Genomic DNA, 72089 nt, shown 5'->3' with positions numbered 1-72089 from the left:
TTCAACACTTGTAGTTGCAGCAAGCATTAGTATTGCAAGTACTCAACCTGCACGACCTAAGAGTACATATCAATGGGTCCCCAAGGCCTTACTTCCAAATACCTCAACCCTTCCATCCATTTCAAGAAAAAATTCTCATGGAAAACCAAGAGCGCGCTCCAAGAGAGTCAAGACCAAATCACGATGGATTCCAAAATGACTATTAGAAGCCCAAGGCTACTATGATGGAAATGATCAAATTTGGGTACCTAAACGTAAAATGTGTCTTTCCCTATCACCTACAAAACCATGTGACTCAATTAGTGTAACTCCAAAGCCAATGGTAGACCGTGGAAAGGGAAAGTCACAGAATGCTACACACCTATTCCAGAGCTAGTTTGGGTTCCAAGGCAAAACCAAATTATTCCACCTAGCTCAGGCAAGGGGGAGTCCCATGAATCTTCTAGCTCCTCATGTAATGCATCAATAGAGGTAAAATCTTATCCACAGCCTCCACCTACAATAGTGGACCTCCATGAAGCTACAAAGGAATCCACACCTCCCAGTGTTCAACAATCACCTAATGAACCACTTCAAGTTTGATCTTGGGAGAGTATCTTACCAGCCTTGCAACTTGATGAGGCACCTAAGGTAATAGAAAACTACTGGCAAAAATCCTCACCTATTACCAATTGGAACAATTGCTTTCAAAGGGTGACAAGCACATTTCAAACAGTATGACCTAGCTACCCAAGGAAGGGGGGAGTCTTCACTCACGTCAATATTTTGGATCCCATCCTCTTAAATTTTCTTCCCTGACATCTGAACTTTGCAATTGAGGGATTGTGTATACATAGCCTTATACTAGTTCTAGCATTAAAAAAAAACAAATAGTAAAAGAGCAAGAGAGACTAGCAACGAGAGAGCACCGTATCAGATCCTACACATAAGTCCAAATTCACCATGTCACATCAAGAAGCACACAAAAACTGTTGAGATGTCGAGCTCTACACCTTGAGCTGGCATCCACTACGGGTCTTGGCCGCTTACGGAATTTACTCACTGGCGTGTTAGGTGACTGACACGAAAGATCTCTGCCAGTGATTCTACAGCTGGACTACACTTATAGTGCCAGCCTAGTACGCTTCTAGCGAGTTCACACTTAGTGATCGCATGTACATATGTGCTACTTTTCAGCTTTAGCACTTAGTCATTTTTGTACTCTCTTTTCTGTGAAGAAGCTAAGAGAGCAAGAGCATCACAATCCCTTCGTTCGCAATCCACGACCAGATGCACAAGTTTTTCGCACAAGTTTCTGAACAGGTCTCCAAAGTGCAGTATACAGAGATTTACTGTACAAGTACAGTGGTTGTATGTACGCTTGATTGTGGACACTCGTTGAGTGTAGAAAGCGTTATAGGTACCACGATAACAGGTTCAGCAGATTTGCAGGTTTTTGCAGATTGCAGCTATTTTGTCTTAGTGCTTCAAGATGTCTGACGGTTTCAGTCAGATTGTTACTGAGAAGCTTGAGAAAAATAACTACCCTGCATGGAAGTTCAGAATAACAAATTTCCTAAAAGGAAAAGGTTATTGGGACTATGTAGAAGGAGACAATGAAAAGGAACCAGAGATTCCCGAGGCAAATGCTACAGTAGAACAAAGGAAAGCTTTGAGGGACTGGCAACAAGGCAGGAGCAAAGTGATGTATTGGCTTTCTATGAGCATCACAGATGGTATGATGGCTATCTAGCGCATCACCAAGCCTACATGGCTAAGGGGATACAGGATGTGGAGGCCACATGTTTTGAGGATGCAGTTGGAAATGTGCATTGGGATGATGCAATGAATGAAGAGATGGCTGCATTGGAAGCAAACGACACATGGGAGTTGGTGCCATTGCCAAGTGGCAAGAAAGCTATTGGCTGTAAATGGGTGTATAAAACCAAGCATAAGGCTGATGGTAACATTGAGCATCACAAGGCAAGGCTGGTTGCAAAGGGTTATGCACAGACGTATGGCATAGACTATGAGGAGACCTTTGCTCCACTGGCAAAGATGACGACTGTGAGAGCTGTCATAGCAGTGGCTGCATCTAGAGGATGGATTATGCATCAAATGGATGTAAAGAATTCCTTCTTGAATGGTGAGTTGCAAGAGGAAGTGTATATGGATCAACCACCTGGTTATGTCGATCCAGGTTACCCAGATTATGTATGCAGACTTCTCAAAGCTTTGTATGGTTTGAAGCAGGGCTCTAGAGCATGGTATGACAAGATTGCCAAGTATCTTGTCAGTATTGGTTTTAGGAGAGCTCATGCTGATCATTCAATCTATGTACGTGAGAGTGATGTGGGGATTGTGGTCATTACCATATATGTAGATGACCTTATTATTGTTGGTGACAATGCTATGGAGATTGACCATGTGAAGGGTCTTCTCAAACAGGAGTTTGAAATGAAAGATTTAGGCGAGTTGCGCTGCTTTCTTGGCATTGAGGTGATCAGGACTCCAGAGGGTGTATGGCTATCACAGAGACAGTATGCTTTGGACATGTTGTCAAAGTATGGTATGGCTGATTGTAAGCCAATTTCTATTCCCTTGGATGTGAATGCAAAGCTGAGTGCAGAGAAGGGTGATGTTGTTGAGGATGTCAACATGCACAGGAAGATTGCGGGTAGTCTAATCTACTTGACTATCACGAGGCCAGACTTGAGCTACACAGTAGGCTTGGAGAGTCAGTTCATGCAGCTTTCGAGGAAGCCACATTTGGATGGAGTACGACGCACACTTAGGTATGTGCAAGGTACTCTTGACTACGCATTGTTCTATGCAGCAGATGCACCATTAGCATTGTATGGGTATACAGATGCAGATTGGGCAGGTAGCATTGTTGATAGGAGATCTACGAGTGGCTTCATGTTATCTTTTGGGAGTGCTGCTGTTACTTGGAGCAGCAAAAAGCAGCCTACGATTGCTTTATCGAGCACAGAGGCCGAGTACAGAGGTGCAGCAGTTGCAGCATGCGAGGTAGCTTGGCTACGCACATTACTTGAGGACTTGGGAGTGCAGGTGGACCAGCAGATTTTCATCCATTGTGACAACCTCAGCAGCATGCAGTTGGCTAGGAACCCAGTGTTCCATGCCAGGACCAAACACATAGAGGTCCATTACCACTACGTTCTAGAGCGAGTGTTGGCGGGCGACATCGACTTGGTCTACGTCAGCACAGAGGAGCAGATAGCGGATATCTTTACCAAGGCCCTCGGAGCTGAGAAGCTTCGACGTTTCCAGACTATGCTTGGACTCTGCGACATGCAGAGCTCGAGGGGGAGTGTTAAGATGTCGAGCTCTACACCTTGAGCTGGCATCCACTACGGGTCTTGGCCGCTTACATAATTTACTCACTGGCGCGTTAGGTGACCGACACGGAGAATCTCTTCCAGTGATTCTACAGCTGGACTACACTTATAGTGCCAGCCTAGTACGCTTCTAGCGAGTTCACAGTTAGTGACCGCATGTACATATGTGCTACTTTTCAGCTTTAGCACTTAGTCATTTTTGTACTTTTTTTTCTGTGAAGAAGAAGAAGAAGCTTTTCATCTCTGTGTGCTTTGTGCTTGTCTTGTGTAGCTCTCTTGCATCCTCATTCTTTACAAAAACAACTCTTATGTTTTAAAGACCTAACCAAATCTATCTGTATTCTTAGAGATGGCTTGTTCACCAAAGGCATACGCTTCTATTTTTGATGAAAGGTACCCTTTTTATTTTTCTCAAGTGTTTCACATCAGCTACCTTGTACTTTGTTGCGAATGGGATCTGGTAGAGAGACTTGCACGTGAGAGAAATTTTGAGGAGTTAGAATGGTTGATAAGTCTATGGATAACTAGTGATCCCTACCCAGTAGTGAATGTTTCTCCAGTGGCACATGCTTATGCTTTTGCACAAGATGAGTATCCACGCATAGCGAGGTTCTTGATTAACATGCTTGCGCAAGAGGATGATGAAGAAGAAATAATAAAGACCGAGGAAGACTATGGCCTCACGAAAAATCATTTTGTTTATCTAGATGATGTGGATAGAGGCCTAGCCTTAGGGATGCCACTCAGTTTATATAATATCCTCTTTCCTTGATTCTAAAAGGGATGACAGATAGGTTTAGGGGTCTGGATCGTGTTTTGAGTTTGTTTTCTAGGAGTTTTAATTTTTTCACACTGACATGCCTCCTAAAGGTATAGTGCCTTGTTGTTTGATATTGTTATGTAGGACTTATGTGGTTTTCCATCCACATGGCTGAGGACATTTGCTTTGACGAAATGAGCAACTCATACCTCCAAGTGTACTACTTTCCATGATTCACGTTGGTGGATATGTATAATTGCTAATTGTGGTTTTTCATGGTTTGTTTGAGTGCAATAGTTATGTTTGTTATCTGCCATTATAGATGTATAAATTTGTCTTTGCTTAAGTTGATTGAACTAGAGTTTAATCTTATAGATGAGCCTTGGGATTAGGAGACCGTGACTTTAGGTTAACTCATTTACTTGACCACTAGTCCTAGTTGATAAAATTATGTGAGTGTTTAAGACCTTAGTAATGTTTTAGGCATAGAGAAGCTTGCTCACTTAAACAACAAAAGACACTAGTGAGAATACCAAGGAAATGGAAGCAAAAAACATAAGTGCCACGAATGAAAAATCTTACAGTGGAAGAGAAATCCTGGCTTGATTTGGCACTTCACTCACATGTATTGTCTATGGTACTAGAGCCCTAGAGGTTCCTAGTGTGGGTGCTTTTCTTGGAGAAGCAAAAATCCCCGGACATACAAAATAAGCACACATGTCAAATGATTGTGAACCAAAGTAAAAGAAAAAAGAAAAAAAAAAGACCATCAAAAGACTTCCATTGAGCTTACAATTAAAATTTCAAGCTTTTGTTTGGAGTTGTGAGAGCTAGTTCGCTAATCAAAGCTGAAAAGCACAATTAGGGAATCTTGCATTTAGATAATCTTCTTATCTTAGCTAGTTCTAGAGTAGTTGTTTTAACCTTAGTCATAGCTAACTAATTGATAAACTCACCCATAAGCCCAAAACTCTTGATTAATTAATTTCATCAAAGTGCAATTTATTTGTCCTTAATGGTAGTCTAGCATTTCATAAATCTTGCATTTACTCATTTCCACATGTACTTTACATTCCTCTCATGATTTATTGCCATATAATTCTGCTTGCATAAAACAGTGACTTTGCCTTGCAGATTTGAAAATCCAGATGCTCTACAACATGGACAAAACGGGCTTTCTCTACTAAGTTATGAGGGTGGAATCTACATAAGGAAGGGGGACATGTTACCACCAAGCGACCACATTTTATGTAGCCATGGTCCGGGCTTGTCGGACTTGCTAGTAGTGTATTATGTTATTGGCCGGGCTTGTCGGTCAAGTAGGAATGGTTAAGAGTGATCGCCAATGAGAGGCACACTCTAAAATTGGAACCTATAATGTTTGGGTGAGATTGGCTAAGTGTGGGCGCCCAAATGTGAATGGGAAAGCCCATATAAAAGTCAATCTAAACCCAAAATAGGTCATTCTCTCATTTGTGCAATGCTAGAAGAGTGCTCTTGCTCTATCTCCTTTGTATACTAGTGTGTGTGTGTGCTTGAGAGAGAGAGAGAGAGAGAGAGAGAGAGAGAGAGAGAGAGAGAGAGAGAGAGAGAGAGAGAGAGAGAGAGCACTGTGACGACACGACGGCGGCAAGGCGGTTGAGCACGGCGCAACGATTGCTCCCTCTTCTTCGTAGTGATGAATCCTTCATGACAACAAGCGTAGAGCAGTGAGTGACACACCATTGTCATCTTTGAGCCTACTAATTTAGGCTAGTTGCGTGCTTGGATCCATTTGTGGCTTGCACACAGTGTTAGGCAAGTCCCTTGCTTTGATACATGCGGCAGAAGCCCACACGGTTATACAAGCTTTTACAAAAATACATCACGGAAACAGAATATTCTCACACAGAAAGCCTTCTCTTTTCTAGAGCAAACAACCTTTTTGTTGATTACAAAGAGATATTGATTGGGCAAGGTATATTTGAGATTAAGGTACTCGTGAAGGTGACTGAGGTGCTAGTTGTTATTCACTATAATGTCGTGCATTGCATCGTTGTGGAAGCATATTTGTAGGTCAACTGTGAAAGGGAAAGAGTAATGCCGTGTGCTAGTCTCTACCTAACCATGCTATCTTATAGCCTCCCCCTAGCATACACACTGTCCGATCGTGCTGGTGGGCTTGTCCGTAGGACCCGTGTCCTCACATCACCCCCCCCTTGGAGAATTGTTTTCATCCTCAAAAACAAACATAGAAAAATGTTTCTTAAGTGCGGAGACATTCTCCCATGTAGAACCTTCTTCAGGCCTATCTAACCATTTTACCAACACCTGTCTTTTGACATGATGTCTGGTGCGAAGCTCATGAGAATCCAAAATCTTTTCGAGTTCATGAGGGGTGCTTGGCAATTTGATAAGGTCAACTAAAACATTTGTGTCAATGACATTATCATTCTGTCCTAGCTGCTTTCGTAAACGGCTAACATGAAAAAGAGGATGAACTCGTGAGTGCTCGAGAAGAGCTAACTTATAGGCCACTTGACTTATATGTTTGAGAACGGTAAATGGTCCACGATATCGATATTGCGGTAAAATTTTAGCAACTTTTTTCAGCTTTAGACTTTCTGAATGCTCTAGAACCTTGAGGAGAACTTTGTCTCCTTCTTCGAAAGTAGCAAGACGACGATGCTCATCTGCGTACTTCTTATAATTTATATCGATGTTGAGCTTGCTTAACATTCTGCCGAGCTACTTGAAGCATATCAAAATGATATTGGAGAAAATCATTCGCTTTTTGTATCTTCTTCGTAGCCAACCCCACCGTAACAGTTGATCTAAGTTGAAAACCATATGAAAGCATAAATGGACTAAACCTTGTAGTCACATGCTTTGAAGTATTATAAGAAAATTTCAATATAAGCAAGTAGTCTTCCCAATTGGTTTGCTTCTGGCTAACATACGCTCATAGCATATCCTCTAGCACTTGATTAACTCTTTTGGTTTGACCATCTGTTTCTGGATGATCAGCGGTACTAAGATTAAGTGTAGTTTCCAACTTTTGAAACACTGCTCTCCAGAAGTGATTATCAAACTTTTGATCTTTGTCACTAATGATACTAGTTAGAAGACCGTAGAGTCTATATATATTCTCTATAAATAGTCATGCTAATTTTGGTGTCACTAGGAGCCATTCCCCTTTCAACATGGTTGTCTTTCAGGTGCTCTCATAGCTTTGCTCTTTCCTTCGCCAAACAAGGTCCATATATGTGATGATGGTAATATGATGATCTGCCGATTTGATCTTTACTCCTATAGCTCTCCCAAAGGGATGATTAAAAACCACCGTTGATTCTAGATCCTTGTCCACAACAAAGAGGACACCACAATATCCATCAGCTCCTTCTTTGTAGATGACTAGCTTCTTCCCACTTCTTGTTTTCTTTTGCTTGCAACATCGAGGTGATGCTCATGGATAGTCCAAAAGTTGATTTCCTTAGCCTTTTTGAGTTCCTCCCAAAAGAGGGAGCTCTTGTTCTGGGTTTTAAGCCCCTTCACATTCCATGATTAAAGAACAAACTCTTCCATTACTGAGAGAGGGGTACGACCTTCTACACCTCTAGGAACTCTTTTTTCCGTTCCCTCTTTCCTATTTTCTTTATCCATTGGTCCTTTCCCATCCCCCTCACTTATCGTGAGGGTTTCTGGGTTAACATCCCGAAGAGCCTCAAAGATATTATTAGAGAGGAAGGGGGGTTTAAGACTATTTGATGGAGCTTCTTTCATCTGCCTAGCAATCCGTGCCTGGGAATTGAGCCGCTTGCATGAGATATTGGAGACTTGCTATTATCCTTCATCTTTTTTTCTAAATGTGGGTGATAATCAATCCTCAAAGAGCAAAGTTATCCTAGTAAAATCTAGGAGCAACATTGAGGGTATTGAGTGCAATTTGAAAACCGACCTAACCTATTGTAGCCTGTAAATAGTCAAAGCTTCATAGTGCTCAGCTGTGATCCTTGAGGGTAAAGGCTCAAAAGAAATGCGATAGTGAAAGCTAGCCTTGATTGGCTTGCAACAAAGAACTTAGAGTACTGTGTATTAGAAATGCGCTATACCACGGATTGGAAAAAGATAATAGGAGGTTATGTTACATTGTTGTTCCCTTGAAGGAACAACTGAGGGACCAACTTAAGGGGAAAGGGAAATTCTTTCAAGAAAAACCAAGGTTAAGGGTCACGTTGGTATCCCAAAACAAACACCTAAAAGTTCCACTTGAGTGTTTCTAATGTGGCATTAGGAAGGGAATGGGGTCTAAGGCGGCCTCTTTATTTACCATGGGATTAAAAAGAAGATTATGGAAGGGCAAATGGGTGGATGCCATGTGGATTGAAATGGTGGGTATGGCGGGGGCCTAAAAGTAAGTGGTCAAACTTGTACTCTTTTAAAAAATATAAAGAGAAAATCTCTTATAAATTCAAAAAGTTAAACTTTTCTCTAAATAGCTGGGGAAAAACCAATCCTTTCTCTCTCTAGTGGCTACCAATTTCTCCCTACCCCTCTCCTAAAAGGGAGTCCCTCCAAAAATATGTTGATCTTTCCCTCCCTCTCTCTCTATTGTACCATCTCTCACTTCTCTTCACTAATTCATCTTGCAAGACCAAGAGGAGCGCCTAAAGCAGCTTGCTAACAAACTCGATCGAGATGCTGACCTTTTAAAAACACGAAGGGTCGACCTCTAAAGCTGATCATAAAAGGTGATTGGAAGCTAAGTGTGAATTGATTGAAGAACATATCAAGGAGGTGAGGAAGGCCATAATATTATTCAAAAAATCCTTCCTTCAGTCGGAGGAAGGATAATCAAACTCACTTCTTTAGGGTCCTCAAAGTCAAGAGAATTAGGAGCCTTGCTCATTCGTCACAGATGGGGAGGAAATGACGTGAAGGATCTAGCTAAAATGGCTCAATTTACAATAGATTATAGGCCAGCCTAAGGCCCACTCCCTGGAGGTGTATGAAGCTAGAGCTACTCTTCTTGCGAGTTTCAAAAAAATGGTTTCCCAATTAGATGCCAACCTCTTGGAAAAGGCGTTCAAGGGGAAATTCTTTTTTGCATTGCAAGCTTTAGGCAAAGAGAAGTCCCTTGAATGGGGACACTTTGACTAATGAGTTTTTCAAAGAATTTTGGGACGATCTTAAGTCCCTAATCACGCGAATGTCTAACCAAGCCTTGGTTAGTGGAGTCCTTGACTTAAGCATTAAAAGGGGCCTCATCAAAATTATACCCAAACAAATTTGCTTCTCCTAGATTAAACATTGGTGTCCCATTACTATGATGTCAGTGGCCTATAAAATTATTGCCAAAATCATAGCCCTCTGGCTCTCTCCCCTCCTGGACAAGGTCATTACTCCCCACCAAGATGGTTTTATCAAAGGGAATGTCAATCTATGATAATATTATGGCAACAATGGTCGGCATAGAGAATGCAACATTCACTAAGTAGGAGTATATTCTATTGTAGCTAGATTTAGATAAAGCTTATGACAAGATTAATTAGTCGTTCATCAAAGATGTTATGGAATTGTTGTGCTTTGGACTATGGATGTGTCGCTTGGTTAGCACCCTTGGTGTGGGTACCCATTTCTACCTAACAATGATCAACTTTTGGTGAAGATGTTTGTGGATATTCCCTTTTCTGTCGCAAATCTTGCCCTTAAGTGATTAGGAAGGCTCCCGACATTTTGCAGACGTATGCCATTGCATCAAGGTCAAAGTGTAGTATTAAAAAATCAAGATTGATTTCTCTATCAAAAATGGCTCGGTCAATCCATCAATGTGGAGCAGGGAGATAATGTCAAAAGGGAAGATATTTCGCCACTTGGGGACCTCTATGGGGTGGACGTAACCCACAAGAAAAAATTACTATGGGTCATGGATAAGGTAAGGATCAAGATGCGAAGGTGGAAGTATATGCTTCTTCCTTTCCCGAGCAGATAAAAAGTGACAAATTCGTTTATGCTCCCTAACATAGCCTTCAATGTTCTACTACTAAAGTTATCCAAATGCAACTAGAAAGAGTTCTTGAAACTGGTGAAAATATTCTTATGAAAAAACAACAGTAAATACTCGATGTCCTAAGGATGGGCATCCGTTGCAAGACCTATAGAGCAGGGAATGATTGGGATCCTTAACCCTAGTACTCATTTGGAGGCCCAATGTGCCAAGTTTGTGGTAACAATCATGAATCAAGACCATGCATGGGCAATTATGACAAAGGCTATGATGGAAAATGCCAAACTATGCTTGCAAGGTGGCTAGTGGAAAGGGCTTGAGACACAAGACAAGTTGCTTGCCCCTCAATGGTCTTACCTGAAGCTTGGAGGCACAACGGACGAGTTAGTTCGGAAATGCAATAGAGCAGCAAAGGCCTTGGAATGGGGAGAGAGAACTAGGTACTTTCACAACTCTATAACTCAGTGATCCCCTTGCGGCTATCTAAGACTGGAAGCATCCTTTTGAGCCCATTTTGGAGGGAAGTTGCTAGAAAGATCAATAGTAAAGGACTACGATGACTAGGCCAGTTTTGGGACAACACCAACAGAAGCTAGAAAGGAACATACCAACTGACCTCCCACTTTCACCTCAGTAGGACTGAGACTGCTAGCCAAAAGAGCTTTAGAATGACTAGATAGGTATTGATTGTCTATTTGTGAATTTAGATTTGAGTTGAAAGCATGGCAGTGGCCCATGAATAGACATTTCCTTAAACCGCGAACCAAGGACTTGTACAAATGAGTTATGGTCTTGTTGGATTGGTTTTCCCCCCTAAACAAGCAGTGGGGCAAGCAATGGCCAAAATCAAGATGAGGCTAATCGTACCATGTCGCCAATCTTGAACAGCTCCCACTGCACGTAACCATGGTCTGCCCAGTATAATAGGATATGCTCCCAACCTTGATGGCATCACATGAAAATCAACCACTGTCTTTGCATCATATGCCTCCACTTCTAAGCTCTTTACAACACCCAAGCATTTTACTTTTTGATGGTTTGCCAATCTGATCCGAAAACCTGACACCCCAGCCACTGTGAGACCCATCTTCTCAACACATGAGTGTATTATGACACATATTTGAGCTCCGCCATCCACATAACCTTGTCCCAAATTTTTCCTTTTATGCCACACATCTACTATTGGACAAATGTCTGGTAGCTCATCCATTGCCAACACCTTTACTGAACCTCTCTCTGGCTCTGTCTCCATTGGGTTAACCATCCTCTTCCACTGTCGCTTTAGCTTAGGCACCATCTCTATAAGCTGCCCAAAAGTAACATCTGCCTTCCTGCTGGTCAGATCCTCCTTCAAGTCATAGCTTAATTGCCCATCCCCCAGTGGAAAATCTGAAACATGAAACTTTCGACGAGCTCTCCTTTTCCTCTTGGCCTTGACATCCTCGCCTTCATGGCTCTTTCCTTTCTTCTTACTAAGACCTGGGGCACTTCTTCCTTCCTTATCCTCTGTGGTCCTCTTCCCAATAGGCATCACTAATGTATCCTCTAGCTTTGATGCCTTCTCCAAGGTGACTACACTTAGCACTTTTGTCTTTCCCTTTTCCTCCTGGGTCAGTCCACTGTTTCCTTCGTCTCCCTTAATTTCGATGCCATAATCATTTGACCTAGATAGCACCTGTCTTGGAAATGGATACATGTCTCCCCCCATCCTTGGTGGCTTATCACATTGCGGGCTGATGTGACCCAACTCTCCACAATTATAACATGTGGGCGTCTGCCTCCAAAACCTACCATTGCTTTGTCCAACACCATTACTAGGCCTTTCTTCACCTCCTGGCTGATTTGCAAACCTCCCTCGACCTCGATTATTTCCCACTTGACCTAGCATGTTTAGGCTTAGATTCTTCATCAAATCTACCACTTGCCTCATGTCTTGCCTTAGCCCATAATCTTGCACCGATGTAGTGACCACTACTGGCATAACCTGAGATGTAAGAGGAACCACTGGTTCATGATGAACTCCTGACATGCGACCTTGTAAAGACTCTATAGGCTGAAATTCAGACCTCATGGGCAAAGACTCCACCCCTAACTGGCTCATTTTCCTCAACTTTCACTCTTTGTTCCTTGCTACCTCTAGTGCATCTTCATATGTCATAGGCTTCTTTAGCTCCAATCTCCAACGTATATTCTCCCAAAGACCAGCCAAGAACCTGTCCTTCTTCATCATGTCTGGCGGGGGTACCTGTGGTGCTAAGGCCTTGCACATCCGCTTCCATGCCAATGAGAACTTACGTATGTACGCATCTACTTGCTCACGTTCCTTTTGCACCAAACCTTGTGCTTCTTGCCACACTTTGTCATGATCTTCTATCTTCACAAACTCCACTTCCAACCCATGCCTTAGATTGTCCCAACTCAATCTTAAAAGTGGATCAGCCACACGCAACTCCTCTTCAAATGTTTTGGACGAGACTCGTGCATCACTCTTCAAACAAATTTGGAGAAGACGTAACATTTGTGCAGTGTCATGAATCTGGTTACTAATGCAGGCAACCTCCATCTTTTCCAAAAAATCTTCCACATCTTCCTCACTTCTTCCATGAAACTCCGGATAAGAGAAAGCCATGGCTACCCAAGTTACAATGCTTTGAGAACCCCTTCGAACACACGTGCAAGAACCCAAAACTTCTCACTACCCAATCCCCAGAAACTTCAATGGAGCTCAACTTTAGATAAGGACAAACACATGCATATCAAATGAGTTTTCATAGTTAATCATCGGAATGACAACAGGCAAAGGACATTCCAGGATCTCTCGTAATCTTCTTGGCCCGAACATAAAGACTATGCACTCCTGGAAAAAAACCTTTCTGGACACATGAACATTTATCTGGATTCTTTGAGTTAAATGAAAAGGAGTGAATTGAGGGCCATTTTGATCATCCATTAAAGCCAACCATGAAGCTCCCAAGAAGGCACACCTGACTTAATCTCTGATTTTGCCAAAATTTCAGCAGCATAACAGCATAAATGGCTCAAAAGACCAAGAAACCAACCATCATAACTTGGAAAAATTTTGACAGAGTTTTCCTAGAAGTAGAGTAGTAGGAACCCAAAATATAGATTGTATATATATGCATAAATTGTCAACAATAGAACTCGAGCATCAAATATGACTCACTAGTATATAGCCTATGGCGAGGTCACAAAAAAGGTGCTCCAGCTACCTGTATCATCGAAAGGATCTCCACATTTGAGAATCCCCCAGCTCAATAAAAACCTCACACTATCGACCCTCACACGAAGGCTAATGCAAATCGCGTATAATCAAGTCTCAGAAATGACTATCTTCCAGGCCAAGTCTCAAAAATGGCTGGGACTGCCAAATACAACCAAGTATGGCTCCACAAATGCGTACAATGACAGTTTCCACAAGTAACGTACAATCCAGCAGACAATGCGCTCAAATAGGCGCCAAGTGATGCATACCCACAACAATTGCAAGTGACATCACTGCTAGTATATCACTGTACTCCAGCTACCTGTACCTGTGTAAATCACTTGTATCTGTCCCTGTCCCTGTAACCTGTAACCTGTAGCCCCGAATCTCGAAGCTCGAAGCAGAAGGTACTCGAAGAAGATCCTCCGTGGGGGCGCCAAAAGAATGTGAGCGGGATGGAAACACACACAACACCTCTATAATGACCCGACACACATTCTTGGGATGATATACACACACATTATGGGGCACCACTCGGCTTACACAACCAGCCTGGCCGAGACAGGAAACAACCAGACGGAGTGAGAAGAGAGAGATTTCCCACTTGCCCACTCAACACTCACACATACACACTCACACACACACACTCTCAATTCAGCTCAAAGGAGGCAAATTGCCGTTGTTTAGACTCAATGAAGCTCAGCCCAACACCAATGGGGCAAATAGTTTACACAGTATTGAGGAAATACACCAGATACAACCACAAAGTTAAGCGGAGGCTTCACTCACCGGAGAAGATTACACAGAAAAACAACAAAAAATCTGTGAGGAATTTCCAAAAACCCCACCCTACAATGTCACAGTGCTCAAATCCGACCTCGGATGAGCAGTTGAGGGCCAAAAAATGCTCCAAAAACAGCAAAAACACACTTGCGGCTGTTCCTCCTCTCTTCTCCACGTTTTTTCTGGTCTTCTCTCAGTTTTTTCAGTTTCCACATTTAGCTTTATTAGTTGGGCACCTTTGGCCTTTTAGATGACCTCAAACGGACCCCGAACAGGCCAAAAACTGACCTCGCAATGTATAGTTGTCACCTTTTTGCATCATCCGCACACCTGACACTCATTTCTTTTCAATAATGCGTCTCGCAACCACGTGAAGTGGCCCCAAAAAGTGGTCCTAGTGATGACCTTTCTGCATAACTCTCACAAGAAAACACCCACGTTGTGTCCGTCCTCATCCGCGTACAAATATTGACCCCGTTCGCCCTCCTGACGCCACTAGATGCCATTTGACGCACATGCTTACCTCATGTTGTCGGCCCGCGGATAGCTTCCTCGAGAAGTTTTACGCGCTACCAACTCCTCCTTATTGTAAAAAAAACATAGTGGTACTGGTAATAGTGAAAATCGATGCACTATGTACACCCTGTCCTAACTGTACACATGTGGGCCCCACGTAACCACCTGGCTCTGAAAAATGGGCAATTCTTTATTTGATGCACCATGCATGTATACGTACATATGCGCAATCCCTTGCTCCAAAAAACTCCTGACAACGTAAGCTTGATCAAACATGTTGATGGACGTGAGCACCACACGGTGCTTCAACTCGCCTTGGCCGTACTGGACGTACAATGCTTGGTCCTCTGTTATCTCCTCTACTTCGACTCCCTTTGCGAACCACCGGAAGTGAGGTTTCTGTAGGTCTTTCCCAACCATGCCTGTGAAGGTGTGCATCCTCACTTGCCACATCGACTTGCACATGACCACACCACCCCTGTGGCTTCATGATATGCCAACCCAGATACGCTTTCAACAAATTGCCGACAGCCTTAATGGAGGTCAAGAAGATAACAACCACCATTTGGAAGTCCATGGAGATGATCGAGCATTCCTCCCTTCTCGAGTGCAAACAATCCCCTTACACACTCCCTGTCTACAAACTCAACCACGTTTGTGAAAAGGCTGGAGTCAATGTCGCCATTGCCAATCCCGACCGTGATGGAGAGTTGTAGCTCTGTCGCTCTGCTAATGGAGGGGCCTGCCTCATCGGCGCGAGCCTTGCGACAATGCCTTGCCCTCGACCCTTCCCTGTTGACGTTTGCATCGGTGGCAGCGTCAACACGCAGCCGCTTGCAAGCCCGATCGTTTCCTCTCTCCATGTTGATGTTGTTCAAGCGTGCTTTCCGCTCCCTGCCAGCTGCGGTGATGAAGACCCTGCAGGAGGTCTGGCAGCAGGCATTTCTGAGATCCCACCCTCCATTGCAAGCTTCCAGGCGGCCTTGAATTTTGCCATCACTCGGCCGAACAGAAGCCCTGCCTTGAACAAGAGCCATATCATCACTCTCTAAAGCAGAGAGGGTGTTGAGAAGAGGAGGTACCGACTGTGTGCAGGAGCTCGAGTGTAGAGGGAGTATGGAGGAGAACGAGTGTAGAGGGAGTATGCAGTGTGTACAAGAGACGGTAGCAACATATATAGCTTCTGAGCACCACCCTACAGCAGCCAGCAAGTGGGTGCAAACCCACGCTCGTCGAACCTCTTGCTTCTTGCAAGTTGCAGCGCCCACACTCACCTCACCGTCGCTTCAACTCCAGGCTACTGAGCCCCCACCTTCGTGCCCACTTCGACACTTTCATTCCCCTTCTTGCTGGCACCTTTTTTGCTAGCTAAGTAGCACCGTGCAACTTCTCAGGCTTTTGCTCCTTACCGATGCTCGGGATCCCACTTCTTGCCGGCACATTCTTTAAGAGATTTAGCACCATGTGAGGGACGGGATGGGCTGCCACTTGGCAACTTGAATCTCCTCCCCCATAATATGATACATAGATATTAAGCCATCAGCCAGGGCAACTCTTCAATACTAATAGCCTCCCAAAGTCCCTTGACTATGAGTAAACAATGGAATTCTAGAAAGAGTTGAGAACCCAATCAGCATTGAGGAGAGTGACTTTCTCAGATGGAAAAAGTGAGCAAAGAATATGCCAAGATTTTGCAGGCATCATAATGAAGATGAGCATCTAAGTAGAGATCCAATAGCTCTCTCTCTCTCTCTCTCTCTCTCTCTCTCTCTCTCTCTCTCTCAACGATTATCTTGAAAGAAATCGGGGATACGTGTGTAGGGCCATGCCAAGAAAGCTCAACATCCAAGCCATCGACTGCAAAAGGTGTCATAACTGCCACGTGCAAGGCAGTTGTTCAATGCATATGCACCCAAGGCACTCCATCAATATTTGATGCTGCATGGGTTGGACCTGGTCACACTCTCTTTCTTATTGTGACCGTGTCTTTGACTTCATGCGAGTTCTAGCATCACAATTTGCACAATTGCACCTAGCTTAATGAACTACCTTCTCCCTTGTTGGTTTGGAGCATTGAAAGCACTTGATTGTTCAGCACAATGCCTTGGATTTTGGCTATTCATGGGCGCCATGTGCCGAGAGAGAGAGAGAGAGAGAGAGAGAGAGAGAGAGAGAGAGAGAGAGCATCATCCTTGTCGCCACCAACATATCATGTTGGGATGGTAGCATACCACAACTTTGTGAGAGCCAGTTGAAGCACCGCAAAAATATTTGGTGCAATTTTTCTATCGACATGTTGTAGCCGTGTTGGGAATTGCTTGCCCACACACACACACACAAAGAGAGAGAGAGAGAGAGAGAGAGAGAGAGAGAGAGAGATGCCATCATCCTTGATCATCACTACCAGCATATCATGCAACTCTAGTAGTGCATCAGTACATCTTTGTGAGGGCCTATGACTTTGTGAGACACGTCCAGGTTTTTCATCGACGTGTTATAGCTATTAAGTCACATGGCAATAGTGTAGAGAGAGAGAGAGAGAGAGAGAGAGAGAGAGAGGGGGGGGGGGGGGGGGGGGGGGGGGGGGGGGGGGGGGGGGGGGCTCAACAGTAGCCCAAGATGTTACGAGGATGATAACAACAAGGACCACTTGCTGCCAAATAACACCCACCCCCCCCCCTTCTCTCTCTCTCTCTCTCTCTCTCTCGACACACCACAATCGTGCAACTTTAAGATTAAAAAATGTTGACCTAGATACCATTTGAGCTTGAGTGTGAAGGAGGGTGTGGCGACGGTGATGGATCAAGGGGTGTGGAGGGGGTGATAATGCTCTGAAGAAGGAGTAAACCTCATAGTGGTAAAAGCAGGAGTAAACCTCATAGTGGTAAAAGCAGCTGACAAGAAACAGTTGGGCACCTAGACTGGAACCACACATTATGTGAGGTGGGTATTCCAATAGGCATTGCGAGAATTATGTTTGGCTGAAGTAGCCCATGCATTGAGCCAATGCGTTCATGCCGAGTGTGCTGGCACTCACAAACCGGTCCTGTAGGTAGGATGTGCTGAGCATGTGAGGGAGCAAGGGTGGTCACTTTCTCCATCATGCTGTGCACAAACCATAGAGCACTATTGAGGTGCTGTTCACAACAACGAGAGAAAGAGGAGTCAGTCGTAGGAGTCAGCCATGCTGCCCCCTCCGATCTGCTAGTGCTTGTGTGTGTGTGTGTGTGTGTGTGTGTGAGTGAGAGAGAGAGAGAGAGAGAGAGAGAGAGAGAGAGTGTCCAACGACTTGAGCATGGGACTGTACTTAAAACTCTCGTAGGATTCCAATTCCCAAGCGTTTTTATCATCTTGATTGCTTTTGCAGGTCCGGTCTCTACAACCATCATCCTTGTCACTCCGAGCATATCAGGCTCACTACAAATCCTTTGGCTTTCAACTTTGGGTTGGTCTTTCAGTTTTCACTTTGGCAGCACACCACCTTCCTCAATCTCTAGGTGCGGTCATCTTGTCCTTGCATGTTGACCGACACACAATTGAGAGAGAGAGAGAGAGAGAGAGAGAGAGCCTATTATCGTCGTTGTCCTCACACCGTCTTGGGCTGGTTGGGCAAGGAGCTTGCAAAGTCAGGGAGCTGCATATCTCTAGGGTCCGGCAATGACCTCTGTGTGTGTGTTGCCTCTTCGGCTGCACGTTTGCCTCTGGTCCCTATTTGTTCGCCTTCCATCCCCTCCAAGATCTGGAGAACGTCGTTGATTTCTCACCACCTCCCATATTGGGTTCCCCTTCAAGCTTCGTGAGACCGGATGGCTTCCTAGCAACTCAAGAGACGTCCATGCTCAACACCTTCCACGTATACCCACCTCTAGCTACATGGAGTGCCTAAATACGACCTCCCATAATAGAGTAGAAAGATATAGTGCTTTTGTAAATACACAAGCTCATGCGACCTGCATCCGGCGGGTCTCGCTTGCTCTTATGAATGGGTTAGCTCTATTGGCTAAAGGCATATGAAGTTGCTCAAGGTGGTTGGGGTGTGGTGCAACCTGTTGGTGGAACTCGCTAATGGTGTTGGGAGGCCAAAAAAAATAATGATTGTCATTGCCAATCGAGCGAGTGAAAGCTTGCGAGTAGTAGTTGTAGTGACCAAGCCTTTATGAGGTGTAGAGGATGCAGACATAACGCAGTAGGACCTTGACCACAGAGTAGAGAAGGGCTCATCGTTATTAATTATGCCAAATTTTCCAAGCTCAAAATACATTAAATGCAAACCTTTTTGTATGTGCAATAGTGTAAACGTCTCTCTTTCTCCCTCTTACTTGTTGATAAGAACTAATTGGATCCTCTCTCTCTAGGCCTATATGAGTGCAAGTGCTCTCTCTCTCTCTCTCTCTCTCTCTCTCTCTCTCACACACACACACACACACACACACACACACACACACACACATAATATATTGACAGTCAGATATACCCCCCCCCCCCCCCCCCCCCCCCCCCCCCCCCCCCCCCCCCACACACACATACAGAATTTGGTATACTTATATCACTCCTTACCAATCACACACACACACACACACACAGACACATACATATGTACATAGAAAATATAGATTACTACTAGTAACATATACAAATAACAAAGAAAGCTGGACATGGTTTGAAGACACGTTACTAATTTGTTACTGTGACAGCAGGCAATTACTGCCCTGGCAGACGAATGACAAAGCAAGGATTGGAGGTGGAAGAGGACTCCAAAATATTCATCACTTTTTTTTTTAAAAATCCATATGGTTTTTTATTTGTAACATAATGGATGGGGGACATGACAACAATGTAACCTTTTTTGAATGAAGTAGAATCCTTGTATCAAAGATATTGGTGTATTTGACTTGTATTTAATGGGATTACCCTGACTGGATGAGGTATTATTTTTGGCAATCCAATGAGTGGATACACTTGCAACAAGGGAAGTAGGTGCACATGATAGTTAAGGCACCGTATGCAGAGCACTTATAAAACGCTGGAAGGGTTAACTGAAAGAGAACGTTGAGCCCAAACTCTACAATGCATGTATTATCTGTGAGCACGCATGTGTAGGCAAGCCACAAAGCATAGTTGTAGTGCATTAAGTATAGCGCATAACTTTTGCTAGTGCAACATCACTTGCAGGAAAGAAAACACAAGGCTCTTTGCATGCAAGAGCTACAGCCCCTTATCCGCAAGCACATACTCACGCACCTACTGCTCCGCATTCAAGGAAGCGCGATGGCATATTGCACAATCCATGGCAATAGCAAAGCTCCTGGCGTGATTCACAATCCCTCTCTCTCATCAACACGAACGGGAACGTCTTCATACACCAAACTTGGTAGCTAAACAACAGAAAAACTGTCTTTCAAACACATCAAACGGCAAGGTAAAACTGGTTTATTTCTGTACACAGTTAAATGTGTTTTTTTATATAACTTGGTACAAGCACAACAAGGGTTTTTTTCAAACCATGTACATAGGAAATGATTGAGGTCTCTAACATATCACACACATAGCTAGAGATGCATGAGAAAAAGATTTTTTAGACACAGATTTGGAAATACATAAAAAGTTACATGCATAAGAAGGGAATAGCTAGAAAACCCACAATTTGTTTCATTACACACACATAAATATACACACAAGCATGTATATATATAAAGAAATTGCACACAGATCTATTTGATCACATGTACGTGTACATCAGTAGATACGCATGGTGTGACATGAAAAGTGAAACATGAATAATCAGTTTCTTAATACTTAACATAAGCGATATTGATTGAAGGGTCTAGCAGCAACAAGAGTGCAAAATTTTGGACAAAGAAACACGAACAAGAAGAGTAATACGGATGACAATGGCTAACAATAACCATGTAATACAATACATCGAGTTCTACTTTCACTTATGGTCTTGTATGTACTTTAAAACAATGCAGTTACATTACGACTTGTCTTTTGTGAAAAAAAACACCATATTATAGTTGAGAACAAGCAAAGAATATAGATTATACATGAGTTATGACAACCTCCTGTGAGGTAAAAAGCATTGTTTAGTTTTGGTTTTTTTGAAAAAAGATTGATATTACAAACAAGTGCTGCAAAATTTTTTACAAATTAGAAAAATGGCTTTATATAGGGATTAATAGAGGAATCAATAAATGGACCAACAACTAGGTCTACTAAACAAAGATATTAACCACGTGTGTATAATTATTTACTGATAAGCAGGGTTACAGGCAAACGGCTAAGTTGTGCATCACTCAAGACACTTTTAAGCGACAACAGATTCGGGACAAGCTCATGGCAACACACAATAGGCCAAATAAAATCAAACCAATAGCAATTAGGGACCATATCTCCAAACCATGTAAAACCAAAAAGATGTTTAAAGAACGTAATATACCATATTTACATAGGCAGGCTAAAGTAAACATTAGCTATACTTAGGAGTATGTTTGGGTTCTGGGATGTGACAGCAATAACAAGCAGTGGCGATTGCTTGGATACCTATCACCTATTTAGTACAAAGTAGTTCTAACTAGATTGTACTTGTGGTTGGTTGGTAGGTAAAGATCCCTGCTCTCATCTGATAGGAGTTTCGGCTTAAGCTCCTACTTTGTCATGTAGCAGAGAATTTTGTAATGAATCATATATCAAGAAATTCTTCTTTGTTTTGTTCCTTTCACAAAATGTTTTTGCAAATAGTATTCAAGTCTCTCAGTATATGATTCTAAGTGACATAAAATCTTGGCCAATGGGCTCAACCATATACCTAACTTTCCCAAAAACCCCTACCTTGATTTATCAGCTATACTAAGTTGCCTCAGTGACCTTGTCAGTACTCTCCAACTGGAGATGACAATCCTACCGGACATAATATATGAAAGTTATGAAGGAATGCTTCCTTCAAAAAATGTCACAAATACCTAGAAAATGGTTATCCTTTGATGAATCCTAGCTTACATCACAACTAGCTTCTAAGTTTCAAAAACTTTCTGATAAAGGGTTTATTGTCGGGCTTGACAAAAGCTCTAACTGTCCCACTCTTATTTGCAAATACCTTGCTAGAAGACTGCCCGTGATCGTGTATGTGGAAAGGAATTCTGTAGTATTAACTCTTCACTACAAACTGTACCGATAATATCTCAAAATACTTAGGGAATCTAGGCTACCCTGTACAGAACACTAAGCTACCTGTACTATTTCCCGCCTATAAAATTCATAAGCATAAGTTCAGATGGATATTCGATGCTTCCAATGGTATCTTTACTAATATCACCAAGGATATTACACTATGCCTTGACCTTATACTAGACGAATTTGAACTTATTTGTGCCACCATCCTTGCCAAAGTGATTAAAATGGCTTTCTCCAACGCTTGAAAAAAGAAATGTTTTACCATCTCTCTTTCCAAAAAACCCAGGTGGATAAAAAAAACCCACTCCTTACACTCACTACACTTCAATGAAGCAAAGCTTTGCTCTGTCATCTCCTGGCTGCTTTGTAACTGTACTATAGTTTTTGGGAGGATGTTATGATACTAATAAAAAAATATTGCACTAACAGGCTTAATAGAAACCAGGTGTGCAACATTATTACACAATCTCACCTAGCATAGCTGGCCTGGGTTACACTTTAGCCAGGATAAACTCATTACAAGATAACCAGGATAAACCCATTGTGTATGGCGCCTGGGTAAGGGTGGGTACACACACACACACACACACACACACACACACACACACACACACACACACACACACACACACACACACACACACAGTGTGTGACTTAAGTTATAGTTTTTTTTTTGGTTTTTTTACCACCTCACCATGGGACTAAGACCGTATCTACTATCTACACATGGGTTTTTCACCCAAGGGGTTTTTATTACTACCCTACTACCATCTACTTGCCGTGATGGCACAGTGGCTCACTCTGCGAATCGTAGGCGGCCTCACCATCGTGTATTGGTGTCTGTTCACTCATGTCGATTGTACTCATGAACTAGGATCTGGTGGGCCGGCTCCATCGTTCCTCTATAAAAAGAGGCAAGGGCACTTCTCAGGCCCTCACTTAGCCTTGCTTGGTTGTTACTGTGCCTAATGTAAACTCTGTTGTGTCTTGACATTGAAGCATGGAACTCACCACTTCTAATATGCAGTTCTGCTCTCTTGGCCTCTTTTATTTCTAGATACACCACAATCTTGCAGCTTTAAGATTAAAAAATGTCGACCTACAGTGAGAGGAGAAAAAGGAAAAAGTCCACTAAATTTTAGAACAAAATATTGTAACAAATGGTTGAGAAAATGTTTTTTTAATTCTCAAACAATATGTGGGATGCATCCATATCCCTCACGTATGTACACAACAAAGAGAAACGGAATTTTTTTGTCAAATTCATTTTCTTTGTTGTATGTAAAGTAGTAATTCATGATGAATGAAATTGGCAATAGTAATAAAACAACGAAGATTCCGACAAAGTTGAGAACTTGGGAAAGGACACCATACCATTTGTGCTTGAGTGCGGAGGAGGGAGTGGCGGCGGTGATGGATCAAGGGGTCTGGAGGCGATGATGATGCTTCAAAGAAGGAGTAAACCTCATAGCGGTAAAAGCAGCTGGCAAGTAAGAGTTGGGCACCTAGACTGCAACCACACAGTATGTGAGGTGGGTATTCCAACAGGCATTGTGAGCATTATGTTTGGCTGAAGTAGCCCATGCATGGGGCCAATGTGTTCATGCCGAGTGTGATGGCACTCACAAACCGGCCCTGTAGGCTATGTGGAGCATGTGAGGGAGTGAGGGTGGTCACATTCTCCATCATGCTGGCCACAAACCACAGAGCACTATTGAGGTGCTGCTCACAACAACCATAGGAAGAGGAGTCAAACATAGGAGTTGGCCATGCTGCCCCCTTCAATCTCCTAGTGCTTGAGAGAGAGAGAGAGAGAGAGAGAGAGAGAGAGAGAGAGAGAGAGAGAGAGAGAGAGAGAGAGAGAGAGAGAGAGAGAGAGAGAGAGAGAGTCCAACAACTGGAGCGTGATTCGTTCATGTCCAAAAGAATATTCCACTCTGGTTCTCACTGGGCTTACATGCCCAGTTTCTGGTCTCGTGTGAGTAGTCATGGTTTTCACTTCTTCTGGATTTACATAGTATTGGTGGAGTACTCCCCCAAAAAATGTATATTGTTATAACTCCTTACAATCCATAGGAGAGTATTTTTGGCCATACTTGTCCATTATGACCACCTGAATACTTCTCCCCTTTGTGTAAGTGAAAACGTACAGTTTTTTGTTGTCCGTTAGTTCCTTGATCTCTTTGTGGTGTGTTGACGGCAGGATATAGCAGAAGTCTCCCAATACATTGTACTACTATTTTTTGAAGTGAAATGATACCTTTGTAATGTTTGAGCTGCAAATAGACCTTGTGGGAATGAGCCTCTATGGAGGAATGTATATAATTCAACTTTTGTAACCTAAAACCAACTTTTTGGAATTAATAAAATCAGTCTTACCTCTCTGCATGGAGTCTGAGAGGAGAGAGAGAGAGAGAGAGAGAGAGAGAGAGAGAGAGAGAGAGAGAGAGAGAGAGAGAGAGAGAGAGAGAGAGAGAGAGAGAGAGAGAGAGAGAGAGAGAGACTTGATCTCTTTGCAACACGTGCTACAGAAGGCCCATTGCTGAAGCAACACTACCACCATGTTAGCAACTGCAAGGGCTTCCCTCCGGTGCCAACAATGTATGATTTCAACAAAAACGTGAAGAGAGCGTCTACAAGCTTCTGGGTGAGTTTTCTTGCAAACCAGGTGTCCGTTTGGTGACTTCTTTGTACCTATGGGTTCACGGCAAGTAAGACTACATGTTAGGAGCATACGCCACAAAAAATAGTAACTTTTATTTTGCTGCCTAGGTGGATGCATGAATAGGTGGACTTACTACCTCTGTCCCGGACACACTAGCACGCTAGTAGCTACCTCCCAAATCTAAAGGTGGAGGGAAACTTTTGAGTGAATTTAATAATGATATTTTAAAAAACGTGACAGAGACCACGATCGAAGGTTGTTACGCCTTTTCGTTACTCTCCCCCCCCCCCCCCCCCCCCCCCCCCCCCCCCCCCCCCCCCCTCTGTGTTGAAGCTGAAAGCCTCCATAGCTGCTCTCTCTCTCTCTCTCTCTCTCTCTCTTGCTACAGTTACCATCTCCATAGTTGAGCACGCACTCTCTCTCAGAGTAGCTTGCCTTCCTCGATTACTGCTCTCTCTCTCTCTCTCTCTCTCTCACACACACACACACACACACACACACACACACACACACACACACACACACACACACACACACACACACACACACACACACACACACACACAGCATGCGAATCCCTAGCTGTGTGTTTCCAATTGAGGATGTTGTGAGTTTAACAAGTAGCACATCCCTTTATTGTGACTCAGCCAAGTGCAGCTCATGCAAACAGAGTGTAATCAAGGATTATGAAGCAAACCAAAAGCGCGCATATCACGAGAGAATCAAAGAAAGGGAAGCTAGAATTAAACAGGTCGATATTAATGAATTTCAGTACCGCAACATTACTGCACAGGTGATCAAGTTTTTCAAGCAGTGCATAGAGGGTCTTGACAACAAGGCATAGGAAATCATCAAGAGAATTCTCAAGCATCGAGCATTGAGAGACCTGAAAATTCAATCTACAGGAGGTGAGGTTTCCAATGATGAGCAGAGGGTATTGATTAATGGAATGCACAACACTCTCAAGGTAATCAAGAGACCAAAAAACTCAGCAGAGTTGTTTATTAAACGGGTGAGTATCATGATGGTTATGAATTCCATAAGCATAAAACCCAATATAGCAGTTGCATCGAGGCTTCTTGGTATCCATCGAAGGAACTTCTATGCAGCTAGATCTCGATTGAAGAATAATCATACAGAACTACCATTGCATTTGTGTGGGCGACAACTATACACAAATAATGTAATTACAGAGGAAGTGAAGGCCATAGTGGTGAGATTCTGGACTCACAATACTCGCGTATCGCCCAACAAAAAGGATGTGTGTCAAAAGAGTATTGCACGCAAAGTATTCGATAAACACCCAGTGCATCTTCTTGAGAAACCCCAGGTTTGTTTTGACTTCTTGAGTAACTACAAGCTTATTTTCATCGACAATTATGGCACTGGTTTGGTTGTACTTCAGTTGATTGTTGTACAGTTTGCTTATTGTTGCACATTGCTTTAGACCTAGTAACTACCATTGCCAAATAGGTAGCTTACTATACATGATTGGTAGCTACCACTGTGATCCTTATAATTACCACTGTCAGACTTTGGTAGCATCCATGTTGTCCTCAGTAAAGGTAGCTACTAGTTTGATAGGGGTTGCTACCAATCTGCCATGGTGTTCTTGGTAAATTTGCTGGCTACCATGTTCAACCTGCTAGTTTACAGTCTCATAGTCATGATAAGGTAGCTACCAGTCTGATACTGCTTTCTACCAGATTGCCATGGTAGTATTGGTGTACTGGTAGCTATTATTGTCAACTTGGTAGCTATTAGTATCCTAGTGCTAGCTGGAGCTATCACTCTGAGAGTAATAGCTTCAAGTCTGCCATGCAATCCTGGTGGAAGCTACCAGTCTGCCATGGCAATCTTGGTGGAAGCTACCAGTTTGCCATGGAAATCCTGGTGGATTGGTAGCTATCAATGTCAACCTGGTAGCTACCCGTAGGAAGTCTGATAACAACCAACCTTACAGTGCTACTCATGGTAAAGGTAGCCACAAGTCTTAGAGTGCTTCCTACTATTAGACTCAGGATCTTGTAACTTTTCTCCTTCCACTCATCACAAAATATTAGTGACCATTTTGAGAGTAATAGCTTCCACTCTGCCATGCAATCCTGGTGGAAGCTACTGAAAGGATCGGGAGGGGAAAAGAGCTCAAGGAGGCTCAAAGGTGAAAGACTCCATTGTTACACAGTGAGCTACACATAAATAATAAAACGTACACAATCACTAAAGGGACAAATTGATGTACACACAAAAGTAGGATATCATATTGCATAGCATATACTATATGTACAACACAAGGCTTTATATAGGGCCTTGATATTACACGGTTGGCACAAATGCCTATACATGGCTTATTCCTCTGTTTACAGCAAATATGCTAAGGTGTCAACATCAACTCAAATGAGGTGTAGAGGGATGTCCCATGCCTATCTCAACAATCCTCCCCTTAGGCATGGACTATACTGAATGAAGCTGAATCGAGACCTAAGGCCACACAGGCTAATGGTCACACAGACCGAGGTAGTCGCACAGACTATAGTCACACAGACTATAGTCACACAGACTATAGTCACACAGACTGAGTGGTCTCATTACATGGTGTCACATAGACCAAGAAGTCCTCCCCTTGAACAAAGAAGGTGGAAGACTATCCATTTTTACAGTACATCAGTATATTCGCAAAAGTAGTTGGGGGCGGCACACACATGGAGACAATTCTCTTCCTTCGCTGTATCTCCGTCCTTTTCTTCTGCAGGATTGAATCTATTTTTGTTGCGTCCTTGGCACTTTGATGGTGGATGACCTTTGATGCCGCAATTGCTACAATATTTGTTCTTGTAGTAGTCCTTGGAGAAGTGTCCATGCTTCCCACATTCATAACACTTCTTGTTATTTAATCTAGGTGATGATGATGACGCCCTAGATGATGATGATGATGATGTGAAATAAGCTCCTTCCACTGATTCATATTTCTTCTTATTTTTCTTTTCTTCTTCATGGATAGCCCCTATAACATATTGCAGAGAAGGTATGGGTTCCTTTTGCTCTAAGACTGTTACTCTGTTGTCAAAACTTTCAGGTAGAGCACTTAGCAGCATAGCGACTTGATCTTTTTCTGGGACTTGGCACTGAATGTAAGTGAGTTGCGTGATTATGCTCATTAGTCTATTAACGAGGCTTGAAACATCCTCCTCTTGACGCATAGTAAGTTTGTAAATATTTTTCTTTAAGCTAATCTTACTTTGCTTTTGTTTAGCACCAAAGTTATGTTCCAGAATATCCCATGCTTGGATTGCAGTGGTACAACTATCTGTAAAATGCACATAATTATCATGCAATGATGTGATAATTATGCCGAGTGCCTATTCATCTTTAGCTTGTGCTTGTGCGATTTGGGCTCTAGTGAGAGTGCCTTCAACAGAAGTGGATGGTTCGCTTATTCTTGGTTTTACAACCGGCCATAGTTGCTTTTTCATAAGATATCCTCGCAGCTTGGTCTGCCAAGTGTGGAAACCGTCTCATTGAATTTTTCAATCCCTTTCTCTCCCATGATGCAAAGTGGTTCCAAACGCATAGGGTCTCGGTCTTACCAATAGAGATACTATCTCTATGGCAGTGTCTTGCCCTTTACGGGAGGTAATATGAATGTCGGATTATGCTTAACTTGCGAAGTCACTCTTTGCAAGTAGGATTTGCAAAGTTCCTCTTCACAAACAAAGAAGGTTTAGCCCTGAAGTCGAGGGAGAGCTTTGATTATCTGCTTTGCACTAGCTGCTTGTAGGGAATTTACAAAATCTTAAAAAAAAACTTTGTACAAAAAAAAGCTTGTCGTTTGTTGCTATGTTGCGGAGTTTGTCGAGCTGCCATGAGATGAGGATTTTCTTTGCAAAGGACTTTGTAATGCACAATGCATGTGGGACACACTGCTTAAGGGGATTTAAGGGGACCAAGGGTTTGAAAACAAAAAAATTCTTAAAGCTTGACGATTTTGATGAATTCGACGAGCAGAAGCTGTCAAAAAATAAGCAGCAGATACCGTCCAAAGAGGGTCGATGGCGTTTTTGAGCTTTTGAGGGATTTGATGCTGTAGATGAGATCGCCCTGCTATTGTGCTTGCATCCGTGAGGTTTGATGTGGATAGGGGCTGCCAGAGGAGTGCCTTGAGCGGCCGCAAGTGAGAGAGAGAGAGAGAGAGAGAGAGAGAGAGAGAGAGAGAGAGAGAGAGAGAGAGAGAGAGAGAGAGAGAGAGAGAGAGAGAGAGAGAGAGAGAGAGAGAGAGAGAGAGAGAGAGAGAGAGAGAGAGAGAGAGAGAGAGAGAGAGAGAGAGAGGGAGGGAGAGGGAGAGAGAGAGAGAGAGAGAGAGAGAGAGAGAGAGAGAGAGAGAGAGAGAGAGAGAGAGAGAGAGAGAGAGAGAGAGAGAGAGAGAGAGAGAGAGAGAGAGAGAGAGAGAGAGTTATGAAGATAGCACTGCAAAGTGTGTGTGTGTAAGAGAGAGAAGCAATCAAGCTCCTGCTCGCTCTCAATCCAATTCTAAGCTTGTGTGTGTGCTTAAAAAAACAGCGCTGCAACAATAGTTGGCAAGGCTCTATTGAATGCACTTTGATTCTTATTAATGTTGCTGCTTGATGCTCCCAGCGCTGCCCAACAAGGACTTGATTTGAGCTCGATTTAACTTCAAGCTTTGCAACTAGCAAAACCCCCGCTTCCTTGATTCAATTCCTTTGCTCTCCTCCTAGTTGTCGACGAACTTGATTTGCTTTGCAAGGTTCGCTCCTTTTCTTGATCAGAAGTTGCAAGACAAAGTGCCGCTCTCTGATCTGTGGACTCCGATTGGCGTAATTCCAAGTGAATAGGCAAATTTTGCACAATTTAGGAGGGTGATTAAGGATGTTAATTGGCTTCTAATCGACTGTGTGATTAGTAGAAAGTGGGCAACTGGGGTGTCTATGCAATGAGAAGAAGATTGCTAAGCTAATTATGGTGCTCGCTGGCTCTGATACCAGTTGAAAGGATCGGGAGGGGAAAAGAGCTCAAGGAGGCTCAAAGGTGAAAGAATCCATTGTTACACAGTGAGCTACACACAAATAATAAAAGGTACACAATCACTAAAGGGACAAATTGATGTACACACAAAATTAGGATATCATATTGCATAGCATATACTATATGTACAACACAAGGCTTTATATAGGGCCTTGATATTACACGGCTGGCACAAATGCCTATACATGGATTATTCCTCTGTTTACAGCAAATATGCCAAGGTGTCAACATCAACTCAAATGAGGTGTAGAGGGAAGTCCCATGCCTATCTCAACAGCTACTAGTTTGCCATGGCAATCTTGGTGGAAGCTACCAGTTTGCCATGGCAATCCTGGTGGATTGGTAGCTATCTTTGTCAACCTGGTAGCTGTCACTGTCATCCTGGTAGCTACCACTGTTAACCTGGCAGTTACCCTTAGGTAGTCTGATATAAACCAGGTCTTAGAGTGCCTTCTACTATTAGACTCAGGCTCTTGTAACTTTTCTCCTTCCACTGATCACAAAAGTATTAGTTACCATTCTTATACTAGCTCCCACTAGATTGATCTCAGTTTTGCATGTCAACAATAAGTTTTGATTTTTCCAATAAGTGTACTGAATATCATTATTTAATGCAGGTAGAATTCTTTCTTGCCTTCAAACAGAGTCACCCAGAGGTACTTATTCACCAAAGCACATTTTAAAAGCTGAAACCTTATTTTGTACGCAAGCTTCGAGATCGCTACAGCTGTTGTTGCATCACTTATATTCAAATGTCATTCTTGAGGGATGCTGTAAACCATATAAGGCAGATTTCTTATGGTGTGCATGGGAAAGAGTGTAGTTGTCAATGTGATATTTGTGGTGCAGATTTGAAATGTAGTGCTCAGACAAATCAGTGCCCTAGCCTTACAAAGCTTTGGGAGTCAGTTTTATGCTCGAAGGCTAGCGGGTCAATTTTTTTTGCACTAAAGTGTTTGATTGGCGAATGCTCTTTGTGTGGCCCTTCAAAGAAGCTACCAATTTGCCCGATTGAAGAGTTAAATGGTGCACGCATGGTAACAGTTAAGATTTTTGAAGACCTTGAAGTTGGCGAAACAGATTCAGGGAAAAAGAAGAAAAGAAAAGTTCTTTCTCACAAGGAGATGCAGTGCGGGCAACTTTTCATAATGTTCAAGGATCATCTGAGTAAGTTTATAAAGCACAATTTTGTTACAGATGGCAGGCCGGGCATTCTAAAGATTGTCTATGTATCTTCCCTGAAGATGTGGTAGTGGTGGATTTCGTTGAAAATTACACTTTCAAAGAACAAAACGAGATCCAATCGATGCATTGGTTTTTTAGCCAGGTGACAATCTTCGTTCACATGACATATGTGAGGATTGCAGGTAATGTCCAGAAATACTATCATTTCTATATATCTGATGATAAAAGCCATGATACTCTTTTTGTCCAGCATTGCTTTATGCTCCATTATGGTTGGTTGAAAGAGCTAGGCATATCGCTCAAAGAACATTGGGTCTGGTCACATGGAGCAGCCTCGCAGCTCAAAGCAAAGAGGCCTTTTTATTTTGTTGCTCGATATGGAACTCTGACAAGTTTGAAAATGACACATCACTTTTCAGGTTCAGGTCATGGGAAGCGCGAACATGATGGTGCAGGTGCTGTTATTAAGAGGCATCTCACTCAGGAGCTGCTAAAGCTAGACTGTGTGAACTTACAATGTGCAAAAGAGGTGGTGCCATTTTTGAGAGAAACCATGTCCAATGGTGCTATAGCCACGTATTCTTCGCAGGTACGACAAGCTACTCGACTGTTCTGGGAGGTCAAAGTAGGTGATATGGATAGAAGCCAATGTCGGGATTGTAAATATGTGCCTAATGCACGTGGGTTACATTGTGTCAGTGGCTACTCCTTAACAAATGGAAAACTTCTTAGGTATTGGCAATTCTCATGCTTTTGTAGTGCTTCTTTGCAAGGCAGCTAGAGGAGGTGTTCGAACAAATCAGACGTTTCTGCATGGAATTCTGTTACCCTTGAACCTACAGATGATGTCGAAGATGATGATGAGATTGAAGAGTTTGCATATGAAGGACACCATGATGCGTTGAGTGATACACTTCTTGTTGGTGACAATTTTGCTGTTATAGCTCCTCATGACAATAAGGAGCTTGTGGATTTCTATGTCTTGAAATGTACAGCAGAAAAGACTCAAACTAAATCTTTGCTAAGAGATGCATGGGGGAATGTTTGCAATGCCGGCTCATTTGTTGTCAAAGGAGTTTGGTACGAACAAGAAAAAGAAAATCCCTATGAGTTCAAGCTGTTAAATTTTGAGCCTGAAGCCACCTTGCAATCCCACCTTGTACGAGCTATTAGGTTCCCAATGCATAAAGTGGGACGTACAAGAAAATTCTTAATTTCCTCAGAACCATATGAGGCTATTTACAATAGCACTACTTTTGATGTATATCATTCCTAGTTCTAATCTAAGCTGCTTTTGATGGCCCTTCAACATCTTTTATTTTTTTTTTCTTTGGGGGAATCTCCGTAATCTCTGTGCTGAGCATCACCCTATTTTGCAATTGCTTGAATCGTGTCTAAAATGCCTATGTGATATCCTGAGGCAGATAGCATGAACACTCTGTCGAAAGCCTTTCCCTAAAAAAGGAGATGAGGGCAACTCCAGATGAGACTCGCACATGCAGCCGGCCATTCAAGGGTTCGATGCCCCTGACCGGACAGCCAACCGATGACGGATCTTGCACATGCACAACAGGTGGTTGCTCAACGGTTGTGTTGACAAAGGATAAGGTCAGCTTTTGCAGGCCCGCAGCAGCAACAGGTGTTAGCAGTCTTTTGTAGGCTCCTACTTCTCTCCCGCCTTCGCCATCGGCACCGTTATAGATGAATGTCGGGGGGGGGGGGGGGGGGGGGGGGGGTTCATCACGTTGGGGGCGATAAGGAGCCATTCAGAATAAGCGCAGGGGCATGCAAATGTGGCAACACTTTTCGAACGTTCGAGGCTGCATGTGTGAGTGCTAAGAGACAAGGGACATGTGACTTTGGTAAATGCTAAATACATCTGATGCATGAATGATCATGACCACTAGAACCAACCCAAGTGCCTACCAGTACTCCTGCGTGTACTGTAAGCCATAAGAAATAAATCATCTCCACAACAGACATAGAAAAATTAAACAAGTGTAGCTAAGTAGCTGCAAGGGTAGCTACTATGCAGACTGGTAGCTGCCCTTAACATTTCCTGGTATCGGAAGCTGTATTAAGTACTTGTAATTGTGAAACTGTGGAGGTGCAGTGATGAACAATGCGAAAATGTAAACAAGTGTACAAGTTAACAAAAAGCTGCTTTACTACATTGAGCATTGGAAGCTGCTTTACTACATTGTGTCATCATTACAAGTGAGCAAAATACTCCATAAGTCAGTAAATGGTTGACTGTTTACATCGCTTATCATGGTTACATGTCAAGATAATATATCTAGCCATAATACCCTAGACGCCATTGCTTTGAGATCCTATCGCTCAGGTTATCGATCGGTCTCGGCAGTGCACAATCCTCGACATACTTGAGGCGATCTTCTGCACAAAGCCAAGCTGTGAGACAAGATCTTATAGTTGTTGTAAGATATCCTTGATTCTTAGTGGGAGTCTGATTTTCCATATTCTTCACAATGCAGAAAGTTCCTGGAGGATTCCACAGCTGCTTGTACTGAGTGTCATCCGCTAGAATTATGGACGTAGCAGTGTACTGACCTCTTTTCTCCTAGAAGTCACTTAGCTTCTTGTAAAATACAGGCTTTCCACCAGTTATCTTGATTCTAGCATCTATTACACAATCCTGCTGTGCAAGAATTTCCTTGAATTGGGGAAACTGATCAGGAAAGCAGGCACTCAACAGGTTTTCTGATTTAGTGTTCATGCAGCAGGTCCACACAAATACATCAAAGTGCACAAGGCACCAGTCCAAGAATACAGGTGCATCCCTTTTATACCCAGCAGACACCCCTCCTATGTCTACAATTTCTAGATCATTCCAGTAGGCAGGCTTCCGTGAACGGTGCCTCTTGTCTAATGAAGTCAGCAGGACACCATTAATATCAAGGATTAGAACTGGCTTACTCAAACAATATGTTCCCAGGATCCTCCCATGGACGAGACACCATCCCATCATCATTCCTAACATAATCTGCAACACCACCTGCACCTCCTCCATCCTCCCTTTGCGGGGACACCATCCCATTATCGTGCTTTACATATTTTGTACCACCTGCACCAACACCACCAGTTGCACAACCTACATCACCACCTGCATCCACAGATGCATCACCATCTTCCTGAGGTGGTTCAGACTTTTCATTGGTAATCTCCATGTCCTCACTTGCACCAACTACCCCACCTGCACAACTTGCTTCACCACATGCATCCACATATACATCACCATCTTCCCAAGGTGATTCAGACTTTTCAATGATAATGTCTGTGTCTTCACCTGCACTGCCTGCACCAACTGCACCACCTGCATCCACAGATGCGTCACCATCTTCCCGAGGTGGTTCAGACTTATCAATTGTAATCTCCGTGTCATCACCTGCACCACCTACACCAACCGCACCAACTGCACATCTTGCATCACCACCTGCATCCACAGATGCATCACCATTTTCCCTTCCTGGTTCAGAATTTTTCATGATAATCTCCGTGTCCTCACTTGTACTGAGGACAAAAAACTCCGTGTTTTTATCCTCTTGGTCATCAATGCTGCTAGCACATAGGACTTGGCCCTCAACTCTGAATGAACCATCTACATCAGGAGGGTCTTCCATAGTAGACTGTGCTATCATACTTATTATGTGATCAAGATTTTCAATGTTGCTAGTGGAAGCATTTGAACATAAAAACAATAATGAGATAAACAACAATGATGGACATGACAAAAAAAATTTGATTTTGGCTTTCTTAATTCATAGGAAATGGAGAATTGTTACAAAGCCAAAAACGGCGACAGGATTTAGGAAAAGAGCCAAAAATGGGGATAGGCTACAAAGCAAAAATATCGAGACTATGTTTGGAGTCTTTTTCTGACTCTGGTTGTTGTAGCACCTTTTCTTCCATATTCCATGTTACTATTTTCTCCAGTCTCTATGGATAATTGATCCTTTGATGTCTTTGTTTGGCCTTCTGCATCCTCTGTAGGCTTTTTGGCAGCTCCATCTGCAAGAGAGAAGAAACAATCAACAAGAATGAACCTTAAACAATATTATCTACCTTTAGGAAAAAACAAAACCAGAAATAACACCTGTCATCTTTCTCTTTCTTTCCCTTTTCATCATTTGTATGGTTTGCAGGATGGAGGGGCTGGTGTCTCTGGTGGCTGACACTTCATTTTCCTTCATTGATGAAGGATCATTTTCTACTTGATCTCCATTGGAGGGACTGGTGTCTCTGGTTGACACTTCATTGTCCTTCATTGATGAAGGAGCATTTTCTGCTTGATCTCCATTCTCAGGACTATACTTCTCTAACACACCTTCCTTCTCAACTATAGTCTCTGTCTCAGCCTTTGCAGTCATGAAAAATATTAAGGAATTAAGAACTTGCTGTTTCAAGTTACATGTAGCTACAACATGACAGTGGAAGCTAATAGGAATGATAGTGGAAGCTACCAGGCAAGCACTGATAGCTACCAGCAGTATCCTGGTAGCTACCAATGCCATCCTGGTAGCTGGATGACTGAGAGCTACCAAGATGACATAGGGGCCACCAATGTTATCCTAGTAGTAAGTAATCTAACAGTGGTGGTTAATAGAATAAAAGCCTGGCAGCAACCTTTATCTAAAACATCTTCCTTCTCAGCATGTACCAACACCTTGAATTCTGTTCCTCACAATAAGAAATTAAGAACAAGTTTTCAAGTTACATGCAGGGTCAGCATGACAATAGAAGCTACCAGGCAAGCACTAATAAGCTACCAGTACTACCAAATGCTATCCTAGTAGCTACCTTGCCCCCTGCCATCATGGTAGCTACAGATGCTATCATGGTAGCTACCAATGTTATCCTGGTAGCTACCTTGTCACTTGCAGGACTTCCTTGGCAGAATGGCAGCTCATGGGAGAATGGCAACTACCAATGCAATCTTGCTAGCCACCTTGTCACTTCCAGGACTTCCTTGGCAGAATGGCAGCTCATGGCAGAATGGCAGCTACCAATGAAATCCTAGTAGCCACCTTGTCAATTGCAGGACTTCCTTTGTAGAATGGTAGCTCATGGAAGAATGGTAGCTACCATTATTATACTGGTAGCTACCACGGTTGATAGTGATAACTTCCTTGTCACCAGTAGGAGTTCCATGGTAAAACAATAGCTAATGGAAGAATGGTATCTACCTTGCCACCAGCAAGACTTCCATGGGAGAATAGTAGCTCATGGAAGAATGGTAGCCACAACCATACTGGTAGCTAGTTGTACTAGGATTAGCATGACAGCTTCCACTATGAGAGTGTTAGCTACCAGTATTGTACTAGTAGCTATCAGTCTTGTATTAGTAGCTACAATTACCAGGGTTCCCTTCATAATAGAAACACAAAAAAACAGATAAATTTAAGCTCAATGCTACAAAATGCAGCAGGGTGTATACCATGGTCCATGCTTAAGGGCACTGATGAGGGTTTGGTGTCTGATTGTACTCCTTGGAAATTGGCATTCGTACTGCCGAGGATCACCAAAGACTGCATGGTATGCGAAATTGGTTGCATGCATCCCATCTCCATGCATGTTTCTTTGCTTGCAACAAGATGTCCAAAACAGTACATGTGAAAGGCATGATTGTAGGGCAGCAAAAACATTCCAAGTGCATCGTCGTCGTACATCGTCAACCCACAAGGACTGCAAACTTTGTCCAAAGGCAAGGTGCCCATATCCACAAGTGGAACTTTTGGCGGAGGTGCAAAAAACAAAACTGTACTTCTTTTGACCTGCATGGTCTTCACAAAATCCATCCGCACCTGTGCACACTCCTCCACTTCCTGTGTAAAATCTCTCTCCTTTAGAGCACTATCCACAGCATCAAGTGGTGCCTTCTCCTCAACTACCACTTGCAATGTTTGGAGTGTTAGCGACAACCTGCCGACAATATTTTTAAGCTGCTCCACCTTCATTGCATCCACAGCATCATCGCTACCTTCTGCCTTTAGTAATGCAGCCTCTGCATCTTTCAACTAGCCTTTGAGCTTTTCCACTAGGAGGTTGGCACCTTCATTTTGGTGCACATCAGCCTGAAGCAATTCCAGCTTCTTAAAAGCTTCATTATACTATGACAATTAACTTTGTAAGAGACGGTGGACCAAGCACATCATCCACTGTATCGATCGGAGTTTCCTGGGGTGCCTCCAAATGATCTAGAGTCCTTGTCATTCGCCATGAATTGTTAGGGGTAGAGGAGGAATGGAAAGCTGCCCATCGCTGCTTCTTTGCATGTAATTTGCCTGGATCCATATTTGTGACAATACTTTCTGAAAACAAGGCCCAGTCAACCTGTCCCTTCAACTGCTCATATAGAAAGCCTCTAGCAAATCCTTTAGTCACCTCCATACCATAATTGCCACGAGGTTCTTGATACACGGATGTGAACAATACATAAAACCTATTTCAAAGCTCTGGCTTCACATCTCTACATTTTACTTTGCTGCCCCTCTTCGGCACCTCCTTAAAGCATTTCAACCAATCTTTGTTGGTGAAATCTGCCTCAGTCAGCAGTCGAGCATCCACTCCAGAGTTGGGGAGGTCGTATACTTCATGTGCTTGATGCTTTGTCATGCAAAAAAAATGTCTTCCTTTCAAATGGCACATATGGAGTGCACCAACGGCCTTTGCCCTGTAAAATACAAGAAAAAATATAAGACCATAGTTGTTTCCATACGGCAAACGCATACGGGTATGGAAGTATGATTGGATTATGGTTCAACACTTAAGCTTGAAACATACACGGCCATAAATTTACTGAAAACTTAGATAACTTATGCATGGTGAGCATTTATAATATCAAAATTTTACAGAAGTTTTCACATTAAACATCAATTCTTGCATTGAGCAGGAGCAGAAGCAGGCTGGGCATGTGCATGAATAGGTGGTACACCTACCTGTGTCCCAGAAAGATAGCTACCATGTAACTACCACCTTGGTATTTCTTTGCTAAATGAACTTTTTTATTGGTAGCTGGCTAACATAATGCTACCAACTTGTTATGTTTTTTGCAGAATGCTGAATGCTACAATCTTGATGATCTCTAATGCACTTTCCCTATATTAAATGAATGTTACAGGTGGTAGCTACCACATTGATAGAGTATCAGTGATTCATGCTTCTTCATAGCACTATGATTTGAAATCCATATGAGTACGGGCCCAACTATGCACAAGACATGTATGCAGGTGCATCCAGCCAATTAAAGTTCAGTAAAAAATGCAATGTGCACAAATATATCTGCTTGAATGCATGCATGCATGCATGCCTCTACACAGGTTTTCAATGCAATCTTGAATGCATGCATGCATGCCTCTACACGGGTTTTCAATGCAAGCTTGAATGCATGCCCATTAGCTTATGGATGTATCTACAAACATCTAGCCTCTAACTTAGGTTTGATTCAAAGCAAGCTTAAGAGAGTTTACATGGACCTTGGAAACAAGTTACAACAATAAATTGTGTAGAGACAGCCAGCAACACTAAGATGCAGTAGTACCTCAGTGCTCAATGTTTACTCACCTAGCTACCAACCAGCCCACCCCCTTGCTACCACCCCCAAGAATGGGTAGCTAGTGTACCACCTATTCATGCATCCACCCGCTTGTCTTTATATGCGATTGTCGCAAGGGGTAGTAGGAGGTGGGTTCTCCAGTCACAGTCCATAGGATATTGATCTCAAGGCAAGAGGAGTATACCTTATGAGTTTCGTGACGTTTCGAGTGCATTTGACCTAGATTCGATGAGCGTTAGTGTTGTAGTTAGGATTGTCTTCACTACTGCAATCTTTAACCCAATTTCCTTATTAGTGATTGTCTTACTAGGTCGGGAAGTAGGTTCACAACCCTCTTCTTGTTTCCATGCGCCTATGGGTTAAGATTCATCCTCGGCCAACATAGAGTTGTTGGTTTTGTTCTTGCTATGCTAGCGTCCACTCGCGGCGTACCCACCAACATTGACACCACTGCCGGCGATCAAAGCCTTAGGTAGGTGACCTTAGACTAATCCTATAGGCGAGAGTTCCTCTGGTTTACCAGAGTATTCCTTCTATCTTAGTTTAGTTAGGACCTATAGAGAGGTGCTAGGAAGCATGTGTCTTGCCTTGGTCACCTGTGCTGATGGTTTTAATTTAGAAATGTGTTAGTTTGGGAGCTTGAGTGGTTGGGGAGGTGGTAAATCATTGGCTAGTCTGTTTGTGTCAATTAAATGCTTCTCTACTCACAATTACAAAAGCCAGTTTTTTATTCTTAGGAGTAGATTTAGGTAGGTGAATTGGTCTTGATCTAGAGCTGTCCATCAATGGAAATTTGCTTGAGTTTATTGATTGAATTGAAATCTTGAAAAAAGACTAATTCGGGGTTGCAACAATGAAAAAAAAGGACCATAATGATGTTATGCATGCCTGAGGATCTCTGAGGACTAAAGGGGGCATCAGAAAGTACCCTACACATTTGAATTCTATAAGGAAAGACTTTATACGCGTATGCAGTCTTCAGAGCCAAAAAGAGACCAAATTTGGGAAAACTGACTGTACCAAAGTGTGCAAATGAGTAGTAATACCCTAGGAACACCTTAAGTTGGGAGTCTTGGCAAAGATTTGGGGACCAAACGCCAAAAGATGGAGTGGTTGTAAAAAGATAAAAATCAGAAACTTGTGTTTGGAAGCACTTTTAAGCTCTAAATTTTGCTGAGAACACATGTACATGATGCTGATAAGTAGGGGAAATTAAGGAAGAAACAAATTTGAATTCTGAGACAGAGGACTTCATACGAGTATGAAGACTTCAGGGTAGATTTGTACTATAATTTGCATGTGGTATGCACTAAGCCATTTAGGAGGGTTATCTAAGCTTGACCACAAGAATTTATATCATTTCGTCAGCTAACTTTACTTTTGGAGAGTATTTAGCAAATTCTAACCAAAAACAAAGAAAAATGGGGAATTGGTGAATCTTTGGCATTAAAACTTGATTTTGAGCACATAGGCTTGGAATACACACCAAAGAGAACCTTGGGCCGAGGTTTAAGTTCATTCTGATAAAAAAGTCTTTATACGCGTATGAAGACTATCAACCCAGAATAGAGCCAAACTGGACAAAGATAGATGCTCAAAGTTTCCTAAAGCCTTGGGAAGGCCCTTGATTCATATTTCATAGCATTTAATTCAGAAGAACAAGAAACAATGCAAACACTCTACATACCCATGTTTTGGTCACAACGTGAACAAACTTGATTCCTAACTTATGTTACAGAATATCTGTGAAGTCCTTGAGTGCTAGACTACCTCTAAAGCAAGTTTCATGTCAATTGGCCCAAAAAGTCTTTATACGCATATAAAGTGTTTTTTGTGCTATTGACCAATAATTGAACTTAATACCACACAGGGGGTGTCAACACTCAACAAGAAACACTAGTCGCAAAAATCTAGTCAATTTGGTTAGAAAGACTTTATACGCGTATAAAGACTTACTGACCCTAATGACTTCCAAAGTTGAATTGGGACATAACATTGCATTCTAAGAGACTTTAGATGCCACTAGCCAAGATTACACTCAAGTTGGAAAGAATCTGAGTGTGTAAGTGCCAAGATCCAAAATCAATCTGCATTACCTTGTAGCTCACACTAAATTGGTCCAATTTTTGTTTTGAAAATATCTGTGAGTTGCACTAGTGGTAGAGAACCTGTGGTGAAGAAAGATTACCATTCTGATAAAAAAATCTTTATACACATATAAAGATTGACAGCCAGATTTTAGAGAAAAAAGTTTTAGAGAAAAAAGCATAGCTGGAGACTGCCAAGTAATCCACTTAGCTCTGAAAACACCTTTTTCTAGTCCATTTTGTGATAATAACAGATAAAGGGGATCAACCCTTCCAAAGGAAAATTTGTACAGGGAAAAACTTGTATGTGTTGGAATTAGGGTTGCAGAGAAACACACACAGCTTGGAGAAAACGAAGGAAGCTCAAGGCACACAATGGAGAGTGTGTTACTTAGTGTGTAATGGAAAGATAGATAGCCCTAGAGTGATGGGTGTATATACAATGCTCGGGGGAAAAAACCTCGTAAAGAGAGAAAAAATGCCCCGGCGGTCCTAGTGTGTTCACACACATCACTACCACATGTATATGGTAACAAATACCCCCTGGAGTGATGCGATGAATGAGAGCTGGCACATGAGTAAAGGGAAGTGCCATGCCCTGAGGACATGATCAATCCACAAAGGGGAGTAAGCCCAAAGCTTTGCGGAAAGCTTCAAGCTTCTCATGAGACAATGCCTTTGTGAAAAGATCTACAAGGTTGTTCTTTGTTGGCACATAAGCCAAGCTGATCTCTCCTTCTGAGAGCCTCTCCCTGACATAGTGATAATGCACCTCAATGTGCTTTGTGCGAGCATGAAAAACTGGGTTCCTTGCAACTGCCAATGTGCTCTGAGTGTCAGTGTAGATAGTGTTGGAAGTGTCCTGTCCAACACCCAAATCAGCCATAAGGCGTCTGAGCCATACACACTCAACCGTAGCTGTGAAGACTGCCCTGTACTCAGCCTCACAACTCGAAGTGGCCACAGTAGGTTTCTTCTTGCTCAACCATGATATACATGAATTGCCAAGCATGAAACAAAAACCACTTATGGACACTCGCGTGTCAAAACAACTAGCCCAATATGAGTCCGAAAAAGCATGTAAGTCTGGCGGAAATGATCCCCCCTTGAGATAAAACAAGCCAAGATGTAAAGTGCCACTAAGGTAGCAAAAAATCCTCTTGACTGCCTACCAATGCTTAGACCTGGGCTATGCATAAATCTGCTGACCTGTGAGACTGCAAACTGAATATCCAGCCTCGTGTTGCATACATAAACGAGGCAGCCAACAGCAGTTTGATAAAGAGTGACATCAGTAGGATCTCTAGCATCATGTAGACTCAATTCAAACCCGTTTCCATGGGATGGCAATAGGTTTGCAATCCTCAAGTCCAAACTTACATGGTAATGTCTCTATGTAACTTTTCTGACACAAGGCAATACCACTGCTTAAACTGTATACCCAAGTAATGATGCAACAACCCCAAATATTTCATCTTGAAAGTAGCATTCAAATCAACCTTAAATTCAGCAATATGTCTCTCATTTGGTCCAGTGATCAGCAAATCATCGACATAAAGAACCACAATGAGAAGTACATTGATTGGCGGCTAAGTCAACTGATGCATGCTTTTTAGGACCCCTTCTGAAGATGCAATAAAGGCACAGTCAGTTGTTGGGGAGATAAGGATACTCTAGTCCAAGGGATCTCGAAAGAGAAGAAAAATCTACTTCACAAGCACCAAAGAGTAAAAAGTGCCATGGACAGAAGATACGTGGGAACGAGCTCTTATGCATGCCTACAATCTATATCTTACAGAATAGCCCATTCTAGGTGTGAATTTCTAGTGAAATTTACACGAGGATGTTCGTGTGGACTCACAGTACAACATACTCCGTTTTCACTTTTTTACCGACAGTAAATATTTTTTACCACAGTAAATATTTTTTACCTACAGTAAATATTTTTCACCTACATGGTAAATACAAATCACTTTTTACCTACAGTAACTTTTTTTACCCATGGTAAATATTTTTTACTGCACCATAAGTATTTGGTAGGTAACAGTTCACTGTTACTAGAAGCAGTGATTGGGCATCAACAATGCAGTTACAGGAGGAGAAAAGGGGAAAATCTTATGGTAAAGGCGAGTCAACAGGGATAAAGACTTTTGAGTTGAAAAGAGACATGCTGATTTTTTCAAAGAACACATGTCAAAAGAAGCCATGGTTGAGGATTTTTTGAGAATTTGATATTCAGGAGGACCTAGCAGGTCCCCCCCTGACATGTGCAGAACCTCCAGTTTCAATAGCCACCTTACCTGCTCTTAAATGCTGGTCAAGGCCTTATCCCCATGTGTCACAATAAGAAAAATCAGCATTTACCCTCCCCTCTCACATCACTCTAGAGAATATCTTGATGGTGACATATCAGGTGACCTCAATATGTTGACCACCCTAGGCAAAAAGTGACCCCAATCAGCGGATTTAAGCATGTTTATCCCTAATCCTAAACCCTCTCAGAAACCTATATAAGGAGGCCTTCTCTCACTCAAAACCAACACTTCACCCACTTCACCAAGCAACGAAGCTATGACGACACTGCTCACAACGAGGAGCTATGGATGGAGCTCTACTCTCTCTCCCTCTAGTATGCTACATTACTAGCCCTAAAACCTAAATAAGGAGTCTTCTCTCATGCTCCATGGCCACCATCCTCGCCATCATTCTCTAAGGTATTGATGTGTTGCTAGTAGGATCATACCTACTTGCTGGGTTGATTGTTTTTGACAAGGGATTATGCCATCCTTGGCTTGCTTCTCTATATCCTTGTTATGTATGATCAGATGCCGTTGTATTGTTAAGCTGATGTCTTGTGTATATATGCTACATAAGGTCCCTAAGCTTCGTTTCTATGTGTTTTGCCATATGTTTTGATGCCATCATAATGCCAGAAGTCTCACTTGCCTATGTGCACTATGTGTGAGGTCCCTAAACCTCTTAATTTAGGGTGGTGCCCCCTTTGTTTTGTTCTTTGCTTGTTTGCATGAGGCGTGGTTTGTGGAGTGTGCACGAGTACAGAGGCCACCCGATTGCACATGATCTTTTTCCTGCTATCATCAACAATGGCCAAACGGACCAGTCAAAGATGCTATTTACTATTTTTAGTAAATGCTAACGAGGCCAGATGATGCGTATGTGAAGTAAAGATGAAGCAAATACAAGCAACAGATGCAGAGAAGAGTTGGAATTGATGACTATCTATGGAGTTACGGTCACCATTGATGGTCACTTAAGTTTTAGGATTTTCCGTCAAATGACCGCAAATGCGGGTTGTAATTATGTTTTGGGCTCATCAAGAGTTCCAAGTTGTAAACATTGAGCTATATTTAGATTCTAACCACTTCTAAAAAGCCTAGAGAGTATATAACTCAAAACACACAATGTGATAGGGGATTCTTACTCACTTGAGATAAGCTTTGTGAAGAAGGAGATGGCTATGGAGTTCTTGATCTTTCTACGCGCGTGCATGGACAATTCGGCCTCATGCCAATAGCTAAACTCTAACCTCTTCTCTCTCATTTGCTCATGGTGTAATCAATGCTTAATTAATCAAAGATTAGTGGCTGATTTGTTGATTAATCTCTTTTTTTTTTTTCATATTTCCCTCTTGTTTAAGCATGCTACTAAGTGTGTGTAGGCTTGTGTAGAGTGTTGGTGCCCGGTGTGGTCATTCTATGCTATTCTATGCTCATTGTGTGCTTGATTAGAGTTGGATTAGTGATTGATTAGAGAGTAGTGCGTGATGACGCTTGTGTGTGAGAGATTAGGCCGAATGGTAGAGTAAGTAGTGTGCTCACTCCTCGTAGCAACATCATACCCACTCCGTAGCTTTCTTTGTGTGTAGGTTTCACCCTCTAATCCTCCATTTGGCACACACAAGCCACTTGTGTGTTTCTATGCCCTAGCCGGATCCTGCTCCTCGGATTGACATTATGTTGATGTCCTCCCTATGCTAGGATGACGTCCCAACATTGGCGCCGCCGGGGAGCGATTGCCTAAGCTAGAAGTGCCATTGGTGTGATTAGGAGACACTAATTTCCCTATTTTTTTTTTTTAATTTTGTTAGTTTTTAGATTAGGTGTGTTGATTGATTGAGTGGCTTTTAGTGTGATTAGTGCTTGGGTTAGCATTGATTATGCTTAGAACATCACAAAACAACCCACACACATCATTAGCTCTTGATTTTGATCACTAATTTTGACCATCAAATTCACTAATGTTCACTAATTTTCCCTAACTTTGATGCTAATTTCCTGTTGATTGACAACTGTTTTTTGTGCTGCACACAAGTAGAAAGTGAGTTGGGTGTATGGACAACATGTCTATGTGATCCACACACTCATATCCTACTCCATTTGTGCGCAAATCGTAGCCGAAATCACCTATTAATCACTAATTTTCACTAATTTCATTCACTAATTTTTCACTAATTATTTGGGCATTTTGCAAAGTGCTGATTTATATTGATTATTTGATGCATGTCCATGATGATTATGTGTTTACATTCATGCTAAATGGTGCTACACATTGATTTTTGTGTTGGTTGTGTGTAGGTAATTTTACGGGATCGACACACACACACACACACACACACACACACACACACACACACACACACACACACACACACACACACTAGTGTGTTAGGCACTAATCAAGTGCTTAATCGCTGAGTTTGTGGCTGATTAAGGTGCTGAAATTAATGCTAATTCTCTGATTCTAGGTGCAGGTTTGGTTCATGAACCATGTGCATTCATAAAATGCAAAACTAGGTGCGGTTTATGCCCGCTTGTGTGTAAGCGGAAGTGCCTAATTTGGAGGAATCCCAATCCTCGAGCGAGTACTTCCGAGCGAACAAGAAACCGAGCGAGCATAAGCAATGTAAAATATTAGATCAAGATCTCCATAGTTACTCTATAGAGTATAGTGTAGCAAAGTAACCATGTTGCATCTCAAATAGTCTCAAACAAAAGACCCACACTCTTCCACACTCTTCCTTTAATGTGTTCAGACATATTAAAAGAGTCTCAAACAAAAGAGCCATACTCTTCCTTTAATGTGTTCACACACACATTGATACAAGTCTTTTCCTTGCTTCCGAACCATCTTCTTGAGAATATTCCAAAACTCTATTTGTGCAAACTTATTCTCCATGGTAAATTCACATGTTGCAATTGTCGTAATTACGGGCACAAATAAACCAAGAGATGGTAACTCAAATGCCACATGTCCGTCATAATTCATAGGTAGCTCTTGAACTTGAAAGATATCCTTTGCTTGCTTGAGTGCCATGTGACGTAGGCTGCTTTGTGAAGGCATTGCATACAATATACCAACTACTTTGGAGGGACCATGGGACTATTACTATCGTGTCCTTCATTCCAATGCCTTTATAGAGAGAGAGAGAGAGAGAGAGAGAGAGAGAGAGAGAGAGAGAGAGAATGAGGTTCGTCTTCCATAGTTGCGAGATCACAATCGAGGAATCTTTTCTAAAAAACCAACCTTTTTGGTCGCGCGTCAAAATGAATTTGATGCACCGATGCCCTTGTTCAGCATTCCCTACCTCCACCTTCTTCTAGAATTCCACAAAAGTGGGCCTGACTCCGCCACTGGCAGCGAGCTCTGCATGGTAGGGGTGTGCATGCTCTCAACCAATCTAGCCAATTACGTTATCTCTCGCTCCTCTCAGACTCAGTCCCGCCTATATAAGTCACTCACATTGCTCGAAAAAAACCTAGGTGTAGTGTAACAAAAACCTAGGTTTAGTGTAACCCCACCTACAAATTCTGAGATTTACCTCTAATTTTTATAGTTGGTGAGAAAACCTCCAAAATTTGAAAAAAATTAGTATAGATTGGTATAAAAACCTTCAAATTTAGTCAATTTACCTCAATTGTTTCTAACATGTAGGTTTGACAAGTTTTTGGAAAAAAAGTTTTTTTCGAGCACTGGTCACTCACTCTCAGCGGTCAAGTTTAGTGAATTTTGAGTGTCGTACTCGCAAGGCTTCTCTCTGTCACGCACTTAGAGTCTCAAAAGCAAGTCGGACTGTGTGTGTGTGTGTGTGTGTGTGTGTGTGTGTCTTTTTTTTGGAAAAGACTTTAGAAAGACATTTCCAAAACATCAGATACAAGCCCGTTCAAAAGACTCAAAATTCACTCAATGTCTATCCAACTGATAGCTTCAACCACAGTGGAAATGCTCCTAGCATGCGTCTTGTAAGAGCTCTATGATAGAAGTCAAAATTCATGAGCCTTCTTCCTCTTCTGGCTTATGCACTAATTAGATACCTGTCTACTTCCTAACAGTGGGAACATTGGTATGCTGATTCTGGTTCTGCATATGCTCCTTGCATCTAAACCTTTGTGGTGGCTCTCGAACTCTTCTCATTGTATGGGATCTCACATAGACAACGTGAGTGAATGTCACATGAAACACAGTACCGCATTTTGGCGTAAAGCTTGGGAAGTGTGTACCCATCATAAAGGCAAGCATCTTGCATATCTCGCACAGCAGATTGTTCAACAATGTTCCTTGCAAGAAACCACTTGAAAACCTTGTCCTTGGGCACACATGCCCACCATTGGAGCACTTGATGGGGTTGGTGTGGCCTCTTCCATGCTTGTTACATCCACCGTTACAGCGCTTACCATCATGACTGCTTATGCTGCAACTACTTTTGCTTCCTCTTTGACGTGGCCATATCTCTCTCTCTCTCTCTCTCTCTCTCTCTCTCTCTCTCTCTCTCTCTCTCTCTTTTATATAAAGAAAAAGTAGTCTACATTCAATCTTCGCTAGGCTTACTGTTTCTAAATTGTTCCCATGAGGTCACTGGATACACCTTTACTACAAACTGTCTCTTGACCTGGAGATGCCCCCATTAGCGCTTTGCAATAGTATTTTAGCCTTCATGACAGAAACGCCCTTGAGTATAGAGGCAGTCACGGTGTTGATACTGATGGTGCTTCTCATGTTCATCGCTATGTCCTCGGCGACGTGCTCTTCTTCATCGTTGCAATCCGTCGCATAGGCATCAGCGGGGGAGGGTGAGTTGCAGTATGAGCCTCTATATTGTAGGATGCCCTTTTCTCCATCAATGTAACAAACTGAGAATTCTATTGTAGCCGTATTGAGGAGGTGGATTTTCTAGCGTAGCAAGATCCCTTTGGAAGGGGACATCTCTGCAAATCCTTATACAAAAATCCTTTACAACTAAATTGAGAAGAAAAAAAGGCATTGTCATCCGCCTACATGTTAATAGAAGGGAAGATCTGACCACCAACCTCTTTGATCTTCTTCTCCGCAATCTTAGAGAAGAAATTGGATTTAACGACCAGAGGAGTGGGGGGAGCATTGCCTTTACCTAGCACCTTGAAGTACCCGAACGGTGTGACATCCAGCAAGGGCCCCTTTCGTTTCGGAGCAGATTTTGCAGAGTCGGGCAGAAGCAAGAAGAGATGATCCACATTCACAATGGGACAGTGAAACTTGTTCATTGTCTTGTGAAAGTAGCACATACCTACCTTCCCAAAGTACCTAGGGTGATATTTGTCGAACAGAATGCGATGGTGGTGCATACCTCTTGCATTACCACGACCTCCGGGATGCTTTTTGTGCTTGCCAATTCTTCCTTGTCATGCACTGATGTGACCTCTCTTCTTCCTGTTCTTCTTCAACCTGGTTCTCATTGCGGCCTTCCTACTCTCGCACCGCCACTTGGCTGAGTTCTTTGCTGCTGTTGTGGGCCAGTGTACTGAGGACGAGCCTGTTGAGCACCTGGATATTGCGTCTGAGGTAGCTGGGTGCCATGATATTGAGACTGAGCATGCTGGCCAGCACTCGGATACTGTGATTGAACACGTGAAAATTGTGGTTGCAATAGCGGGACCCCAAGATAATGTGGTTGTGCTTGCTCGGGAAGTGTAAATCGTGGCTGTCGCTCCTGGATATTGCGACTGAACTGGCATATAGTATGGGGCACTCTGCATGGGATGGATTCCTCCATAGATAACGAGTGAGTATTTACCAACTTGCTCTCTAGCAGAGGAAGTCTCTCTCTCTCTCTCTCTCTCTCTCTCTCTCTCTCTCTCTCTTTTGGGTATACAACTCTAAAACTTCTAGGTAGGCTTTGCAATACACAAAGCAGACCTAAAAAAACCACCACACAAAATTTCCAGCCAAAAAGTAACTCGTTTACATAAGTATTTCAGGCTCTGAAAAATTTCAGGCCATCAAAGCCGCAAGTCCTGAGACCGATATACGATGTAATAGCCACAACCCGTGCCTTGGCCAACACGTGCCTTGGCCCTCTTTCTCCTACCGACTCTGTAGCTAGCACCCTCAAATGCCAAAACCAAAACAGCCAGTGTCACTGAAATTTCTTCTGATGAGCTCATACTCTTTCACCTTCAAGCCACTCTCAAGGAGCTGCATGGCCTTAGCTCCCCGAACAGTTACATAACAGGCAATCTTTTCATTCCTCCTGATTCCAAAAGACCTCACGAGCCTTGGAAAATACTGGAGTTTGCCCACTTAGTTGCTCAAGAACCTTAGCAGCCCTTGTGAGACGATCACCACTCTCACCGATTGATATGTTCAGCACAAGCTTCTGCACTTTGATCTCCCGCATGGGGTTGGCATCCTTCTTCTCTGCTGAGACGGCCACAGTTGCGATGAGAAGAAGCCCCCACTGATCTTGCTGATACCCTGTTGCGAAAAATCTCTCTCTCTCTCTCTCTCTCTCTCTCAAAACTCAACTCTTTCAAGGAGCGCGCACCGGCGCGCGCTCCTTGAAAGAGTTGAGTTTTGAGAGAGAGAGCTCAGAGAGGCCGGTGCGCGCTCCTTGAAAGAGTTGAGTTTTGAGAGAGAGAGAGCTCAGAGAGGCCGGCGCGCGCTCCTTGCAAGAGTTGAGTTTTGAGAGAGAGAGAGAGCTCAGAGAGGAGTGAGTAGTCACCTTATAATCCAAAAATGCCGGTTAAAAGAAAGGGGAAAAGAAGAAATTCCGCCCCAAAAATAGAGAAAAATAGTCGAAAAGACGGGTGAGCAGTCAGCTTAATATTGTGCCGTTTTCAATTTTTAAAATAGTCAGTTAAAAGCAAGGGGAAAGAGAGAAATTCCAACCCAAAAATAGTCGCGGTCATATTCTTGAGAATGTGCACACATACTCCTCGATGCTATGTGGATGCAGTGACACTTGCGTCCTCCTCCTTCCTTCAAGGTTGGGGGGACTGAAGATCCTAGCCATCCAATCAGGGCGTTTGCAAATTGTGGAATCTAACCAACCGTTCGTCATAGATGTCTGACAAGTTAGCACGTGGAAAGCTCTTGCCATTCCACTAATCAGGTTAGTCCAGTTCAGCAGTGGGAATACGGTCAACTGCCGACACATCAGCGCTCGTAATCCCCTCAATTTACTCATTGTCACCCGTTCTAAGGGATTGTCTCCTCTAATCATTGCCCATTATGATTGCCAGTCATTTCATGAATGACCCGCAATTCAAGAGCACTCAAGGACTGTAGAATCGGACAGATGGTGCACAATCAAGACTCAGTGGGTTCTTGAGGCAAATTTGCACCAGATATCTGGGCTGTACACTGCTGAATAATCAACCCAGTACGTTAGTGTTGGCCCCCCTCCCCCCGACGCTTGAAGGTCGGGAATGGTCGCCTACTGACCATTCCCAATGTAATCAAGGCTCCCGACCTCCGCCGATTGCCCATGATTGCCCATGATTAACGAGAATGGTCAGTAGGAGACATTCCCTACACCTACTTCAACCCGTCTCGACAGTGAGAAGATGGGCACCATAGCCTACCTTTTGTGGTTCTATTTCAAGCTCTTCACCTTCCAAAGGTCCATTTTTGTCTAAATGCTCCCTTTTTCATCTAAATGTTTATGCTAGCTTATATATGTTCTTTTAAAATAATTGAGAAAATGGACCAAAGAGGACACGTCCCCACCTTCTCTGGCTCACACCATACCTCGCAGGCACTATAATCGATTGAATGAGCAGGACTGCTATAGCTATGCTTGGACCGTGTAGCTATAACTTTTACATGTTGTATCTTACAATCTTTTTAGTACAAATTTTTCATCTCCCTCATAGATGTAATCTCACTCTTGTCGTCCTCTGTATGTAAAATCAACCTTGCCTTCTCCAACATTGCATCAATATGTTCTCAGGTTCCATCAATGAGCCGCTATTACCCAACAGATCAGTCACTCATCCAATGACATTTGCTGGCTAGAGACGTGCCCTGCGCTTTGGCCTCACCTACACTCTGACTTTGCTCACTCTATCGTGGCATCAATATCTCGACCTTCATAGTTGGTGAATTTTGCTACTTCACATTGTGCAGAGTCTTTGAGAGGTCTCAACGCCTCAAAAAATATCCGGTAAGGTTAACTTGGAACACGTTCGACCTTCCATATGCTTCACGATCTTCAAATTCTTCACATCTTTACAAATTGTTTACTTTTCATCTTACAAATGTCGATGACTTTGCAACATTTTTCTTTGTTCTAAGATTAGAGAGGCCTACTTGCTGGCTACTCTCATAATTGCATTGTGAAAATTCCTCCTATTAATCTGACCATGCAAGCCACTGTAGCACTCGATTGAATTTTTCTTCTTCTTTTGCTTGCTCCTCAGTCCTAGCATTCGCAACAGGGTTTTGCTCCATGGTAGTGTGTCCCATGAGCTCTTAGCTAGTTTCTGACCAGTTTAGCTATTGGCATGAGGCCGAATCATCCATGCACGTGCGTAGAAATCTCAAGAACTCCATAGCCATCTCCTTCTTCACAAAGCTTATCTCAAGTGAGTAAGAATCCCTTTCACATTGTGTGTTTTGAGTTATATACTCTCTAGGCTTTTTAGAAGTGGTCGGGCACTCAAATGGCCAAACTCACTTAATCTCTATCTGCACTGCCTAGGATCTAAATATAGTTCAATGTTTACAACTTGGAACTCTTGATGAGCCCAAAACATAATTACAACCCGCATTTGCGGTCATTTGACGGAAAATCCTAAAACTTAAGTGACCGTCAATGGTGACCGTAACTCCATAGATAGTGATCAATTCCAACTCTTCTCTGCATCTGTTGCTTGTATTTGCTTCATCTTCATCTTTACTTCGCATCCGCATCATCTAGCCTCGTTAGCATTTACTAAAAATAGTAAATAGCATCTTTGACTGGTCCGTTTGGCCATTGTTGACTTAGCCGCCAAACACTCCCCTTATCCAATTTCAGTGCACGTCCTCGTGCACTGCCTGGTTGGCTGGCACTGGAGAGATTTGAAATTGGTGGTGAATGTTGTTTTGAAGAGCTGTAAGCTGTTGGGTTGACTTGTTGGTGTAATATGAGATTTGGCATTTGGGTTCAAGTAAAAGCAATTGGCTTGAGTATTATGGGAATAAAGCAAAATAAAAGCTAGGTATATTACGTTAGGGTCTAGAAACCCTGGATTACCAATGGGGAAAAACCTCATGGGAAAAAGTGTCCAAAGGTATGTGATCTTATTATGGGAATATACAATGATGGGTGTTTAGGGACTGAATTGAGTGGGCTTATATAAATAACATGAAAGTGAATTGTTTAAGCCTTCTGTCCCCTTAAAAGGGTCGATGATCTACCTTGAGTCTGGAGTTGCTTTGTTGATGAATGTACCTGCAAGGTGAGTGCATGGGTGTAACAATAAAGAGTGCGTAATGCAAATATCCAATTATGGGACATTCGATATGCTTGCATAGATTTATGCATGGGTAAGATTATGTTGTACGAGAGAAGTGTATTGATGGGTGCTCCTCAGAGTTAATGCAACTAAAAAATATAAATTAAATTCACTTTACTAGCTTCCACTACTCTTGAGAAGGGTGTTTGATGCAATGGTTTCCACTCTCCTAATGTGCACAAGTGCGTGTGTGTTTTGTTTTGAACACTTCGCCTCTCCACCATGATTAAAATAATGCACTGACTATACTCACCTATCCAGAATGAGCGACTTGATATAATTACGCTCAACTCTTCCAGCTTGAGCTGTAGACTAATTAGCTAGACTCATAGACCACACAAAAATATTAGGACTTGAAGCTTAGGGCTAACAATTTGCTCATTTATTGGCTCAGCTGCCTGACTCTTGACTCTTCTTTTTCCTTCTTTTTTTTGTGGACTTGACTACTGTCTTGAGCTCTCAACAAAGTATATATCTAGACATTTAGAGCTCAGATCCTCAAAAAAGAGGGTTATTAAAGGACCATATTGGCAAAGTAGGTTTTTTTCTGCCATACCTGGGTGACCTTGGTTGTCAAAATTCCGTGATTTAACTTTTGGTCCATTCTCTGAGAAGATTGGCTAGTTCCATTTTGTTGGAAGTGGGAGATGATTTCAATCTTCTTCTGCTCATTTGTCTGCTTTGGCACCCATATGTATCTGCTATTTGTTGTTGGCTTATTTTTACAGACGAAATATTGACGTTTTGGACATGTATCCTTGAGTTGTCGGTGTTTGTAGCCGAAATTATCTTCAAGTTGTTTAAAATCTAGTCTTGGTGCCTTGGGTAGCCAAATTTGTTTTTGTCCTTTGTAATATCCGTGCGCTTGAAGTATATTTGATGGCACAAATATTTTTGTATGTACTTTTGTATTCAATTGTATCTGTTCCGTGCCATTTTTGGGAATCACGATTGGTAAATTCCCTCAAAGATATGTAGGCCTTCTAGATTGCGAATCATTTTTGAACTTGTTTCTAGCCCTGCTGTTCGATATCCTCTTTTGAGTTGAAATTGATCTTGATTTCCATGTTTGTTCTTTTGGTTTGAAGCCATTTGCTACTGTATAGCCTGATATCTTTGGTTTAGGTAACCAAACATTTGGTTGACCACTGTAGTAGCCTTGCTCTTCTAAGTTGTACTGGGAGGCAATCCATCCTATTTGTTTACCTGAATTGTTTGGACTAGGATCATTTCCCCAAGCTGGATCTTTGACATTGATGTCATTGGCCGCAACATAGGTTTTGATGTGCTACTTGTGTCTTTGTTTACTCTGGGTTGGGTATTTTGGCTGAAAGACCTTTTTATACTTTAGTCTAGATTGTTGGTCTATCTTTCCCTGGGGTGTTGAATCCACTGCTACTCGCATTGATTGTTTAGCTGCATTTGCGACTTCCTTTTTGGACTTCGTTGCTTGTGGATGACATGCTTTGGTGATTTCTGCATCTAAACTGACTTGAACAGTCCTTTGTGCCTCTATTTTTGACAATTTGTTTGAGTCTTTAGTTTCCTCTGCCAGCTGGACAGAAGTATGCTGACTCTTTTCTCCAGATGCAATGCTTACCGTGGCCTTTGGTTCACATTGCTCTTTATTGATGTGTTAGTACGTCTTTTGATAGGCTTCATGTGCTTGATGCACCATTTGCTTCTGATTGTTCAAGTTAATTGTGATTTGTGTCACCTTTGGTTATGTGGCATCTTCCATTGGCGAGACAATATTAAGATCTGACTTTATGACCGCCTCTGCCTTTTGATTCAAGTCTTCCTTTGAACATATTGAGACGTCTGTTTCGTGGCTTTGAGACTTGATCTCTGGCTTTGTTGAATTCTGATGTACATTCATTAGCACTGAACTATATGTGCTATTAGCATTATTATGTAGAATCTTTGATTCCACATTTCTGCTTGTTGAAATCTTCAGTGGCAAGTCCTTGACTGCCCATACCTGTTCTGGTTCTGGGTCACAGATAATTTCTTCATCCACTTCCTCTGACATTGGCTCGTCCATTGCATCTTTGTTGTATCTTTCGACTTCAAGCCTGAAAAATTCCAAGCTATTTGAGACCATCTTTTGTAGCTGATCTTTTTTGTCAGCTTGATTTTCAATCAAAATATCATTGACGCCTTTGACCTCCAATATTTTAGTCATCAGTTTGTCTCTGGTATCCTTTGACAAGATATGCTTTCTTTCTGGCGACTTTCGATTTGGATACGTCGGCTTTAATGATTCTGCTGCTTACAGTATGATACTGTCTTGGTTTTGCTGCTTCATCATATCTAAGTGCATCTTTACTAGGCAATTGGGTATTAGATGATTAATGCCACATTCGTAGCAATGCACATCTATTCCTGTTTGTTCTATACCTGGTCGAGGTATCTGTCCATAATATTGTTGGTATCATTGCCCATAGTATCTTTGATCAAATATGTCATCAGCATGGCGTGTAGATACTTAAAAACCAACACTGACGCTGGCTTTGACTGATTGCCCTTATCTTTTTCAACTGTGGCATTCTCAATAAGCTTGTAATAGCTTCCATTATAACCCTAGTAGATGGTCGTTTCAGCCCCTGCTTTAGTAACCAATTTTAATTCTATGTCTGTTATCAACATGTAATCTTTTATATGTGGCTTCTGTATAGTCTTAGGACTCTATTGTCGATTCGATCCTGTATTTGGCTTCTGTTGTCCGCTGAATTGTAAGAGAGCATTGTGACTCTCCTTTGCTGTTTGCAGTTGATAGGGTTGTCCTGATTGCAGTAAGTGAGGTGGAGATTGAGCTCCCCCCATCCGAGAGTGTTCCCTATCTGTAAGAGACATCTTTCTTATGCCAGATGTGGATATTCTAGCTTTGTCATCTAGCTCAGCTGATTGAGCTAGGTCTTTGTGAAGTCGTGCTAACTCAATAGCTGATTCTTCCATTGATTGTACGTGTGTTTGTGTTGGTACATTTTGTGGTGCATGTGTAGTGTTCTATACCTGTGAATGTTGTGTTGTGGCACTCATCTGTGTAATGAAAGGAGTTGAATTGTGCTCATACAAATTCAAAGTCTGATCATGTGTCAGTGGAAGCCTAGAGCTTTTAAAGTGCACTTCCCTATCTTCTAGTGATTGACTTTGTGCAATAGTGGTAGTGTTACCAATATTTACCTGGTTAGATATCATTTCGTCATGTGTCCGTTGCTCAATTTGGTCTTGTGGAGTTGAAGGTGACAAGATGAAAGCTGCAGCTGCTTCCGATAATTTATCTACAATAAGATCTAATTCATAGCATCTTCCTTCTATATCATAGCTCTTGTCTCCAATGCGCGTTGTCCATAGTGTCCTAGGAGCTGACTCGCTAAATGTCCTTACCCGCATGACTTGAACCCATCTTTGTCCATCAGAATCTACATAAATTGGATCTTTCCATCTCGTTTCGTGGATCCAATGAAGGGCTATTGGTTCAGGTTGCTTGTTGACTTCTGAAGTGGTTGAAGGCAACTGTCGTTTACACATGGCTTCAAGGAATTCCTTTCTGCTGATGACTGTGTCTTTATTTTTTGGCAGATTGATTAGTAGGCCCCGTCTCTTGAGTGATTTCTCTGTTCTGAGCTACCATTGTATCTGCATTGGAAGCTAAAGGTAAGCTCATTATCAAGCGGTAAATATTACCACTTGTCGACATGTATTCGTAACCCAACTTTGAACCATCTTCATGAGCTATCAAGCATTGATCTGGCTCTTCCATTGCTTGTTGAGGTTTTTCTGCTTTGTACCATCTACCCTCCATATCTCTATAGAGACTACTACAGTTTTTGTCCTTGTAATTTGACTTTATCAAGTGCATAGTGACTCGACAACTGCTAACCTCTGGAAGATCTTGGCGGTGCAATTTTATTATGTCCAACTCACTACCTAGTTTGAGCTTCATGTACACGGATCCCAAACAATCTTCCATTAGGCTCTTTTGTGAATTAGCCATGTTGGTAGCTTTTTCTACTTCCACAACCTGTATTGTCAGGCTTTTCAGCGCATTTTTCTTGGACTTTAGATAGCGATTGTCTGCATCATCCATGTAGCATGGAAAGTCTTGGAAATGACCTATTAACTCCAACCTGATGCCAACTGATTTGACTATTATTAATGAGCTTGAAGCTGCATCATAACTGCTTTGATTTGAAGATGTTGCCATTGACTGTGGCTGTTGCATCTTCTGCTCCATTTTTCTTTCAACCCTGTTACTGACCTACTGAGCACTTGTATTCCCCTTTTTCTAGCCTCTCCAACGGGTGACCAGTGGTTTTCCTAATTCAAAGCTCTCTGCTAGGCTTAGCTATGATCTCGACGATCTGATTTACCTGTATAGCTGTAGCACTAGTTGGCAAGATACTTACCACTGTACTGCAACGACTACCCTTGCCTTTGTGATACCTCGATTCCAATTGATTGAGTGGTGAAATTTGCTCTTAAATCTGCAAAATTATAGATTAGCAACGCACTTTTGACCTGAACTAAATCGATCTCAATTTGCCTGTTGACAGCACACTCTATATGACGTTTAATTTAAATTAAACCACCACGTAGGTGACCATAGGTCATCCTACTTCTGAAGTGTATTTGTCCACAACTTTTTCTTTTCCGGCCTCACTGTCACCCTTATCCCTGGCACACTCAATTTTTCAGCTTCAATTTGCTCTTTTGATGACTTGCACGAAAAATTGTGCCTGGCAATGCTAAATTTCCAGCCTCCTTAAGGTCACTACCATTCACTGCAGCTGCTTTTTCCCATATGTATTACCACGTCATCATTAGGCGTAGGTCTAGATGCCGTATGTAGTACTAAAATGTATCAAGCAATGCCAAACCCAAACTTTCAATGCACACCCTCGATGATCACATCCAACTAGCACCCATACAACATGCCTTGGTAAAATCGCTCGATAATTGGTGCAAAAAGGAATGTGGTATGCTAGATAAAAATGTCAAGCTCAACCACGAATCCACAATTTTAGTACAACCTTGCCAACAAAATTCAATGATCAAATAGAATTCCATATTCCATGCTCTCTTCTAGAGAATTTTTACGTACACAGCAAGAGAGAAAGAGAGAGAAAGATGTTGACCGCTAAATCCGTTTAAAAAACAATTTTTGTGCTAAGAGGAGGATCAAAATAAAATTCTTTTCCTTTTTCTTGCACTTGATCATCTCAATGCTAGGCTTGCATCTTTTGAGCTCGCCTCCGACTTGTGCTCAAGATTTTTCCTAAATTCCCCAAGGTGGAGATAAAGAGGGTGGGAATAGCCTCTTTGTTTTTTTTTTTTTTTCATTTTCATCTATAGCTTGCTGGCATCGAAAATTTGGTCGAGTCCCGACTGTGGCGGACTGAGGTATGCATAGATGCCGGGGTGGCAGAATCAGCAGCGCGTGCGTGATTTTCAAGCCAAGCATGGCGGGGTGGGCCAGCTACAGAAGGTGCTATTGACTGCGTTTTGCAAATGGGGTCAGTTGACCCAAGGTATAGCGCCGAGCTGTTTGCTGCTTTTGTGTGTGTGTGTGTGTGTGTGTGTGGTGAATACGCAAAGCCAGGAAGCACAGCCGACAAGGCGGGCAAGTGGGCCAGCAGCGTAGCAAGACTTGGCGGGTACAACGCGCATAGGAGGTCTCCAGCCATCACGTGTGTAGGATAACTAGGCAGCAAAGGCGTAGGATGCCCGCCGCAGCAGTGCATGCGTAGGATGTCTCGGCGGACAGCACACGCGTAGGACAACTCGGCCAGCTCAGCGCGTAGGAATATTCGGCCAGCTCAGCGCAAGTCATGGCGTGTAGGTAGGCGGCCACCTTCGGTCAACGCGTGAGCAGGAGGCAGGTGAGTTTTTTTTTTAATAACAAAAAAATCACACAATTAAATTAAAAAACACACATAAAACAAAAAATAAATACAAAAACACATTAAAAATTCCAAGAATCATACAATAATTCAAAGATCACAAAAATTCAAAAACTCTTACAAAAATAAAATAATAAAATACACAAATAATCAAAAAACACTTACAAAATACCAAAATGAACACCAATAATAAATAAAAAAACACAAAAAATCTAAAAAACACTCAAAAAATCAAAACATGCACAAAATTACTAAAAAACACAAAAAACATAAAAAACACACAAAAATAATTCTTAAAAAAACACAAAACAATCACAAAACACAAACAAAAAGAGAAAAACACAGAAAAATAATAAAATACACAAATATAAATTAAAAAATATCAAATCTTATCAAACAAAAAACCTAAAAATGTAAAAAAAATTAAACTAACACGCAAAATCACTCAAAAAACAAAAAAATTTGCCCCAGCACTCCACAATTCACCCGAATTAAGCGATTTATCAATTTTCTTAGCATAATTAGCACATTTGAGTAAAAATTGCCAAAAATTCTAGATCAGCCCACCGACCTAAACATTCGCAATCAAGCAATCGAAACACCGAAATTGATCACTTACTTAATCAAAATCGCACAAAACATCATTCTTTAAGCACACAAATCGTCTCGAAACTGCGCTTAAATGAACACAAAAATCACCCTCTCTTGCACGATGACCAATCACACTCAAAACAGCATTTTGCATCAATTAAACATCAATTCGAGCATCCAAATCTCAAATTTAATCAATCATTAACACAGTGAGTTTCTCACGTATATATACATGTCACCATTGCTAGCAAAAATATGTTGTTTTGGAAACTTAAATATAGATCGATTGAATAGCGTAGTTCACAAAGATGGAAGATGCGACTCCTTTCCATTTTGGATCATTGTTTGGAAAAATTTAGCAGATGTTTAGAAGGCCATAATTTGTTTGCGGCAAATTTCAATCTCTTTTGAGCTTGTGTTTTCTCAAGACAAGGTGGTAAAGAAATCTTACTAGTTGGCATGGATGAGGGAAAGAATTGCATCGTATTGACATCGCATTTTTTTGCAGATGATAGAGACTTGCCAAACCAAGAGCTACCATGTATGTCCACTAGGAGGAGCGCTAACAAGTGAGAAAAGATGCTTAGATTCTCTCTCTCTCTCTCTCTCTCTCAAAAAAAAAAAGAAAAAAAAGAGAAACAATATCACTATCACCGACTTTTCTCATCATATACAAAAGATCTTTACGACAAAATGTTGAGGTTGGAGAATCCCCAAGAAAAAGTATTTTCACTTTTAGGGACCAAAGTTGACTAGATTTACTTCAATCTTTGACCTTTTTTTCTTCTCTTTCACTTCACCTTGCACATTCTCCCACTTAAGTTTTAGTCCTCATGAAAACCAAGCCCACGTGTGAGCACAATTAAACTACCTTGTAGGATATGTTCTCTCTCTCTCTCTCTCTCTCTCTCTCACACACACACACACACACACACACACACACACACACACAAAACTCTCTGAAAAAGTCTACGTCTCTTTTAAAAAAAAAAAATCAAGAAAAAGATCCTTCTATTAGTTACTGAAACTTCCTATAGGGCTACAACCACCTCTTCAAGAGAGGGCTACAACAACCATGATGGGAGACTCTCCCATTGAAAAAACCAGCATATGTACAATGGGGCTAAATCAAGAAATGGGGGAGGGAAAAGCCACATAGGTGGTCGGTAATGCCATCAGAGTACACCGTAGACCATGGTGTAAAAAGTCCCAGGACGCCAGAGTCAAAGGAAAGCCTCTCTGCGTTCCCACATGCGGTCGGAGCTGTCATGTAGTCCCTCAAGCTGTCCTCTGAGAGAATGGATAAGTTCTAGCCAAAAATCGCGAACAGTCTCTGTTGGTGGCATAGGGAGAGCCTCAAAGATGCGGAAGCAACGAGCCCGCTTGATGAACCAAAGTGTCAGGCCACTGATGAGCTCCCAACACTCCTCTCTCTCACTGCACCACTCTTGTGGAGTAAGCTCTGTAGTAGTAGGCTAGAGTGCGTCTCTTTCAATTTTTAGATTTCAAGTCTCCTAAAATATAATGCTAAGAGCCCATTGAAAACTCAAAACAACCAATTGAAGGGAGGGAAAGAAGGATAAAATTCGGTTTGAAAATTTAAGAAAATAGAGTTCAATTGTAAAAAATTCCGTTATTCTGAGAAATTTCCTCTATGGATGTTTGTGAAATTAATTTTTCCCGAACACTATTTGAAGCATGTGAGCCGATGCGCTCTCTCTCTCTCTCTCTCTCTCTCTCTCTCTCTCTCTCTCTCTCTCTCTCTCTCTCTCTCTTTGACACACTGATCATACACTCATTAGAAGTATAACAAGCTGACATTTGTCAAAAAATGATTCGTAGGAAAAACCCAGCAGCAGTACCAGAAAGTAAAACTTACTTTAGCAGCACTACATTCCAAAGAGACACCTACCTAAGATTAGTTAAGCTAATTCTCTGGAATCTCAACATCTCCATCGTCAATCTCTGTTTGTAAATCCTTGGGATCCTTGCCATTCACATAGCAACCCACACAAACGTAGTACCAACAATTTCTTGTACTATGCCAGCAAACTCCTTTGCCATTGAACTGGGATGCATCACACCGGCAATCTCAATCATATCATCGAAAGAAATGTTGCCATTGTGCTTGATGTTCTTAAATGTATAAGGAGAAGGAAAAGGAGTCTGCTCTCTCTCATTTGCTCACGGTGTAATCAATGCTTGATTAATCAAAGATTAGTGGCTAATTTGTTGATTAATCTCTCCTTTTTTTTCATATTTCCCTCTTGTTTAAGCATGCTACTAAGTGTGTGTAGGCTTGTGTAGAGTGTTGGTGCCCGGTGTGGTCATTCTATGCTATTCTATGCTCATTGTGTGCTTGATTAGAGTTGGATTAGTGATTGATTAGAGAGTAGTGCGTGATTAAGCTTGTGTGTGAGAGATTAGGCCGAATGGTAGAGTAAGTAGTGTGCTCACTTCTCGTAGCAACATCCTACCCACTCCGTAGCTTTCTTTGTCTGTAGGTTTCACCTTCTAATCCTCCATTTGGTACGCACAAGCCACTTGTGTGTTTCTATGCCCTAGCCGGATCCTACTCCTCGGATTGACATTATATTTATGTCCTCCCTATGCTAGGATGACGTCCCTACATACATCACCCTCACACTTTACATACAATGTGCTTTCTGTTGGACTGTTACGAAAGCCTCGTTTGACCAAATGAGTGTTAGCTTTCTCATACCAAGCACGAGGAGATTTCTTCAATCCATACAAAGCCTTCTTACATCTGTACACTTTTTCCTTTTGTCCTTTTATGACAAAACCGTGAGGTTGCATTACATAAACTTCCTCAAATATGTCACCATTCAAGAAAGCAATAACAATGTCTGATTGATGTACATCCCAACCAAAATGAGCTGCCAATGCACTTAGAAAACACAGTAGTCATACGACAAGTGGGAGCAAAGGTCTCTTCATAATCTATGCCTTTTTGCTGTTGTCGTGCTGTGACACGTACATAGTGGGAACGCATGCTACAAGATCTATCTTGTAATTTTAATATACATAATTATCTTTCCTATAATGTACATATGCATATTTAAGTATAATAATAAGCCTTCTATCTCATCCTATTATTTTTCTCAAGGGTAACCTATTCTTACTTTACCATCAAAAAATACTATGGGAAAAGCGTCAATAGCTCCGCCTCTTTAACTTGGGGCAAAAAGCATTGATTCTTTATTTCTACTATCTCATTATCATCTCACACCATAGTTAGATACTATATCTAACGTAAACTCCAATATATATATATTCTATGTATTTTTCATATTTTTCATATATTTCTTTTTAAATAGATACTAGGAGGGAATCAAATCCTAGTGGGACACTAGGTGGCATGATTTCAAAGATACACTTATTTTAATACATTATTGCAAGCATGATTACAAAACTTTGTCACAAGGAGCAATGTCATGCTTTCATATGGCATGAGGTGTCCTTTGGAATCAAATGAAACTCTAGGCTAAGGGGACCACATGAAGACTTTTGCTGCTAGAAATGGACCCTATTTTGATGATTTTTTTACACAAAGTTCCAAGACGAATTGGAAAACAATTTTAAAATGAAAATCGTAGTTAATGAGCTTAATTTTTTGTCCATATTTTTACTTTTTTATTTGGAGCCACGGTTGAGGAGATATGATCAAAATACTGGACCCCAGTCTGCCCACATCATGCAAGGACAGCTCATTTCCAACTTTTCCAGTTTCTGTTCACACTGGCTCTTCTCTTCTTGTGTAAACCCTTGGGGGTTCTCTTCACCTATAAAAGGGGACCTCTTCTTCCTTGAAAACCACTCAAGAATTCAAGCCATTTATGAGAGGAATTCATGAAGGAGTGAGTAGTAATGCTTAATTGTACTTAGCCATTAACATAAGCCTAAGCCTACACTTTCTCCTAGAGGAAGACTAGCCATCCTTGTAAGCTATCCTTGGAAGATCAAATTTAATCAAAGAAGGTCTTGGATTTTGTGTATCAATCAAAGTTGAATTCTCCCCACTTCTTCTCTCTCCATCAATAATGGTGCCGAAGGGTTTGTCAAGTAAGATGTGTTCTACATTGATGTTTTCTTGATTTCTTGTTGTTTTCTTTTTCATCTCTAATTCAACATATATATATATATATATATCTAATCTCATCTCCTTAACCAAACCTATCTCTCTCACTCTTAGTAATTCATCCTCTCTACAGATTTTAGGTTCTCCTTGCCTACAGGTACATCTCTCCCCGCAGTATCCTTATTGCCTACTGGCAAGAATAGGGCTTGGAAGGGAAACTCTCTTCTGTTCTCTTCTCTTCCCTTCTCTTCTCTCATATCTACATTTTACACATACCCTAGATGAATAATCCACATAGTGATAATTTCTATCGCTTTCACTCTGTACGATCTATTAGAATTAACGTATGGATTAGCCATAAAATACACTTTCAACAACGTATAGTGTTTCTCTTTGGTCCAGAAAGGCTCAATGAAATACTTCTATCACCGGATCCCATTATACTACCTCTCATAGACTATAACTTTTCTTTTGACGTAAGCGTAGTTATCTTGCTATGAACCAAGAGGATTTGTACACACAATTAATCCCAATCACTAGACAAAATATATATATTATGGTAAGCATAAAACTACAATTCCAAAGAACAATTCGTAGCCTATTTGGTCAACCAAGATTGAATGCCGTTAACTCATCTATTAACCCTTTCATATTACCCATGATACGATATGACCATAGGCTTGATGTTTTCATCTTTGTGTTGTTTTGATATTCTCTTTTGTGTTCTTTCTTTGTGTATGTGAGTGCAAGAGAGAGAAAGTGGGATTTCTTTGATTGCACTCCCTTCCAAACCCTAGTCTTCATGGCATCTATGGTTTAACTCCTTCATATAGTTTTTTGGAGTTCTCTCACAAACTCTCACAGCCATAAGCCCGGTGCTTTCCTGGCAAGACCGCAAATTTCTCGACATATTTTTGGTGAACTCGACGCGAAACTGCTAGGGTGAGAGTTGTTGGGTAACCATGGGTGATCATGTTGAGCAACAGGGTATGCATTTTGACCGAGAAACAATGCAAATGTTCCAGGCATTTGCAATGTTCATGCAACAACAACATGTTACTGAAAGAAGGGAGATTTCAGCAACAAAGGCCATACAAGCGGTCATCAACAGAATGGATTAGTTCAATGGCAAAGATGTAACCAAGTACTTACGCGAGTATGTGAAGGAGATGGAGCTGCATCAGGTGTCAAAAGGTGAGATGATTCAAAGCTTTGAGCTAGTTGTTGCTCTAGAAATTAGAGAACATGTTAGGGGAATTAAAGATGGGCATGGGAGAAATGGGGAAGAACTCAAAGTAGCTTTAAAGGAGGAATATTTCATGGAGGAATCTGAGAGAGTGACCAAAAGGACATTCTTAGAATGGGTAGTCAAGCCAAAGCAAGGACTATCAATAACAGAGCTACTTAGGGAATTTGAGCGGCGCTATACACAACTCACAAGGATAGAAAGGGCCACACTAGATGCAGAGAAGACATATCTTTTCTTACAAGCTGCAGGTAAAGAGTTTCAAGAAAATTTGGAGCTTCTTCTTGAAGATAAAGATGCTGAGCAAGGACTAAAGACCGACTGGAATGAGGTTCGAAGGTGCTGTCTCACTGCTTTCCAAACGACAAAGAAGAAGGGACAAGATGGTAGTAAACACTACAAGTCCTTCCACCTCAACTTCTGACAAAATGGTAAAGCCTTCTTTTATCTCTCCTAAGTTTGATGAGTCCATGCTAGATGAGCTTGTGAAGGGAATGCATGACTTGAAGGTGAAGCTTGTAAAGCTTGAAGAAAAAGGCCAACCATCAGGGCCACTTCCTAGGCAAAGACAATAGCCCAAAGAACGGTTTGTTAATAGATGTATTTGGTGTGATAGTACAGACCATGTAAGAAGGGATTGTGATGATTTTAGTGATGCTTTGTCAAAAGATGTTGTCTTTTCTAAGGATGGTAAAATCCTTTTAAGAGAGACAGTTCTACCCTTGAGAACTAACTTTGGGGAAGGGGAGAATGCAAACCTTAGTTGAAGATATGGCAACTAACCGTGCCAGCTCTTCAGTTGAGGCAGCTACTTATGGAGTAAAAATTGAGCATTTTTGTGATGAAGAGGTGATTGACCATCATGGTCAAATTTGGCCAAATGTCATGCAATTAGCTAAAAAGGGAAAGCTTACAAAAGAGATTCTACATGAAGCAGGTGATTGCATACGTCGAGAAACAGGATAGAATGATCCAGTGGACTCATTGTCAGTGCATGCCTACATTACAAAATGCCAACAAAATGAGGCAATTGTAGAAGAGAAGCGCAGACGTGAGAATGCTGATGAAGAACCATCAAAAAGAGCTTCTAGAAGTGGGGGAAGAAGCGACTCAATGCCTTATCAAACACCCTCAACACAAGGAGCATCTCCACCTGAAGTACTCATGGAGGAGTCTACAACAGGAAAGAAGAAAGAGCCAACAAAAGGTAAGACAAAAGGCCCAACTTATAAACTACAATCTGATATTGAGGTTGCTACAGATTTAAAGAAAGTCTTGGAGGAAAGGATCTTGAATAACAAGATTGAGTTTACTCTGGGAGAAGTTCTTGGCATTGCAAAGCGTGAATTCCATGAGGAGATCATTGACATCATCAAGAGGAAGAGGCAAACCCTTGCTGAAGTTTCTCGTCCACAAGTTGAAGGGGAAACCTCAAAGACACAAGGGATGCAACTGCAAAATAAGGAGGATGATGGAGCTGTGGTAGGATGCTACCAATCTAGTGGGAGAGTGAAGCAAGTGCATTTCTCAAATGATGATGAAGAAGTTGAAGATATTCCTAGGAGCTACTATTCACGAAGTCACTGGGCAAGGGCTACTACAGAAACTTTGTTCAAGGTAGGTGATCTTGAAGAGCCATTTTTTGCCTTGATTGACCATGGTTCAGAAATAAACATAATTTCAAAGAGTCTCTACAACAAGTGCAAATGGCCAATGGACACAGATCATGGCTGCATGGTAAAAGTGGCAAACAATTCATCCGGTGAATTGTATGCAGCATGTACAGGTGTGAAGGTGACAATAGGTGATGTAAAGATTGACCAAAACTTCTTTGTACACGATACATCTTCATATCATCTCATCCTTGGACAACCCTACATTGTGGGAGTTCGAATGGAAACAAAGGTAATGGACGATGGTTCAACATATGCTAGGATACGCAACAAAGATGGTAAACGAGCTGTCCAATTTCTCACAGTTTGTGTAAAGCATGAAAGAAATCGTGACAACCTCAGAGATCATCCTCTACCAAAGGTAAGCAAAGAGTTTCATGATCATAGAGAAATGATGGGTTTTGGCCAAGTACCATTGTAAAGCGGGATTGCAGTGGTACAGAAAGAAAAAGGGTCTCGCCTGATCCAAAAATAGGTGAAACTTTCTCAATGAGCTCCTTGGTGACAAGGAATGGATCAGTATGTTTTACAAAACTTGAAGATTTGAAGAGATGTGAGAGGCAATATGTGCATAATGTACAAATAGGCATGAAAAAGAGTGGGTTGCTAAAGCCTACTGAAAATGTTTTGGGTTTGTGTGAACACGTTTCTTTTGTCGATACTATGGGTGAGCTTGATGCTATAATGAGGTCTAGTTTGCATCTTGAAAATGAAGTTGTGGAAGTTTTCTCTATGGAAATGTATCAAGTAATAGAAGACTTTAAAGAAAGCCAAACAGTTGGCCCAGAAGTCCATGTTGAAACTAAATACAAGAGTGTAGCAAAGAAGGTGAAACCAGTAGCTTCACCCTTACCACCCAACAACAGGGAAAAGATTGAGCATGCTTCTTTACAACCAAGTTTGAGGAATCCTAAAAAGATCGGGCATACCTTCACAAAGGAGTCTTTTCAAGAGTTGCAGATTGGTTGCGAGGAGTTTCTAACACAGGAGGAGACAAAGTGCTTCAAAGAAATTCTTTCAAAGCATGGTAAGGCTTTTGCATTTGAGCCACATGAGATGGGATATGTTGATCCTTCTATTGTAGCTCCTATGGTAATTTTCACAATATCTCATGTGCCTTGGAATCTGCGCCCTATTCCGGTTCCAAGGGCTCATTTGCCAAAGTTAGTAGATCTACTGAATGAGAAAATCAAAATGGGAATCTTGGAGCCTTCTTGTGCTCCATACTCAAATAGGTGGTTCACACTTCCAAAGAAGAATGGTTCTCTACGCTTCATTCAAGATATGCAACCAGTGAACAAGGTGACAATTAGAAATGTAGGTACAGGTCCAACAGTGGATGAGTTTGTAGAGGCGTTTGCAGGGAGGGAAATCTACTCAATGGGGGATCTCTACTCAGGGTATGATCAATTTCTGCTTGCAATCGAAAGCAGAGACTTGACAACCATGAGGACACCTTTGGGTTTGGTAAGGATGTGTACCTTGCCACAGGGAGCAACCAACTCGGTTGCACATATGATGAATGGGATGAATAAGGTCTTACGTGACTTTATTCCTCAAATCACAATGCCTTTCATTGATGATTTGCCTATCAAAGGATGTGAAGAAAGTGACAAAGATGAAGCTTTGGATCTCAAGGGATGTTGCAGGTTTGTGGTAAATCACATAAATGATTGTGATAAAATTTTGTCTAAGTTGGAAGAAGTGAATCTTACATTGTCAGGGAAAAAGTCTATGTTTGGTGTCAATGAAGTGCTCATTGTGGGGCACATGTGCGGGCCATATGGTAGGAAACCTTGTCCAACAAAGGTAGATGCCATCCAAATAATGAAAGAAATATGCGCTAGCATCACTGAGGTTAGAAGGTTTCTGGGAGCATGTGTCTTCTATGTTATTTGGATTCCACATTATGCACATGTAGCTGATCCTCTTTATCAGCTGCTTAGAAAGAATCAAAGGTTTAAATGGATAGAAGCACATGTAAAATCCTTGAAAAAGCTGAAGGAGTTGCTCCAGTCAGCAACGACTTTGATAAAGGTAGACTATGAGTGTCAAAGGCCAGTAATTGTGATAATAGACACCAGTCCTACAGGGATTGGATGGGCAATAGGGCAAGATGACAAAGAAGAACACATGTATGTGGTAAGATTTGGAGCAAAGGTACTAAGTGCTCGCCAAAGAAACTATCCACAGATAAAGAGAGAGTTATGGGGTATGGTTACAGCCTTGAAAAGTGGGAAAGAGTACCTAATTGGTGCATGTGTGGTTGTAGAAACAGATTGTCTACCACTTCTTGGGATGATTACAAGCTACTCAACACCAGACATTGCTATGTTGCGGTAGATTGCCTACATTAAGTCCTTAAATCCCGAGTTTAAGCACATTGCAGGTAAAGACAATATAGTGGCAGATATGCTATCAAGGGCAAGGTATGAAGATGAGTCACAAATGATTGATGAGGGAGATGATGTGCACACAAAGTTCTATTCTATCTCTCATGTCAAAGGTAACAATGTCTGTATGACTAATTCACTTGAATTGTTCTTGAAAGATCTTTATGAAGGTGATTGGCTTTCTATTGGAAGCTACTTGAGTACTCTAAAAAAACAGGATGATTGGTCTGAACAAGAATTCAAGAGGATACGCAGGAAAGCATATGGGTACTTTTTAAGGGATGGTTATTTGTGGAAGCATCCTAAACAAAAAGGGTGCCACACCACAACGGGTTATATGTAAAAAAGAGACTCAAGTAAAGCTCATGCAAGAGTTTCATGAGAGTCTATGGGCTGGACACAGGGGTGCGTGGACAACCTTCTCCAAGTTGAAAGAAAAATACTGGTGGAAGGGTATGTATAAAGATGTATCTCAGTTTGTAGAGTCATGTGTAACTTGTCAAATGTATTCAAATGTTCGACATCGTGATGGATTGCACCCTACATATCCACTAGCCATGCACTATAAATGGGTTGTAGATCTAGTCACAATGCCTTTAGGACTCTGGCAGATGAGATACTTGGTTCTTGCTCGAGAGGACCTAACTAATCAGGTTGAAGGAAGAGCATTAAGAGATAAAACCACAGAAGCTGTGTGCAAATTCCTTCTTGATGAGGTGATCTGCCGTTATGGTTGTGTGGGAAAGATCACTGTAGATAGAGGTGAGATGGATGCCGAAGAAGCAAGGGAGTTCTTTTCTAGATTAGGAATCAAGCTTTCTCTTACTACAACTTACAACCCTAAAGGCAATGGAAAGAGTGAAAGAGGGCATCCTCCTATCATTAAAGCTTTGGCCAAGGCTTGCGAAGGAAGAGTTGGTGAGTGGCCAAAATTGTTACCATATGCTTTATGGGCTGATCGTACAACACATAGCTCAGTAACTGGCTACATGCCTGCGGAGCTAATGTATGGTCAAAAGCCAGTGATGCCGATTGAAGATACAATTCCCACATGGAATGTACTACCTTGGCAAGAGGGGCTTAACAGGGAAGATCTCCGTGCACTGCGTATAAGGCATCTAGAGAGAAGACCTGGAGACATTGAAGCTGCAAAAGAACGACTCAAAAATACAAGGTTGAAAAACAAGGACTACTTTGATAAGCGACATCGACTCAGGAGCGAAGCAATTGACAAAGGTGACTGGGTTTTGGTGTATGGTAGTAGCCTTAATAACCAACACACAGTCATGCGTAAGTTTTCAAAAAGATGGTTTGGACTGTATGTTGTAAAGCATGTGCATGCAAATGCTACTTACAGCTTGTCTGAACTAGATGGTACAGAAGTAAAGATTCCCATTGCACGAAAAAGGATCAAAATGTTTAAGAGAAGAGGAGACAATGATCTAGAAGATGTTGATGAGGAAGAAGAGAAAACCACAGGTAAAGATCAAAGTGAAGATGAAGCTTTGGAATCATCGAGTGAAGAAGAAAGCAAGGAACATGTACAAGAGGGCTGATCTTACAAAGAAATAATGTGGCACATATCGCAGGATGTGTAGGTTTAGAGCGGGTGGATGTCGTGCTGTGACACGTACATAGTGGGAACGCATGCTACAAGATCTATCTTGTAATTTTTTAGATACATAATTATCTTTCCTATAATGTACATATGCATATTTAAGTATAATAATAAGCCTTCTATCTCATCCTATTATTTTTCTCAAGGGTAACCTATTCTTACTTTACCATCAAAAAATACTATGGGAAAAGCGTCAATAGCTTCGCCTCTTTAACTTGGGGCAAAAAGCATTGATTATTTATTTCTACTATCTCATTTATCATCTCACACCATAGCTAGATCCTATATCTAGGGTAAACTCCAATATATATATATTCTATGTATTTTTCATATTTTTCTTATATTTCCTTTTAAATAGCTACTAGGAGGGAATCAAATCCTAGTGGGACACTAGGTGGCATGATTTCAAAGATATACTTATTTTAATGCATTATTGCAAGCATGATTACAAAACTTTTTCAAGGAGCAATGTCATTCTTTCATATGGCATGAGGTGTCCTTTGGAATCAAATGAAAGTCTATGCTAAGGGGACCACAGGAAGACTTTTGCTGCCAGAAATGGACCCTATTTTGATGATTTTTTAACACAAGGTTCCAATCTGAATTGGAAAACAATTTTAAAATGAAAATCGTAGCTAATGAGCTCAAGTTTTTGTCCATATTTTTACTTTTTTATTTGGAGCCACGGTTGAGGAGATATGATCAAAATACTGGATCCCAGTCTGCCCACATCATGCAGGGACAACTCATTTCTAACTTTTCCAGTTTCTGTTCACACTGGCTCTTCTCTTCTTGTGTAAAACCTCTTCTTCCTTGAAAACCACTCAAGAATTCAAGCCATTGATGAGAGGAATTCATGAAGGAGTGAGTAGTAATGCTTAATTGTACTTAGCCATTAACATAAGCCTAAGCCTACACTTTCTCCTAGAGGAAGAGTAGCCATCCTTGTAAGCTATCCTTGGAAGATCAACTTTAATCAAAGAAGGTCTTGGATTTTGTGTATCAATCAAATTTGAATTCTCCCCTCTTCTTCTCTCTCCATCAATAATGGTGCCGAAGGGTTTGTCAAGTAAGATGTGTTCTACATTGATGTTTTTTTTTATTTCTTATTGTTTTCTTTTTCATCTCTAATCCAACATATATATATATCTACTCTCATCTCCTTAACCAAACCTATCTCTCTCACTCTTAGTAATTCATCCTCTCTACAAATTTTAGGTTCTCCTTGCTACTACAGGTACATCTCTCCCCGCAGTATCCTTATTGCCCACGGGCAAGAATAGGGCTTGGGAGGGAAACTCTCTTCTCTTCTCTTCCCTTCTCTTCTCTTCCCTTCTCTTCTCTCATATCTACATTTTACACATACCCTAGATGAATAATCGACATAGTGATAATTTCTATCTCTTTCACTCTGTACGATCTATTAGAATTAACGTATGGATTAGCCATAAAATACACTTTCAACAACGTATAGTGTTTCTCTTTGGTCCAGAAAGGCTCAATGAAATACTTCTATCACCGGATCCCATTATACTACCTCTCATAGACTATAACTTTTTTTTTGACGTAAGCGTAGTTATCTTGCTATGAACCAAGAGGATTTGTACACACAATTAATCCCAATCACTAGACAAAATATATATATTATGGTAAGCACAAAACTACAATTCCAAAGAACAATTCGTAGCCTATTTGGTCAGCCAAGATTGAATGCCGTTAATCTATTACCCCTTTCATATTACCCATGATACGATATGACCATAGCCTTGATGTTTTCATCTTTGTGTTGTTTTGATATTCTCTTTTGTGTTCTTTCTTTGTGAGTGCAAGAGAGAGAAAGTGGGACTTCTTTGATTGCACTTCCTTCCAAACTCTAGTCTTCATGGCATCTATGGTTTAACTCCTTCATATAGTGTTTTGGAGTTCTCTCACAAACTCTCACAGCCATAAGCCCGGTGCTTTCCTGGCAAGATCGCAAATTTCTCGACACTGTGCATAACCCTTTGCAACAAGTCGAGCCTTATGGCGATAGATCTCACCATCCAGCTTGCATTTCAACTTGTAAACCCATTTTGTACCAATGGCCTTTTTGCCAGGAGGCAAATCACATAATGTCCATGTGTCATTTTCTATAAGTGCATCGTATTCTGATTGCATGGCAGCCATCCAATTTTTTAAATTCTGTGCTCATCAAAAGACAGAGGCTCCTCAACATCATGTAAGCTAGACACAGCCAAAGCATAACAATCTGATGCATAAGATGCATGGCGAGAGCCTGAACGAGTACAACTAGACAAAGGTGCATCCAATTTACTGTCGCACAAAGTGTGCACAAGCCATTTTGGCATACCTCTAGCCTGCTCATTTTCAATCCTTTCCTCATCAAGTACATCATGTACATCTGCGTCAGTAATAGGCTGATCTGTAACATTTTTAGAAACCCCCATAGGCTATACA

At 41.8% G+C, this 72089-nt stretch overlaps 1 protein-coding gene and 3 pseudogenes across 1 annotated transcript; 1 reads left to right on the top strand and 3 right to left on the bottom strand.

Annotated features, from left to right (window-relative positions):
* Positions 1 to 17689: 17689 nt before the first annotated feature.
* Positions 17690 to 19524, top strand: LOC147456406 (uncharacterized). The gene is made up of 3 exons (XM_086515472.1): positions 17690 to 17822; positions 17977 to 18106; positions 19307 to 19524. The coding sequence occupies exons 1-3, from the start codon at positions 17712 to 17714 to the stop codon at positions 19420 to 19422; spliced, it is 357 nt and encodes a 118-aa protein (XP_086371598.1). The 5' UTR covers positions 17690 to 17711; the 3' UTR covers positions 19423 to 19524.
* Positions 19525 to 32968: 13444 nt separating this feature from the next.
* On the bottom strand, positions 32969 to 34313 carry LOC147456405 (uncharacterized; annotated as a pseudogene).
* A 12870-nt stretch (positions 34314 to 47183) lies between these two features.
* On the bottom strand, positions 47184 to 48062 carry LOC147456404 (large ribosomal subunit protein uL15y-like; annotated as a pseudogene).
* A 543-nt stretch (positions 48063 to 48605) lies between these two features.
* On the bottom strand, positions 48606 to 50104 carry LOC147456403 (large ribosomal subunit protein uL5 pseudogene; annotated as a pseudogene).
* Between the last annotated feature and the right edge of the window lie 21985 nt (positions 50105 to 72089).

This window comes from Adiantum capillus-veneris, chromosome 6 (genome assembly GCF_014529385.1).
Source record: "Adiantum capillus-veneris isolate H3 chromosome 6, ASM1452938v2, whole genome shotgun sequence".
Taxonomy (NCBI): Eukaryota; Viridiplantae; Streptophyta; class Polypodiopsida; order Polypodiales; family Pteridaceae; genus Adiantum; species Adiantum capillus-veneris.
The sequence above is the reverse complement of the archived record's forward strand: the minus strand, read 5'-3'. Positions and strand labels throughout refer to the sequence as shown.

Bases quoted from the DNA above. Each gene is read 5' to 3' on its own strand.
- LOC147456406 (XM_086515472.1), top strand. From the start codon at position 17,712: ATGCTGTGCACAAACCATAGAGCACTATTGAGGTGCTGTTCACAACAA. The intron at 17,823-17,976 runs GTGTGTGTGTGT...TTGCTTTTGCAG, and splicing joins CCTCCGATCTGCTAGTGCTT to GTCCGGTCTCTACAACCATC. The intron at 18,107-19,306 runs GTGCGGTCATCT...CTGTGACAGCAG, and splicing joins CCACCTTCCTCAATCTCTAG to GCAATTACTGCCCTGGCAGA.